The sequence below is a fragment of the Malaya genurostris genome, chromosome 1 (genome assembly GCF_030247185.1).
Source record: "Malaya genurostris strain Urasoe2022 chromosome 1, Malgen_1.1, whole genome shotgun sequence".
NCBI classification, from domain to species: domain Eukaryota; kingdom Metazoa; phylum Arthropoda; class Insecta; order Diptera; family Culicidae; genus Malaya; species Malaya genurostris.
Window position 1 is genome coordinate 123,632,041 of NC_080570.1, and position 71,920 is coordinate 123,703,960.

General features: G+C 37.7%; 6 protein-coding genes and 1 long non-coding RNA gene across 11 annotated transcripts in view; 4 read left to right on the forward strand and 3 right to left on the reverse strand.

Annotated features, from left to right (window-relative positions):
- Window positions 1-403: 403 nt before the first annotated feature.
- Window positions 404-1,131, reverse strand: LOC131425670 (uncharacterized). Its single transcript, XM_058587735.1, has 2 exons — window positions 1,032-1,131; window positions 404-965 (listed from the first exon to the last, which is right to left on the reverse strand). The coding sequence occupies exons 1-2, from the start codon at window positions 1,083-1,085 to the stop codon at window positions 570-572; spliced, it is 450 nt and encodes a 149-aa protein (XP_058443718.1). The 5' UTR covers window positions 1,086-1,131; the 3' UTR covers window positions 404-569.
- A 21,142-nt stretch (window positions 1,132-22,273) lies between these two features.
- On the forward strand, window positions 22,274-22,923 carry LOC131425671 (uncharacterized). The gene is made up of 2 exons (XM_058587736.1): window positions 22,274-22,471; window positions 22,544-22,923. The coding sequence occupies exons 1-2, from the start codon at window positions 22,400-22,402 to the stop codon at window positions 22,820-22,822; spliced, it is 351 nt and encodes a 116-aa protein (XP_058443719.1). The 5' UTR covers window positions 22,274-22,399; the 3' UTR covers window positions 22,823-22,923.
- A 9,847-nt stretch (window positions 22,924-32,770) lies between these two features.
- Window positions 32,771-36,465, reverse strand: LOC131425672 (uncharacterized). The gene is made up of 8 exons (XM_058587737.1): window positions 35,657-36,465; window positions 35,542-35,587; window positions 35,403-35,486; window positions 35,012-35,347; window positions 34,608-34,943; window positions 34,196-34,546; window positions 33,492-34,136; window positions 32,771-33,424 (listed from the first exon to the last, which is right to left on the reverse strand). Exons 1-8 carry the CDS (start codon window positions 36,219-36,221, stop codon window positions 33,169-33,171), a joined length of 2,619 nt encoding a protein of 872 aa, XP_058443720.1. The 5' UTR covers window positions 36,222-36,465; the 3' UTR covers window positions 32,771-33,168.
- A 1,950-nt stretch (window positions 36,466-38,415) lies between these two features.
- Window positions 38,416-39,777, forward strand: LOC131425213 (uncharacterized). Its single transcript, XR_009228946.1, has 3 exons — window positions 38,416-38,825; window positions 38,881-38,997; window positions 39,350-39,777. It is a non-coding gene; the product is annotated as an uncharacterized LOC131425213 (long non-coding RNA).
- Window positions 39,778-53,857: 14,080 nt separating this feature from the next.
- On the forward strand, window positions 53,858-54,641 carry LOC131425674 (frataxin homolog, mitochondrial). Its single transcript, XM_058587740.1, has 2 exons — window positions 53,858-54,250; window positions 54,306-54,641. The coding sequence occupies exons 1-2, from the start codon at window positions 53,903-53,905 to the stop codon at window positions 54,573-54,575; spliced, it is 618 nt and encodes a 205-aa protein (XP_058443723.1). The 5' UTR covers window positions 53,858-53,902; the 3' UTR covers window positions 54,576-54,641.
- LOC131425673 (uncharacterized) lies at window positions 54,639-55,915 on the reverse strand. Of its 2 annotated transcripts, none has more exons than XM_058587739.1 (3): window positions 55,700-55,915; window positions 54,830-55,636; window positions 54,639-54,771 (listed from the first exon to the last, which is right to left on the reverse strand). In XM_058587739.1, exons 1-3 carry the CDS (start codon window positions 55,840-55,842, stop codon window positions 54,756-54,758), a joined length of 966 nt encoding a protein of 321 aa, XP_058443722.1. In that variant the 5' UTR covers window positions 55,843-55,915; the 3' UTR covers window positions 54,639-54,755. The 2 variants fall into 2 exon arrangements, with proteins under 2 accessions (XP_058443722.1, XP_058443721.1); XM_058587738.1 differs by having other exon boundaries at window positions 54,639-54,779.
- A 4,652-nt stretch (window positions 55,916-60,567) lies between these two features.
- Window positions 60,568-71,920, forward strand: part of LOC131425675 (protein Mo25) — a 15,174-nt gene continuing 3,821 nt past the window's right edge. The window contains exons 1-2 of one of the 4 annotated variants that reach the window (XM_058587741.1): window positions 60,568-60,669; window positions 61,437-61,708. In XM_058587741.1, coding sequence (XP_058443724.1) covers window positions 61,580-61,708 — 129 coding nt within the window. In that variant the 5' untranslated portion in view covers window positions 60,568-60,669; window positions 61,437-61,579. The other 3 variants (XM_058587742.1, XM_058587744.1, XM_058587743.1) reach the window with 3 other exon arrangements.

A 71,920-nucleotide genomic window follows, 5' to 3' on the forward strand; every position in this document is an offset into this window, starting at 1 on the left:
TTTCACAGAAGTTCGGTTATTGGAAGATAATTTAACCATACGGACGGTATGTTTTTTACCGTACTCGGCGACTATTCAGATTTACTGTATGAATTGTATATCTATTTACAGAATTCTGTGTTTTCATTGCGTAAAACTGATCGTCCGGTAAAAATTTGCATAATTGTTGTAAAATGAAGTTCATGTACCGAAATATCGGTAATTTCTGTTGAATACCGAAAGTTCCGAACAACGGAATCGAATCTTAGTGTGTATATCTAAAATTTAACAGGTTTTTGATAGAAATTTTTCGAGTCAGGTAATCTGTGTCCCCACCAAGCATTATTGCTGTAATACAGTTCTCGGAATAAAAAGTTTGTCTAATAAGGAGGACTTGATTCTTTCCATTAATTATTTACAAGTGTTTAATTTTAGATAGGTTAGATTTAGTCCATTTGTAATGCGCCTTCAGTTTAAAATTATTTAACTAGTTATATTCGAGCATACAATAAAGTTCAATAGCACTAAAAAAATCATGTTACAGTACCAAATCTTAATGCCTACAGTAATCAACTCAAATTAATATCCTACTACTCCAGATAGTCATATTCGGCCACTGTCAGCTCTCGGACATCATCCGCCAAAACTTTCACCTGACGTCGAATGGTTAGCCGGGTTAAAGTAGCACACCGACGATACTCCTTCAGCAGATGAATATCCCACAGGAACTCAGCGCACACGTCCAATTCCCGTTGACTGCGAAAGTATAGCTGAACTATGGCATCACGGAATTCCTCCGGTACAGTAGCCGGAAAGGAGCGAGCGAACAGCTGTTCCAGTGCTCGATTCTGCTGCTCAACCGCCCGTTGTTCCTGAACCGAGTTCACCAACGAATTTGAATTTCCAACTTGGTCAGTTGGTCGAGATCTTGCGTTCAATTGAGTGTCATACTGCGACCCGAATAACCAATTCGGATCAATTTGAGCCTAAAATCGAGATCGATTTTATTCTAATTCAATGCTAAAATTGCGAACTCTTTAAAAACTACTTACACTACAAACGGTTAGCAGTGCACACAGAGTTAAGTATTTAACGATGACTTCCATTGCTTTCTCGACAGCTTGAACAGGTAATAGTGCGAACCTGCCAGCATCTAGTCTTTATACAGTTTCCATCTGTTGTTGTTTTCCCTGTGCTAATCCGCTGCAGTTGTCATCGTTATCTCGTACCATCCTCCCGGCTTTGGCAGGTTGTTGATTGTGAGGTTTAGTCTGTGGCTTATTCCTTATCTTCTTTATTTTTCTTCCGTCATGCCACCTCCGTCTGCGTACCGTCGCAATGGCAACAAGTTCCACCGACGGACGGTTCGTCATCATCCGTGAGTGGGTGTACTGATAAGATTGATTTCTTCGAGGGCTTTCCATTTAACGATAGCATCACCATCATCCTTGGTGGCTGTTTTCGGCTAGTAGCCAAATCAGCATTTTTCTATGGTTGGAGAAAGTTTGATTAATGAATGATAAATTGCGTAACGCTGTTCGGGCTGCTTCAACGGCCTTCACAAACCTTATCAGTGCTCTAAATGTCCGGAAGCAAGATGCTTTACGAAATGAGGAAGACACAGGTGATTGGATTCTAAAATTGATTGATTTTATGTTGATCAAACTAATTTATTTCTTAAACTTCGAGAAATTGTGCCTGTGATTGATGTTGAATCACAGCCACTCTATCTTGTTGAACTAGTATTCACAATGTATATAACTAATTAATATCTGATGCTTACAATTTCAATGTATATCACACAAGCTAAAGTTACTTCACTCAAATAGCTCTTAAACTTGATCTTTGACGGGTCTCGCATTTCGAAACAGAACGGTAAAGAACGAACGAGAAATTTGCCATTAAAATCATGGGTTCAAAAATGTATTTAAATGCATGGGTTCAAAAATGTAAATTCATGTAAAGAATTAAGATTCTGAGAAAATTCTGGAGCACTCCTATTGACCTCCATTTTTAGCGTGTCATTGATCGAGATACGGAGATTATGTAAACTTCCGACGTCCCATATTCCGTTTAAAACCCAAAAGTTTAAATGTGAGGCCCAAAAGTTTTTGTAATAATTAACCGTATGTCACCTTAGTCATCAACAAGCATCATGCCTGCTGTTAAATTTTGATATTTGCTTCGTAGTTGTTCAGTTGTGGCATTGAAGCAAGAGTAGTGATGCGTCAAAATTTTACTCGTGCATCCCGAAAATCCAGGTTACTCGCACGCAAAGTAGTCGAAATTGATGAATGTGGCCAAAATTACTGTTACTAATGTTGTAAAAGTGTTCGGAGAACATTTGTCGACCGCAAAAAAGACTGAATGGGAAAGTAGAAAGAAGTGGCCCGAACCCCAACATCTGCATCCAAGATATAGCAAACGAGCTAGGAATGATGATTTCAAATCGTGTGATAAGAAAATCAAGTCGATCGGTCGCGCAAGCAGCTAATGAGTTTTTACTACAGGGTGGATTATGAAACCTCTAACAGGACTTACAGAACAGGAATACTGAGCTGAGCTGAGCTGAAGTAGACCGCCGGTAGTTGCACTTCGTGATTAACCGAATGAGGGGAAATGTACAATGAACCAAGAAAATGAAGCTTGGGAGAAGCAAATCATTTTCACTGTACATATCCACTCACTTCTAAATTTTTATTTGATGATCAATAACGACGCTGGCTACGACCAAATGCTGTGCTACTGAGGGAAATAAAGGAATGTTAGTCCGATACTCGTTGTTTCTAGAGACCACGGGTACCACTGTATCTCCACGAGCATCACGGGATAGGAGATTTGTTAGTAACGTTTGTTAGAACGAGATCCGGATATGTTTTGGTAAACAATATGATCTCAACAAAACCTGATTTTCGATACTCAGGAGAAATATGAGTAAGAAAAATATAAAATATCTCCAAGGAACGATCTCACCAGTATCCCTTTTCTCCCACTCGCTCTGCTGTCAGCAACGCGAGATGAAACACGACCATTGAAAGAATAAAATAAAAACACTCGCGAAAGGGTCCGCTGCAGACCAACCCTAGACCTTCGTTCTGAATGACACGATCGACTTGTAAACTTTCACACATTCCATAGAAATCCGACAACACCGATGAATGGAGGACCGCCTCAAAACATAAATGCAAGTAAAGACTGTTCCAGAAAGTATGGACGCAACTAAAAACCCCAGTCATTTCGTAATGGTTTAGAATCTGTCAATTTTTATGGCTGCGTCCTGTTGTTTACACTCTTCTCTAACCACTTGTGCAGTTGTTTATTCGTTTTCATTAGTTTGTTTCGAAATGCGTGGACTTTCAGCAGAACAACGTCGAAAAATTGTGTACAAATGGTGCACAGAACGCGGACTGTCACTGAGAAAGATAGCAAAAATGGAAGTAGTAAGTGAAAAAACCGAGCGAAATGCAATCAGGAAGTTCGGTGAGGATAACACCTTTGTGGATAAACCGAAAACGGGTCGAAAAAAAGGTCCTGCTAACCCTCAGTTGGATAAACGTATACTGGAGGCGTTCGAGCAAAAGAAGGAGGTTTCAGTTCGGGATGTGGCCAAAAAAGTGGGCACTTCGAAGTCAAATGTTCTTCGTGCTAAGGAACGTTTGAATCTTCGAACCTATAAGAAACAGGAACAACCAAAACATAGTCCGAAACAAGAAGCATCGATCAGGCCGAGGGTTCGAAAGCTGTACAATACGATTCTTGCTGGAAATTTGAACTGCATAATCATGGACGACGAAACCTACGAGACACTCGATTACAAATCCTTGCCGGGACCACGATATTATACGGTGCGAGAAGGGCAAGTGTTAAACCAGTCCGAGACATCGATTGAAGTCGAAAAATTTGGTAAGAAAGTTATAGTCTGGCAAGCAATTTGTAGCTGCGGTAAGATTTCGAAACCCTTCATCACCACTGCTTCAATGAACAGCGAAACATACATCAAGGAATGTTTACAAAAACGACTTCTACCCATGATTCGAAGCCACAAGGATCCTGTTGTCTTCTGGCAAGATCTTGCTTCTTGCCACTACTCGAAATCAACGGTAGAATGGTATACTACCAAAAATGTCACTTTCGTCCCAAAAGACATGAATCCATCAAATTGCCCACAACTTCGACTAATTGAGGAATTTTATGCATTAACGAAGGCACATCTTAGGAAACATGTCTCACAACTTCGACTAATTGAGGAATTTTATGCATTAACGAAGGCACATCTTAGGAAACATGTCTCGGCAGCCGAAACCATTCAACAGTTCGAAAAAAAATTGAAAAAAGTGTCAAAACTTGTCGCCAAGAACTCTGTACGGAATTTAATGAGGAACGTTCGGAAGATGGTGCGCCAGCTAGTCTACAATGGCTAAGTAGCAAATGTTGAGAATAATATTCTGTTGTTGTAGTCTAATATCATTAGTATATCGAATAAAATTTGAATATCTATCACTTGTGAATTATTTACAGCGAAATCAAAGTGCGTCCATACTTTCTGGGACAGTCTTTATTAGCGGGCATTGATATTTGTATGGTTATCAACTAATATGATCTGCAAAATTTATAATCACAAGTCTTGTGGATTGTTGTGCTCTATAAATGTACATTTAGATGGTCTCAGACATGTGTGACAGAAATTGCACGACAGTAAACGTTCAAAAATGGAGTTTTCGGCCGCTACTGCAGGAACCAAAAACCGGTGATCGGTACAGCCAAGTTAGAATAAATACCAACTAACAAAACTTTGGAATTAAAACAGTTTTGAAACAAGCGAATTTTTCGGTTTTTTTTTGCATCGTTACTTCTAATGACAATTTAAAACTTTCAACACTAATCACCTCGTATTTTCGGACCTAGAAGCAGTATCTCTATGAAATTTAATTTCATACGGGATAATAACACTTTTCATTTGAATATAAGTTTTTGAAATAGGCCAATCAATATCTAAAAACATATCAGGAACTGAAGAAGTAAACTGGCCCCACCCGAAGCGAAATTCTGGGTACGGACCTGCTGACGTCCGAATTACTATGAAAAAGATTCGGATAACATGCTTAAACCTTTGATAGATGACCCGAATGTAGTAGAGATTTGCTATAATGAAATAATAAAGTCAAGGTATTATTGTGATATAATAAAATAATAAAGCCATGTATAACATACATAACAGAAAAAACAGCATTCTACCTGAACATTTTTCTAATCTTTCACACAAATTTGCTTGTTGAATTATGCTATGATTTTTCCTCAAAAGTTGGCCTCGTTTCAAATGTAAAGCTGAACAATTTCAGCGCGTTCTTTTGTGTGTGTACTGTTCCGTAGTAAAATTGTCTTGAAATGACGCTTTCAACGCCTCCTGTTATTAGTCGATCTGACAATTCTGTCAAAAGTTATTGGGTTGCCCGATGCTTCCACTTTAAATGGGCCACCCTGTACAAAGTCAGTTGAAGAAAACCAAAAATATATATTATTTTTCTGCTTGAGGTATTACGAAGGTTCAATTACGTGTATTTTTGGAAAGTTATATCACAGATAAAAGATATACAGGTTCGAACAAAATTTTTCAAAATCCTGTGTAACTTTCAAATTTGCTGTACGTTGAAAACACTACTGCCACCTACTCGACTGTTCGCCGCGATCTTTCAAAACGTTCCACCACAGATAACAGATTTACAGGCTCGAACAAAATTTTTCAAAATCCTGTGTAAATTTTAAATTTGCTATACGTTGGAAACACTACTGTCACCTACTCGACTGTTCGCCGCGATCTTTTAAAACGTTCCACTACGTTCCGGAACGATAACAAAATCCTCCTGCCGGTAGAACTATTTCAACTACAACAATTTTAACACTTATCACACGATTTCCCTAAGTGTTAAAGACAGCTTTATCTCCATGTCGCATAAATTACACGAGAATCCGATCGTAATAAAACAAAAATAAACTTGTCATTTTAACCAACAGCAAAACAAAAATCTAGCGTAAAGTGAATGTTGCACCCAAAATTGTTGCTCAGTGAAAGCGGCACCCAAATCGTGGTGGCAAATCGTGTCGATCGTGGTGACATCTACAAGTGTTCGCCACGCTGATTGAGCAAATTTTACACACAGTTCATATGTGAGCCTGTATATCTGTTATCTGTGGTTCCACTACGTTCCGGAACGAAAACAATATCCTACTGCCTGTTATAGAAATATTCCAACTACATCCATTTTAACATTTATCACACGTGTTAAAGACAATTTTATTTCCATGTCGCATAAATCACACGAGAATTCGATCGAAATGAAACAAAAATAAACTTGTCATTTTAACCAACAGCAAAACAAAAATCTAGCGTAAAGTGAATGTTGCACCCAAAATTGTTGCTCAGTGAAAGCGGCACCCAAATCGTGGTGTCGATCGTGGTGACATCTGAAAGTGTTCGCCACGCTGATTGAGCAAATTTTACACACAATTCATATGTGAGTCTCTATATCTGTTATCTGTGGTTATATCGTTTACGCATTAGAGCATTCTTCTTTAGCGCTTCGTGGTTTTTTTTTCAAAGATGTGTTTTCTTCTTAAGCAAGAGTAACTCGTAATTTTAAAGAACTGTTTGAATGAACAAATTTCTATCAGAGAGTGATTGATTCGTCGGATAAACCTTCGTCGAGTGACTGTTGTTCAGAATAATTTTCGTTCGCAAATATATCATATGAGTCTTATGAATAAGCGAATCCAAAATTTATTCAAACTCGATATGAACGTGAAACCAAATGGCGCAGATTTCATCTATCGAACATTAGTTCAATTCTCGCCAGATGCGGACCAGTGAGAAACGTTTTTATGTCTATTAGTCGAGTGTTGAAATAACTGACACACCACCCATTACTACTCACGAGTTCAACATAAAATTTACAAGATCTCAATAAAACAAACCTCACCCATTCCGTAATCCGGCCAGATCGTTCGTATGTATGATTCGGTATGTGGAACACGATGGGTATTCAATACGTGTTATAACCGCGCGTTGCCTCTGAAAGGTATGATTCCGTTTGGCAGAATCGTTGGCAAACTAAAAAAGCACCGCCGTAAAAAAAGGTAGTCTCTGTGAGAAACTTCCACGTATTCGCGCTACAGGATCAGGATATGATGTCGGTCTCTATGATGAATGCAGTAATGGTCCACGAAGTGAGTACATTTGGAGCTTTTGGGGTGGCCATGATGAATTTCACGTAGAGAATTCATACAAGGATGCACTGCAAATCGTTACGTTTTTAAATATTCTTCTGCATTGATACATAGAAAAAAATGCCGAGCAAAAATTTTTCAATAGAATAGAAATCAAATTACATTGCATGGACCACCCCAACAACGCAGAACATACACTGCCAGGTTGAGGTTAATCGGTTACACGTGCTTCTCGTACGGAAGTTAGTGCTCAAGTGTCAGACCATCCTCGCGAATGGCAGTGAGAACATCCGACGACCATGTTTGTGGGGGGGCTAACTCTCCCGAAAGCAATGTCGGGTACCGAGGCTCCGCCACCCAGAAGCCTCGGTGCCAATGTTCCAACGTTGTTTTATATGAGCCTATCTGTATGCATTGAGTGTTGGCATTTGGAGGCCTCCGTTATTTCAACAGCGCTGAACAGAAGTACAGAAAAATTGAGACGCCATTCGTTTGTAATTTGCTACCACGCTACAGTGCTACAGTGGAATGTTATTTTGCACATAAATTGCACGTTTTGCCTAATGTGACTGTGTTTATATGCTCATTTGAGGAGACATCCCGAATGCCTATAGACCGATTGAGTGGTGAAGAGAGCAGCAAAGTTGCCAATCGTAAATTCATGTTTATGTCTTCCTACTGATGATGCTGCTCCCGACCATCAGTATGTGGTAGCAAATTAGCTTCTGGGTCGTATTGAAACGAAAACGGATGATGCTGTAACATGTGCTCTCGACAGACGCAACACAAATTCAAGTGGACAGTGAATGATCAAATAGCCCTATGAAAGCCCGACAGTTTCGCTCCCGGCTTCAGCTATTTTGACTCAAGAGTCAGTACTAAACATTATCTCGGTCTAACCCTTCCTCTCAAATGTAGCTCTATAACTCAACAAGAAGGCATCACATCCTTGTCTGTCCTCCAGGGATATATTGTATATTGTATGAGGGCCAACCATAAGATGACAACACCGAAAGAGATGACCCATTATGAAATTTCTTCAAGGCTGCAATGTGTTAGCAATCCACGGCCATGAGAGTAAAATGGTGCCAAATGCGGTATGAAGTATTCAACTTCAATGGGGAAAACCAAAAAAGATACTTGATTCGGTCCTGCTTTTGAGATTTATGGCCCCTTAAGATTCGATCGTACGTAGTAGGCTCAAATTGCTTGCCATACAGGAAGATATTGATTTGAGTTTTCTATCAGGTATGTGATACTACATTACTAGTAAATAATTTTCCAATATTCAAATCTGTATCTGGAAGCAGCATTTGAACCTACTATTTTCCGTAAGGGTAAAGAGCTGCACATGAACGTTACATTTAGAGTAGTTTCATTAGTGGTATCGTAATGGCTCAGCACTGGCCAGCAGTTTTTGGCTGAATTTTCAAGACGACATGCGACAGTAACAGTGATGATGACACATCACCGCTATCGTTGTCCGTCATCTAGACTTTTTTTCCCGTTTGTAGATATTTCCGTCAGAAGAAGAGGAAAAAAAAATATGTCGGACATAAATTATTTGAGGATAAATTTTACCCACAAATAAGGACATTTCACTCAGCTATTTTTGTTAAATCTGATAAAATTTGTATAAGAAGTATACTGATAGTAACCATACAGGAAACAGCTGTGCAGTCCGACATATAAACAAGCAGCCTGGTGAACTCTGGCAGATGTCACTGCAATCGTCATTATTTTATGTGCCGCATTCAACTCACACTGATTGTCTGTTAAGCTATTAGGTTTTATTTAGATTGAATTTACATGTAGAATCAATGACATGGGAGTAAAATGCATATTTTTTCACTTGTCAAAATCGCATTAAAAGTTTTCTAATCGTGGTAGTTGTAAAAAAAATCTTTCATAGGCAAAACAACATTGTTGTCGTTTCAGAACGAAGTGGAACGTTTTGAAAGATAGCGGCGAACAGTCGAGTAGACGGCTGGTCTTATCTTCTTATTTCCAACGTATAGCAAATCTAAAATTTCAACAGGCTTTGGAAAACACAGGACCGGAAAACTGATTTCTTTTTCCAAGAATACACTCTTACCTAATTTTTTGTCAAACCTACCCAAAATCAACTAAAGTGCATCTTTCCACGGGTAACGAGTGATGACCTCAAAATTTAGGTAAATGTAAGTTTAGTACAAGTGTTATGCCATAACAAATCACGCTACCCATTTTTACTGATAAACTGAGTAGATAACGACCTAATTTTGGGTAGCTTATACCCACATTATCGAAATGACGGAATGAGCAATGAATTCTTACTAGACTGCATGATTTTCTAGTGCTCAATCGGTTCAGTGCTAGAATTTTCGCCTGAGTTGGCTGCTCGATCAGCCTGATTGACAGTGACATTATAAATGTCATTGAATATTCGCTCATTTTATGAATTTGTTAGTGTAAAATTTAGGCGGCTTAAGCCATTTCACTACACTCCAGCTAGAGGAATGGATGATGCTGACTAAGGTAGGCCGTTTTGGTAATTTCCAGCGAATTTCAACAGTTTATGTTGCGATAGTAGGAAGAACTGGTTATTTACTAGTTCTGTATATCCGAAAAACATGAAGATTTAAATTTGTATATTCAGTTATATAATGTTTTGGTTTAAAAATAAACTAAAAATCAGCACGAAAACGTGCAAAATCGGGAAAGAAGAAGACGAATTGACAATTCAGTCCGCATCTTCTCACTCAATTCCGAATCAACCGGTTGTAGGCGAAATTCATTCGGAATCAGTTGTTGCACTGGAGTTGGAATTGATTCGGAATTCCACATGATTTCCACATGGAATTCAGAATGAAAATTTCTCGCCGATTGTGAATTGATTCGAAATCCATTCTGATCTGATTATGTAGGTAGAAGAGCTCGACAATGAGATCCAAATGGGTTCCGAATCGATTCCGAATCGGCGAGAAATTTTCATTCGAAATTCCATATGGAATTCACTGTTAAATTTTAAAATCATTATAATATTATTTGCAAATTGCCATCCGATTTGAAATGCTTCGAAAAGTGATGAAGTCGAATTCATTCGGATGATCATTTGAAAAAGTTGATCTTGTAGGTAGATCATATTATTTTCAATTATATCGCCTAAATCGACTTCGTTTAAAGAAGCGAATGGCATTGAAGGAATATCGGTAGGTAGTCTACCTGTTACACTAGTGTAACTGCCATTAGAAGAAGATGATTTGGCCGATCTACCTATTAATAAATTGTTTTCGTTAGAAGATGAACTGGAAGGCGTTCCTGTGTTTTGATTATTAACATTACAAGAAATAGGTGGAAGATTTCTACCTGATATACTAGCATAACTGACATTAGAAGAAGATGATGACGAGGTCGACCTACCTGTCAATAAATTGTTTTCGTTAGAAGACGAATTGGAAGGCGTACCTGTTTTTTGTTTTAAATTCGAAGAAATAAGTACCTTAGAAGAATTAGGTGTGGCATTTGTAACGGTTTTTTTCGATTTTCAAGTATGTTCTGTAAATTTAAGGTCGTTGATTTGACTTGTTGTCTAAGCGAACGAGCGTTTAAAATTTTTTCCCTGACAGGGCATTTCAAATAATTGGATTTATGATTTCCATTGCAATTTGAACATGAAAATTTATCAGTGGTTCCATTCATTGGACAAACGTCTTTCAAATGCGATTTACCACAATTCAAGCACCGTATATCCATATGACAATTTTTGGTTCCATGGCCGAAGCCTTGACAACGACTACATTGCGTGAAGTTTGCAATACGATTATGCCGTTTATAATGTTCCCGATGAATTTTAATGTGGGAAATGAAACGTACTTTTTCTAAAGTTTTCAAATTGTTTACGTCACTTCGATTGAAGTGTATCGAGTAAGGTTCATGGGAAATTCCAGAGCGTGGTTTAGAAGTACCATTCGCTCTTTTTTCATAAGTATTACTTGGGAAGGGACAAAAGCAAGCATTTTTTTTAGTTCATTTTTAATTTCATCAGTACTTTGATAAGCCTTTCAAGACAGCCTTGAAGGCTCTGTTTGATTTTATATCATATGAATAAAATTTATGAAGTTTCTCGGACAAATATCGGATAAGACGTTCGTAATCTTCCAATCCATCAACCAAGACTCGACATTCTCCTCTTCGTCCGATTTGAAATGAGACTTTTACTTCCGGGAGAAAAGTAGAAAGCTCAGTACGGAATGCTTTGAAGTCGGAAATCATCACCGTCACTGGTGGCATAGATTGTTGTTTCTTCCCAGAACGACAAGCGTCCATTTTGGGAATTTTAGAAAAATTTTCTTCTATGTCGCTTCAATCGGATTCAGGAAGAATCTCGTAAATATTGTTAGACGGCATAGAATCAACGGAAGGGAAATTCGTCCGTTGTCTTTTATTTTTACATTCAGATTCTATAAGATCGTGAATGTTATTAGAAAAATGTTGAATAACGGATTGTGATTTATTCCGTATTGAATTATTTTTAGCCTTAGGCTTGTTACCGGCATTTTTGAAATAAATGAAATTTTAAATTAAATTAACTAGGCTAAATTAGTCTTCGATTGAACTCCTAGTTTGGAAAAGTCTTGATAGAGACTGATTTTGTGGTAGTCTTAATAAAGACTGATTAGTTCTTTGAGTAGCTAGCCTTAAACCAGGCTGATTAATTTCTTAGTCTTGAAAAAGACTGATTATATTACAATATCACTCTTTGTATAGCCTTGAGAAAGGCTGACTAATTGTCAGTCTTTAAAAAGACTGTTAGTGATTCAGGTAGCCTTGAAAAAGACTGAAGCCTTGAATCAATGAAACTCTAGTTAGCCAGAAAAAAATTCCAGGAGCCAAGAGCTAAACGCGTGCGGTGCGAACGACTGTCCCTCTAAATTGTGGATCCGGACCACTGTGCAATGCAATACAACTCGGAAATTTTAAAATTTCCGATCTCCTACCGATTTTTTTTAAATTCTACGGAAAATCTAAAACAAAATCAGAATTTTAGTAGTTATCAATTGCATTTGGGTTGTGCATAAAAATTGTTTAAATCTTTTGTGCAATACAAAAATATAATTATTTTTAGAGTTTAGGTATATTTACCAAAATTTTTAAGATTGTCAGTGAAATCCAAGTTTCAGTTTTTTTTTTTGTAAATTTTGTTCATAATAAATTTCCTACTAAAATAATAAAAAAAATATATGTCAACTAATTTAAAAATTTTGTTTTGATTTTGTTTGGCAAAATCTTCCCAATAATAGAAATTCTCTGAATTTGTACCAAATTTCTTGAGATTCTTCAAACGGATATATAATTTTGTTTATAAATACATTGTTTCTGGTAATGATTCCAATATTTTGGAGAAGAAAAATGTACATGTCATCGCTTTAATTTTTGAGTTATATACAAACATGTGAAAAAAATGAAAAATTCATATATATTTATAAATTCATCGATTTTAAGATTTTCTTTTGATAGCGCAAGAATGGTAGTAGGGCGAAAATTGTAGCCAGGTATCACCAAATACAAATAATAATACCCCTAAGTCCCATATAAACGAATCGCCAATGTTTGGTTCACAGCATGAACAAGTAAGCCTAGCAAATATCTCCCTTTCGTTGCGATAGCGTGAAAATGTGAAAGGAGATCGTTTCTGGCAACGCTTTATGCTAGTTGCTACGGTGCAAAACAAACTTGTTTGTTCATCGTTGCTGTATTAAACTGCAACAATCAGTCTAAATATCGCCGGGTAATAAAACGAGATGCTTTCGAAATGGTGAGAAGTTGCTTAGTAGAGGGATGTGACACACGAATAGGGTCGTCCGAAATTTCGCTCCATAGTTTTCCTAAGGATCAAAATATGTAAGTAATATGTTTACATATTTTTCACTATAATAAACAGTAACTATAGTGAACTTGTTCTTACCCTTCAGTGTTGCTAGTTTTATAGAAAATTCGTTAAAGTACATTGTCACTCTGACAGTGTATCATGACAATGTACCGCACGATGCAAAATGTGTCCTTGAAAATTTGTCGGAGTACTCCGTATTATAATTTGTATTTGGTATCACCTTCCTGAGGACATCTGTCTACAATTTTCATTATAACTTTGGGTAGACAACCCTATATTCGGGTTTTTTAGTGCATTTTATTTCTGGAAGTAATACCTTTCCAATGGTGAACAAATTTCGAAAATCGGTTGACTAACAACAAAGTTGCGACTCGGTGAAGTTGAAGTGTTCATGCCATTTATGCCGAAGAAAAGAAAATTGGAAAGCAGATAGGGCATATTGGGCGCGTGAAAAAAACCTGGAACGGGAAAAATCAAATTTTCATCCTTTACCAATCGTCTGCTACAAAGTTTTTGAATCGAACTTCAAAAACAGCTGAGCTAAGACAGCTCGAAGTTACCGTTCCAACTTTTTTGAGGCTTGGTATTTGAAGTGTTAAAAACACCCGTAAAAGGCACACCGAAAATTAGGTACATAAGCAATCTTCAGTAACATTATTTTTTATCTTTGGGCCCCTCCCGAAACGAAATCCTGGGTACGGGCCTGGGTGCTGAGATAGGCCGGTATCTTCCAATGAACTCCAGCCCTTAAAAGGAGCTGGAATCTTAAATTTAATAGAAAATCTTCAGAATAAATATAAACCAAAAGACATTGAAATTTGGGAATTATGATACTTTCTTAAGCTATTGATAATGAGTATTCCGATAAATCAAAACTGTTGCTCGGTAGCTCAACACGGAAAAAATATCACTCCCCCCAGATTTTTTACATCACAGCCAACTGCGTTATCGAATAGAAATAAACAAACAGAACTGCGATCCACCATAACGAACACCTGCCACAATTTCCGCACAAGTAATACTGAAATAAATTTTCTTTCGTTGGTAAATTGAAAATCCATTGAACCAACAAATTTTCGATTGCGTTGACTGAACAAACTTCGCTAATAAGCGTACGAGGCAAGAGTGGAATTTACTCACCGAATAGATATCATTAGCACCAATCGACGGTGGTGATGTTGGTTAATGAATAATTAGACATAATGTAAACAATCCGAAACGAAAATAAAAATTGTTTGCACATCGGGATGAGAATGAGGCCTCGCGTGAATGTCATAAATAAATGATCCAGTTTATATAATTTAATTACGAACAACAAGTCTCTTACTGCAGATACTAACTTGGCACAGCTCTGGTTGAACAGGATTGTGTTTATTTTTTATTTGCGTTACTTTTTTGGCGCCCTCTATAATTCAGCATTCAGTTTTTTTTGTGTATTTTGCCAGTAGCGCAAAAAGTTTACTACTGTACATCGGGAATTGAATTCTGTTTGCGTTGCCGACTCCTTTGTTCGATTGAAGTAAGCCTGTCTTTTGAAACGAACCTCTCCGGTGAAAGAAAAGCTGTGCCCTTTTTTTTGTGTAAAGCAATCAAATCAGGAGTATTAATATATTTTTCCGTTTATTTTTTTTTTCATCCCCTTCCCAACAATCATTAGTTCCAGGACATTAAAATTGCACGCATCAGTGAGTAATTCCCTTGAACAGTTCCAGCCAAATTAGACGAGAAAACGAACTTCATTCTTATGAATAAGTAATCTAGAGCAAGAATTTACTTTCTCGTTCATGCTAATGTTCTGCAATCCTTTTTGAGACGGCTTGTCGAGACACAGCCGGAGGAGAAATTTCGGCTCAAAACCAATAAACTTCAACTGTCCTGGGGAAAAATGAAAGAGGTATCCTCGATCCGGCTTTGGTTCCGCAGTTTCCGCGAAACAAGTCGCTGTGACCTTCCGTTTTTTCGGTTCAACGGAATAAATTTGCATACAGATTGCTGACGTACTTATGTTGTTGGCGCGTTCGTTCGTCGGTTTCCAATCGGAATTCGCTGACGGAAAGCTCCGGTTACAATTGGTTTGACGGTTTCTGAAAAAAAGTGCCAACCAGAGGAGGATAATTTTTCGCGGCAGCAAAAGACGTTTTTCGTAATAGTTTTATGCGATAAAAAACTGATTTGAATTCGTACCATAAATAAATCCCAATTGGTTTAAGGTTATCGAAAAAATGCAAACTTAATTGTTCGCAACAGCGAAGCGTTAACCTTCCATTCGCAGCAAGCGAAGCGTCAACCTTTCATTCGTAACAGCGAAGCGTCAACCTTTCATTCAATTCACTCACACACCAACACATCGAGAATGATCCATTCAGTGAAGGGAAATGCCGCGTCTCTCGCCCGTCAACTACGCAAAGCAACAAATAGCAATACCATCACTCCCGCTCATTACTTTTAAATACAAACATGGCAGCCAATGGGAAGCCAGGATACATCAGACAATACAACCGATTCAGCTATAAATACACATTTTCAATAGATGTAAAATCAGTATTTTTTTAACCTTCGAATAGAAAACATTAAAAGCAGAAGCAAGTGAACTAATCATTCATCCGAACAATTCTTCTGGTGCTTTCGAACGGTCTTCCGCTTGCTTTCGATTTCTTCCAGTGACCTTTCTCCTATCGATATTGTTTTAATGCGTCAGTACAGTCGTTGCATCCCCTGCAAAGAGTTCTTCGATATTCAGATGCACCTTACTGAAAGTTATTTAACAAATCGTTCGCCGTCCTCCCTGTGGTGCTCCAAGAGATGAAAGTATTCAAGTAGGTATCAGTTGAGTACTTGCTTTCATCAAACGTGGGCGCAAGCCAACATTAATTGAAATCAATTATCCAAACATAGCAGCCCATATTGAACTGCTGATTATTTAGCTGCCACGCTTGTGCTGCTGTTAAGTGGCCATAGCAGGCCATTTGTACTGCTATGCTCTGCTGAATGGAAGACGAATCGTAAAGGTAAACACCTAAATAACATCTTTTAATCAAAATCGAAATAGGCACACACTCTGCCGTTCATCTCAAGTAAAAAAGCAAATATGCTCCGGAAGAATTCGAATATTCTGCAATAAAAATTGATTGCCAAAGCATTAGCAATACCGACGGCTGGTTTCCGTATTACATGTCTAGCAGAGAATCTGTTGCTGCTCCGGCGAATGGAACGAGATAGAGCAGCCGCCAGTGCTGCTGTGAAGTGTATCGTGTTGGCAACATCCCATTGGTTTGGAACTTGCATGCGGCCCTACAGGCGGAAAAAGGAAAAAAAAACGGAATGTACCCACATCCACATCCGGAGTGCTTGGAATGTCTGTCGATTTGTTGAGGGCCATTAGAGCGACGACGATACATCGAAGAGTAGTTCTGTGTCGTACGGTTCCACCACGGTTTGCCAGTCGTGTATGGGTGCCTGTTTGTGAATACTTTAGAAAGGGCTGCTTATGAATAATACACTGGTGAACAACTCCGTCTAGTCCTATTTGGTTGCGGAAATATGTAGCATCATTTATAAACTGCGTATGAACTCATCTATAACGTATGTAAATATTCAATTTGCGAGTATGTTACATTTATCGTTATCTCATTACTTTTAAATACAAACATTTTACATTGATAAAATAAAGATTCGTTCAAAATTATGAAAAGCTCACGTGAAATGTCAAAAGCTTAACGATTTGATGATAAACTTGCTGCTAGAATTGGTCAATTTCACGTTAATTTATAAGCTTTGTTCATCCATTATACTTAGTAGTGTGCAGAAAGATTATTAAAAAAAGCAATAATAAAAACCTACGAAAATAAAAAAAAACTTAGAGTAGATCATGTCAGAGACATAACCGCGAGATTGACGTAGGACTGCATTCGAGATGTGTATAGCTATTAACTGATTTGATACCGTTTGACCAAGGGGCAAATCACTCTAAACTTTGTCTGAACTCAAACAAGTTTTACCGGGAGTAAAAAAGTTTAGCAGGGATCTCGCTGGATTAGAATGGGATTAGAGAAGTTTAGCCGAGATCTGGAAAAGTATTATTTTGACATAAGAAGCTGTAAACGTGGGAGCAGAGATGCCAGATATTTTCATAGAATATATATAATATTGCTTTGTATAAAAAATCTGTATTTATCTGTATTCACTAATGAAAGGAAATTTCGGAAAAAATGATGTTTAAAGATGTTATTCCATTAGATTATTGTTATAGAATGGCAGATGCAAGGAGCATTCCTTTATATCGTAAGTCCTTGCCGCACTGACAAGAACATTCAAGGACGAAATTTAATTGTTTTTGGTATCAGCCACAATTGAATTGTAAACCCATATACTTTTTTCGTTTGAAAATGATGACTTGGAATTCAAACGCCTTATTACGCAACGTCAAATCAGATCATACAACTTTTCAGTCTGACGATAAAGTTTCACGACGCTGCACGAAAAAATTTTCATTTTAATATGGGTAATCAAACACGCTCAGACGGAAAAGTTTCATTATTTCTTTTTTACTTTTTGTGGTATCTGTATAAATCTGTATTTAATTTGAGAAATCTGTATAAAATCTGTACTCTGTATTAAATCTGTATGCGCATGTAAAAATCTGTATAATACAGATAAATCTGTATAAATGGCATCTCTGCGTGGGAGCTCGAATGACAGATACACTTCAAACAAGATTAGGCAAAACTAGGTTGGCTTATTTTTAAATTACCCAAACTTATCTAGACTAGTTGGGATTAAATGAGATTAGAGAAAATTATTTTGGAATGACATGAGTTTATTAGTATGAGATTGTCTAGAGTTTAGAGTGATTTGCCCCTTGCGTTTGACCGTTTAAGATTTTCTTGTCCTGAAAAGGATCATTCAATTTCGGAAGATTGCGTTTGTAGTCTAGAAAGTAGGGTGGAAGTTTAAGACAGTTTTCAAAATAAGATCTTAGCGTTATTTTTGGAGTCCTGAAAAGTGGTTTTGAAGTCCTGGCAAAGACAATTTGACCGTTTGCACTGCTATGCTCTGCTGAATGGAAGACAAATCGTAAAAGTAAACCTAAATAACCTCTTTTAATCAAAATCGAAATAAGCGCACACTCTGCCGTTCATCTCAAGTAAAGAGGCAAATATGCTCCGGAAGAATTCGAATATTCTGCAATAAAAATTGATTGCCAAAACATTAGCAATACCGACGACTGGTTTCCGTATTACATGTCCAGCAGAGAATCTGTTTGCTGCTCCGGCGAATGGAACGGGATGAAGCAGCCACCAGTGCTGCTGTGGAGTGCATCGTGTTGGGAACATCCCATTGGTTGGAACTTGCAGATTAATTTCTAGCTTTCAGGAAGGGCCAAATCGGGGAATCTACTATATTAAACACTTTTCGGAGCTAGCTTTATTTGCACTCGTTTGATGCGAACTCCAGATCTGACAGCAACCATACTATGTATTCTACATCCGTGTAAATATTTAAATTTCCGAAGGTAAATGATTTTACCTAATAAACGTTGTGTAAACTACCATGCGTCTCCAATCATATCCATTTGGAAGGAAACGCATGGTGCCTAGTTCTAGCACGTGCTTGAAGATTTCAGACACGAAATGAAAGTAATGAAGTTCGCTGACACGTATCCAGAGGGGGCAGCCGAAGAGGCCCTGGTTCCTCCCGAAATCGAAATCGGAAATCGGCCTTCTAAATGATGTATTTGAGTTTATTGTTTCATTTATCTAGATATGAGTTTTCAACGTTTCAAGTTTTACTAACTGGAAAAGGAGCTATTTTTCTTTTAAATTTGACCATTATTTATTGCAAACTAAAACCTAACTTTTATTTAGTAATTAACATAGAGTGTATTTAATGACGAATAAATTAATCCCTAATGAAAACGTTAAAATCGCACAGAAACTGCGAAAGTTATGCTATTTTGTCGCAAATATTAAACGTAACGTTAGCAGGTGCTAAAAAAAAAGATCATCTTTAATTTCTGTCTGATACAGCCTAAATTTTGCAATCTATAATTTTGATTCAAAACTTTATTATTTATATGTTGCATCTTATATGAATTTCAAAATATCAAATACGCCCTGTTTACATGTATATGATTATTTACGTTTACACTGAAGTCTTTTTTATGCGAGTTTACGTTCCGCATAACTCTGAAAATTCGCATAAAAAAGTCGCATAAAAACCGCATAAAAAATCTTAGTGTATTTTACTACACAGAAAAAAGTAATGTAAATTTCGGTTGATTTTCCATTAGGGCGTATAAGCAAGTGACAGTTTCTCTTTGTTTACTTTCTCTTCTATTAATTACCAAGCGGTTTCCACGTTTATCACTCAACTCTTTGCATGAAATGATACCCGGAACTTTCGACTTTCAAACAGAATAGTGATATCAAAGAAAATCTTTTTAATCACATCACAATAATCTAAAGAGAGAGTGATAAAAGAGAAACTGTCACTTGCTTGTACGCCCTTTTGAAAAATTACCCGAGAAATGTGATTTTATGTCATGTCAATGTATGTACACAGGTAAAAATATTTTGGGAATTTACATCTTTTTTCAAGCACATATTTGGAGCAAGAAATTGTTACTTTACAGTTCTTTATACCCCAATATGCTTTACATGCATAATTAAACGTTAATTTAAATATAGAATCTTGTTCATTGGAAAATCAATCCATGCTAATTAAGTTTTGCTGCTGGTTTTCAATCGAATTTTCGATTCACTCAAAGTCTGTTTCATAGTACTGTTGATTTCCATATCGTGTTAGTTTCATTTTTTTCAGTGTTGTGTTGTTTCGCCGGAGCTCTTTGTACTCTATTACTACCCACTTATACTCGGCGGGTAGATTTCCCCCCAGACGGCTGGCTATGTCTGCCAGATATTTTTGCCGGAATTCAGCCAGAATTCCGGAAAAATTCTGACAACAATGCAACAACCGTTTCTGGCAGAGAATTTCGCCAAGCGGTTATTAATGTCCCGTTTACACTTCAGCTGGCTGCCAGCATGCTGGTGTCAGTGAACTGCCCTCTTAGGAAAAAACGTTCAACTGTGGTCCAATGATCCAAAGTGTTAGACCAACGAAGGACCACCGTTGAATGTTTTTTTCTTAAGAGGGCAGTACATTGACACCAGCATGCTGGCAGTCAGCAGAAGTGTAAACGGGGCATAACGGTTCTGTTTCTGTCGGATTTCTGCCATACAAGATTGGCAGAACTGATTTGAATCGGTTTTACATTATTAGCGTCTTGGTTTTATTTTTTCAATAAAAAGTACATATGAAAGGCAATAAGTTATTGCATTTCATATATACTAATTATGGAAAATGTTAACATTACTTCTCACTACCAAACATACATATTTTAATCTCATTTACCTCGTCTCAAGATTTGTTTTTTTGTATGTACATGCGGGATTGTCGAATATCAAATGAAGTTGAATAAAAAAAAGGAAAAAAAGTAAGAGAAAAATAAACAAGACACATACGGCGAGATGATGACGCAATTTCGCCTGGACAATTTTGACAGCAGCCGGTATTCAACCAGCCTTCTGGCGGTTGCCAGAATTCCTCACAAGCGGGTAGCCGGCAGTAGGGGAGACCGGGGCTAGTTGGCCGAGTTTCGCTTTCGGAATTTCTGTACGCTTTCTGGTTAGACATTTTGATAAACGCTTTGCTCTGTCATAAAAAAAAACATCCACCAGGAGCGCCACAAAATGAGCAAAAGTTTGTTCCAATTCTAAATGAAGCAAGCTTTAAGTAGCAATCATCAATCATAATATCTTATATTCTAGGAACCAAAGCAAAATATACAGTGAAATTTTCAATACGAATAAAGGAGAGTGAGTGAGGAAAACTTTATCCGTTGAATGTAACTTCCGATCGGCGGTACAACGGCAGCATGAATTTACAGAACGGTTGCATAACTAGTGGTTCGTTGAAGAAGCAATATATCTGTGCTTTACATGTTCATAACTTAGCTGAAGTGCTGACAAAGCTCCATGTACGGACGCTAATAATAATTCCAAACTGGTTCTATAAGTATCGTGTGTTGTCTTATAGTTGGCATCAGGCCCATTTTAAGAAAAATTCTGACATTTTGAACCTGAGAGTGTAATAGGGTAATGTTTTGTTTTGATTGCCGTCGCCATTACTAATAAATAAGATGAATAAAGGACCAACGATAGGATGAATAAAAATCCATTGAGATGAAATTAGGAAAAGAGTAGTGAACATTTCATGAGTGTTTTTTGCTGGTTCATGAACATTATTTTAATTTCCAAGGAATGTGAATCAAATCTCAATGTGGAGCAATGTGAATTAAGGAGAAACATGAAAAAATCAATGTAATTTTAGTGACTAAATCAGGTTATTAAGGTAACGTCCTTACAAATGAGATGAAATAGGGAGCCCTTACCCTATGAGTTTAATTTTCAAGAAATGTGGATCAATTCTCAATGTGAAGAAAGGCGAATAGGAAATAGGAAATAGTTCTAGTGATTTTAGTGGCTAAATTGGGTTTTTAGGCAACGTCTTTACAAATGACATGAAAGAGAGAGCCGTTGCCTTATTTCGAACGATTTGAAATTTCACACGACTTGAAAATCAAACACGTGCGTGAGAAGCATAGCATGCTGAGATGGGGCCGGTATGCGAGTATCTTTTCGCTCGTTAACAAAAATACTCGCATATGGGTTCCATCTTATTGCGGAACAGATTTTCTATAACCGAATGACAAAAAATGCAATATTTCATTCCAGTTGAAAAGTTTATAATGGTTGAATCGAACACAGATTTTTCGAAAAAAAAAATTACCCGGCAATCAAAATGATTGAAATGATTAAAAAATTGTTGAAAATATTTACTCTAGCTTGGATGTGATTCACATTTCTCCAGATGAATATGAATTTTGAGCATCAACGTATCAGATAGTGAAACGCTATTTTATGACGATAGTGCAGAGATAAGGAAGAGCGCTAATATCTGCTAATATCTTGTTGATTAAAAGCTCGGAATTGTTGGTACGTAGTGTTTATGTAATTACCGTGTTGTCTTCGAGGCACGTTTATTTGTACGACTGTTTGTAAATACTTCCGCCTTTCATCGTACAAGCTAACTAGCAGCTGAAATATACGGAACTCGTTCTGATATAAAAGCGATGAAATTATAATCAGCAATGGAAATTCACTTCATTTCTCTCCTACGACATCGTGTGTTCTCTAGGTTCTCCGAACAATTTAGGAATACCACAAAAATTTCAATATAAAAGTTTTCAGTGCAGAACGAAGCTCGAAAATGTCCGTAAAATTATCTCTGCTGATGATGGTAGCTGCTACTGTTGTGGTTTCGATGATTGCACTCGCTGAGGTAAGTGATGCTGCTTCCAGGTTAATTTAAAAACTTGATTGAAGGGCTAAACGGCCTTTCAATATTTTACAGGCTCAAGCTCCAGCGAAACCTACATTCGAGGAGCTGGTGAAAGAACGGGAAGCTACAACGTTGCATGCTCTAAACATGATGGTTGCCAGTTCCACCGCTCCGCAACAGGTGAAAGATGCAGTGCTTGCTAGTGCCCAGGAACAATTGGCCAACTGCGTCGAGCAGGCTTCGGTTGTGGCCAATCAAGGACAATTCTATGCCTGTACCGGTTTGGTACTCCGGAACGCGGCCATGGCACTCAATGGTCATTCATCTTCTGGTGCAGGTTCGATCAACTAAGTGATGATGGATCAGTTATTCTTATATGTGAAAAAAGGGTATATGGAAAAAGAGATTGAATTTACAAGTATTCATAAAAATAAAGATTTTGCCGATCAGAACTTCAAGCTCAATATACTCCGTTGACTGCGGATGAATGTTATCAGGATCCGAAATCCTGTTCCGCAGTTACAGCGTGATGAGTGAAATCGGACGGAATCATGACGAAAACAAAAAGGGTGTTACGATAAATGTCAACGTCAAATTAACGCTTTTACCACCGCGTATTAAAAAAATAGTACACTCTTAATTCCTAAGATATAGGAGAGAGTCGGCAGCCCTGAGTATTCCATAGGCCACTCGTGTTTTATCGAAAATTATTTGAACTTTTCATTGTAAGTAAAGTAAGTAATTGTCAAGGCTTCAGCCATGGAATCAAAAATTGTCATATGGATATACGGTGTTTGAATTGTGGTAAATCGCATTCGAAAGACGTTTGTCCAATGAATTAAACCACTGATAAATTTTCATGTTCAAATTGCGATGGAAATCATAAATCCAATTATTTGAATTATTTGTCTTGTCAGGGAAAAAATTTTAAACGCTCGTTCGCTTAGACAACAAGTCAAATCAACGACCTTAAATTTACAGAACATACCTGAAAATCGAAAAACCGTTACAAATGCCAAATGATATACCTACAAGATCAACTTTTTCAAATGATCATCCGAATGAATTCGACTTCATCACTTTTTGAAGCATTTCAAATCGGATGGCAAATTGCAAATAATATTATAATGAATTTAAAATGTAACAGTGATGTTGAATAATTATTTGAATATTTTAAATTGCATTACATATGCTGACTTTGACGCAGATCATCTTCCTGTAACATTTAGACTTTCCAACGAAGCTTTAATTAATTCAATTAGTTCTATATTCAACTATCATAGAGCTAATTGGTTGGATTACAGATCTCACATTGAAAATCATGTGAACCATGAAACTATTTTAGAAAATTCTGCGGACATCGACACAACAATTGATAATTTGAATCATTACATTATCGAAGCTAGAAATCTTTCAGTTCCCAAAGCTCAAACTAAATTAAATTCTCCTATCATCGATGACAATCTTCAACTGCTCATTCGGTTGAAGAATGTTCGTCGACGACAATATCAACGTTCTCGTGATCCTGCTATGAAAAACATAGTTAAGGATTTACAAAAAGAATTTAAATATAGATTTACTCTTTTGCGAAATGAAAATTTCGCTAATGAAGTTGAACAAATTAAACCATATTCTAAACCTTTCTGGAAACTTTCTAAGGTTCTTAAGAAACCTCAGAAACCAATTCCTGCTCTCAAGGAAGGAAATCAAATACTTCTTACAAATGGCGAAAAAGCTCAAAAACTTGCTCAGCAGTTCGAGAGTATACACAATTTTAATTTGAACGTTGCGAGTCCTATTGAAAATGAAGTCTCACTGAAATATGATCATATTTCAACCCAAGTGTTATCACACGATGACATTATTGAGACGAATTTTGACGAAATTAAATCAATTATTAGGAAACTCAAAAACATGAAGGCTCCTGGTAATGATGGAATTTTTAATATTCTTATTAAAAATCTTCCCGATGTTGCCTTGAGACTCCTGGTTAAAATTTTCAACAAGTGTTTTTTTTACTTCCCAAAAAGATGGAAAAACGCTAAAGTAATTCCTATCCTCAAACCTGATAAAAATCCAGCAGAAACATCAAGTTATCGACCAATTAGCTTACTTTCTTCTATCAGTAAACTTTTTGAAAAAATTGTCTTGTTGAGAATGATATCTCATATAAATGAGAATTCAATTTTTTTACCAGAACAGTTTGGATTTCGTCATGAACATTCAACTACTCATCAACTTGTCAGAGTAACGAACATGATAAAAGCAAATAAATCTTCTGGGTTATCAACTGGAGTTGCTCTTCTAGACATAGAAAAAGCATTCGACAGTGTTTGGCACAAAGGTTTAATAGCAAAAATATCTGATTTCCAGTTTCCTATTTATTTGATCAAAATGATTCAAAATTATTTAACTGATCGTACTCTTCAGGTCAAGTTGTTTTTTTTTATTTAAAAGATATTTTATTCAGGCCTATTTGCGTACAAGCTTTACGTGGCCGATTTAGCTGAGTTTTCAGATAATTTTTTTTGGCATTAAAAATGCCTTACTCTTCACTATATGGGGCCGGGTGTCAATTAAAAGTTTCAAAAATAGTCGCGTAACCTTTTTGTGTCATAATTTTGAACGTTAATAACTCGGTCATTTGTTGATGGATTGTTATAATTCAACAACCAATCGATTCGGAAACTTTTAACTTAAACATGTATGACGACGTCGTTTCAGTATTTCAATAGTATACTATTGAAAAAATGGTTGGAATAGACCTATGTTTTCATCCACCAATCCCTGTTGTACAAAATGACGTCAACTTCTTGTTCGGCATAGGAGGCTTTGCTTCATGCATTAAAAACACCGTATCGTTATGCGTAGTATGAAGAGAAATCTATAAATATAGGCTGCACAATATTTCTTTGCCTAGTTGATGTTTGACTGTGAATGAAACAAGTAGCTTGTCCAGGGTGCTGATGACTGGATTGTATATGCGTTCACTTGCTGGATTGTCGCTTTTGCATTATGTGTTGGTGAAATTTCCTGTTGTCTGCAACACCGTGTTCGCTTGAGTATCTTATAGTAACTCAGTCATTTGTTGATGGATTTATTTAATTCAAAAACCAATCGATTCGGAAACTTTTAACTTAAACATGTATGACGACGTCGTTTCAGTATTTCAATAGCATACTATTGAAAAAATGGTTAGAGTGGACCTATGTTTTCATCCACCAATCCCAGTTGTATAAAATGACGTCAACTTCTTGTTCGGCATACACACTAAGATTTGATTCCGTTGTTCGGTAATTTTTTTTGACGAAAACTTTCGGTAATCAATAGAAATTACCGATATTTCGGTACATGAACGTTATTTTACAACAATTATGCAAATTTTTACCGGACGATCAGTTTTACGCAAGTTTTCATTACAGAATTTTGTAAATAGATATACAATTCATACGGTAAATCTGAATAGTCGCCGAGTACGGTAAAAACCATACCGTCCGTATGGTAAAATTATCTTCCAATAACCGAACTTCTGTGAAAACTGATTGTCGTGAAACGAACTGTCAAGCAGTTATTAAAATTTTCAGTGTCTTTTTATTAACCAAACGAAAAAAATCTTGAAGAGTTCATCGAATGGATTGAGATACAGGTGCTAAAATATTTAAAACATTTGAACCACTAAAAGCTTTTTGTTTACTTTTAGGCAGAAAAAATTTTTTGTATCACTTGCCCAGTTGCTGCCTACACAAATCGTTCGAGTGTAATTTCTGGTGGACTCAACGGATTGTGCAGTGTTTTGGAAGGCGCTCATAATTCCGGTCAGCCAGAACATTTGACCCTTTTTTTTCGTGGAATAAAACCATAGCCACAACAGGTTGGAATTTACTTCATTCGTTTTTGTGAATTTGTGTTGTTTTTTAAAATCCGAAATTTCAGAATTTTAACCAAAGGAAAACAAACACACAAAAAATTACCGAACAATCAGTTAGATTCATTTGGTTTACAGTTTACGGTAGTTGTTTGACAGTTCAAGCAATTACCGAACGATTGGTAATCAATTTAATTACCGAACTGATTACCGAACGTTCAGCTGTTGAAAATTCGGTAAAAAATTACCGAATTCTGCGAAATTTTCTAAGTGTGTAGGAGGCTTTGCGTCATGCATAAAAAACACCGTATCGTTATGCGTAGTATGAAGAGAAATCTATAAATATAGGCTGCACAATATTTCTTTGCCTAGTTGATGTTTGACTGTGAATGAAACAAGTAGCTTGTCCAGTGAGCTGATGACTGGATTGTATATGCGTTCACTTGCTGGATTGTCGCTTTTGCATTATGTGTTCGTGAAATTTCCTGTTGTCTGCGCAACACCGTGTTCGCTTGAGTATCTTATTTATCATCTAGCTATTGAAGAACCGAATCAGCGTGGTTACCGATTCTTTTGAAATATCCCATGTATTTAGCAAATTTTTGGTCGATTTTGCCATTAAAAATGCCTTACACTTCGCTTCCCGAGGCTGGGTGTCAATTTAAAACATGCAAAACTAATCGCGTAACATTTTTCTGTCATAATTTTGAACGCTTATAACTCAGTCATTTGTTGATGGATTTATTTAATTCAACAACTAATCGATTCGGAAATATTTAACTTAAACCTATGAGATAACGTCATTTCAATATTTCAATTGCATACCATTGAAAAATTGGTTTGAATTGAGTATTTTATTTTTGTTCTCTGGTAACTATCAGGCCAATTTAGAATTATCGGTGATAGATTTTTCGGATCTAATTTGCAGCGCTTGTTCCTCGATGATTTGTTAATGGATTTTCCTAATTTAAATGATTCCAAAACTTCAATATTGTAAGCTTAAAAATGTTTTAATTTATCAACGGATCGGTTTGCATACTTAAATCTCCATTCCCGCATACGAACAAAACGTGACAATGTGACTGAAGCAGTTGTTGTCCCACCGGGAATTAAACGCTTCAAATGATTCAAAATTAAATTCTGAAACTTATCTAACCGAGCGGCTTCCTCGGTTTAGTAGTATAAATGAGTTCCACAGGATCACATATACAGTAATTGGGGACGGGTATAGCGTGATGGGTAAGTCGATGCCCTTTCACGCAGCCCACTTGGGTTCGATTCCCATCCCCGCACATAGGGTCAGAGAATTTTTCTGGCCCGAAGAGGCGAATGACCTTTAAGGTTAAAACCTCTATAATCGAAACAAAAAAAAAAACATATACAGTACAATTAGATGCAATATCATATAGTAACAAAGATAAACTCAAGGTAAGTTTACCTGCGATTTTACATGTATCGTTTGAATTTGAACCATCGTAGAATTTGGTTAACCGTCAGTTTCAGTTTAAATATTATTTGCTTCAAAACAATAACAATAAGCGTCTGATGGCTACACGCGTTGTAACTATGACAATGTTAATAACATCAAGTTTCAATATGAGCAAAATTTCTGAATTTTGTTGCGTATTCATTCCGTATATTCCTAATATGCCAAAGCGAAAATCAATGTAAGCAACTAAATATTTTATGCGGACTGTTTCACATGTTTTCTTCCTCGTATTGTTGCCATATTATTTACCGATACTTTCCGAAGATTATCGACGATTTTGAAGGATTAATAAAATTACACCATTACTGAGATTACTGGTACAACATTCTCTTGGATCGATTAACTGTTTATAAAATTAATAAGTCCACCCAGTGAACGACCATTATTAGGTTTAAACTGGGGGTAAATAAACGATATAAATCAAATCAAATTAATAAGTTTGTACGTTTCTCGAAAATTATCATCATAAAATAAAATAGTTTCATTTGTTCAGGTTTAAATCTTTAGGTTGTTTGTATTTAAAATTGAGCTTTCAAGTAACTTTGAAATGTAGTGCAGCTTAGTGTATCATCATCAATATCATCTTTATTTTGTATTTATTATGAACACCCTAGAAACGTTTCATTTTTAATGTTATTGTGCTCGGTCGTGTCTTGAATACAACCCTCAAATTTTTTTTGCGTCTACCTTCGAAAGGCGATTGTCGAGCCATGAGTGATTTCTTTAAAGTAAACTCAATGTTTCGCAACGTCGCGGGTCTCCAATGTGGCGATTCGAATCGGTTGTATGCAGGTCGAAGACGTTTTTACGTTAACGCGTTAGTTTCTCATAGAAGAATTGAAGTGATTTTATCATGGCTTAGCATTTATTGGAAGAAGTTTACTGATATTTTAATATTTACGGCAAACGAGTCGCGTTCGAATTCATTCGAGTGAAAACAAGAATGGTCTATTCGTATTCGTTCGAAAGTATCTGTTCGTCGTTTTACTATCCCACAGCACTTTGAACATGAAGTTCTAAGTAATGATATTACTTACCTTACCTAACAGCTATAGGCCTGGGATGTCCTTTGCTGTATCAAGCATACGTCTCCACATAACTCGGTCCATGGCTGAGATCACCCTCCACTTGATCGATCCACCTTACTCGCTGCGCTCCTCTTCTTCTTGTACCAGTCGGATTAGATTCAAGAACCATTTTCACTGGGCTGTCGTCTGGCATCTTTATGACATGCCCAGCCCATCGTAGACGTCCAATTTTAACTGTCCGTACGATAGGTGGTTCTCCTAGCAGCTGTTGCAATTCGTGATTCATACGCCGTCTCCACGTTCCGTCTTCCATCTGCACTCCGCCATAGATGGTCCTCAGTACCTTTCTTTCGAAAACACTGAGGGCGCGTTGGTCCTCTGCCAACATAGTCCAGGTCTCGTGGCCATAGAGAACAACCGGTCTAATTAGCGTTTTGTAGATGGTCAATTTCGTGCGGTGGCGTACTTTTCTCGATCGGAGGGCTTTTCTGAGTCCAAAGTACGCACGATTCCCTGCCAAAATACGTCTATGAATTTCTCTGCTGGTGTCATTATCGGCGGTCACCAGTGAGCCCAAATACACGAACTCGTCAACCACCTCGATATCGTCACCGTCTAATAATATTCGTGGTGGGAGGCGTAGTGTTTCTTCTCTAGAGCCTCTTCCTCTCATGTATTTTGTTTTCGACGCATTTATGGCCAGTCCGATACGCCTAGCTTCAGCTTTCAGTCCGATGTAGGTTTCCGTCATCTTCTCAAGGTTACGTGTCACAATATCAATATCGTCAGCGAAGCCAAAAAGTTGTACGGACTTTCGGAAGATCGTGCCACTCGTGTCGATCCTCGCTCTTCGAATCACCCCTTCCAGGGCAATATTGAACAAGATACAAGAAAGTCCATCACCTTGACGTAGCCCTCTCCGAGATTCGAAGGGACTCGAGAGCGTCCCAGATACTCGGACGTAGCACATCACTCTATTCATCGTTGCTTTGACCAATCGCGTCAGTTTATCCGGGAGACCGTATTCGTGCATTATCTGCCATAGCTGTTCTCGATCGATTGTGTCGTATGCCGCTTTGAAGTCAATGAATAGGTGATGCGTGGGTACGTTTGATTCACGACACTTCTGGAGTACTTGTCTTATCGCGAATATGTGATCCGAAGTGGCGCGGGCTCCAGTAAATCCCGCTTGGTACGGCCGCAAAGGATTTGGGAGAGTACCTTGTAGGCGGCGTTGAGCAATGTGATTGCGCGGTAATTGCAACAATCTAGCTTATCGCCCTTTTTGTAGACGGGACATACCACTCCATCCATCCATTCCTGCGGTAGAATCTCCTCCTCCCAAATCCTAGAAATCATCCAGTGCAGCGCTCTAGCCAGTGCCTCTCCTCCATGTTTGAGCAGCTCGCCTGGCAACTGGTCATTGCCCGCGGCTTTGTTGTTCCTCAGCTTGCCGATCTCCTCAATTATCTCCGACAGATCAGGGGCTGGGAATCTGTCGTCGGCTGAGCATGCACCCAGATTGATTCCTGCACCGTTCTCTGTATCTTGTGCTTCGCCATTAGTGATGGGCGAGCGCTCACGAGCCGTTCATTTGAACCGACTCGTAGCAATGAGCGAACGAACCACGGCTCTTCAAAATTGAACCGCGGCTCTCAAGAAGAGTTGCCATTTTAAAATCTGCGATTCAACTTGGAAAATCTGTGTGCCTGTGTACACCCAAATTTGATTGCGTTGTTGGTTAAACGATGATGTTTTCTAATGAAGCTGTCAAAAATGCATAAGAACATTTATTTAGCAGTGAATCCCAAAGCATTCTGTCGTAATAGAAGAAAAATAGATTTTTTTCCAAATGGAATTTCAATTAATTTATTTCAATATTCCGCTTCCTCGCACACGGACACCTCTAGTTGTGAAACACAATTTTAGATCGCCCATACCGCTCATGTATTTCCGTGGCTCTCACACTCACTTCACATTGACGTTTATTGAAAAAGAGCCAATGAGCCGTTCAATTGAATCGGCTCTTACGAAAGAGCGTTCGGTTCAGAGCCGCTCATTGAAATGAGCCGTATTGCCCATCACTATTCGCCATTCAGATGCTCGTCATAAAACTGCTTCCACCTGTCGATCACCTCACGTTCGTTCGTGAGAAGGTTACCACTGGTATCTCTGCACATTTCGGCCTGTGGCGTGTAGTCTTTACTTGAGCGGTTCACCTTTTCATAGAACTTCCGTGTGTCATTTGCGATCTTGGTCTTCCTGGTGGCACTTTTTCCTTCGGAAAACAGTGTTCTGTCTGTTCCGTGCCTGTCTGTATCGTTCCTCGTTCGCCCTCGTGCGGTGTTGCAGCATCCTCGCCCTTGCTGCATTCTTCTCTTCGATTAACTGCTGATATTCGCCGTCAAACCAGTCATTTCCTAGATTCGATAACCTCGTACTTAGAACGGTTGTAGCAGTGCTACTCTCGGCGGACCTTATGTTCCTCCAGCCGTCTTCAAGAGTCGCCGCGCCAAGCTGCTCTTCCGTTGGTAGCACTAACTCCAATTGTTGCGCGTATTCCTCTGCAGTACGAATGCTACGTAGCTGCTTGAGATTGAGTCCCGACTTTCCTGTGAGACGAGTATTGTGCACCGTCGATAGTTTTGAGCGCATACAAACCGCGACAAGGTAATGGTCAGAATCAATGTTGGCACAGCGGTAAGTGCGGACATTGATGACGTCGGAGAAGAATCGCCCGTCGATGAGAACGTGGTCGATTTGATTTTCCGTATGTTGATCAGATGATCTCCAGGTGACTTTGTGGGTATCTTTGCGGGGGAAGAAGGTGCTTCGAACTACCATTCCTCTGGAGGCTGCAAAGTTTACGCATCGTTGACCGTTGTCGTTTGTTACCGCGTGTAGGCTCTCCAGCCCTGTACATTGCCTCCCGGCCTACCTGAGCATTCATGTCGCCGATGACTAGTTTTACATCCCGCCGTGGATAGCTGTCGTAGGTTCGTTCCAGCTGCGCGTAGAATGCTTCCTTCTCGTCATCGGGTCTCGTCTCATGTGGGCAGTGCACGTTGATGATGCTGTAATTGGAGAAACGGCCCTTGATCTTCAATACGCACATTTTATCACTGATTGGCTGCCACCCAATCACGCGCTGGCGCATCTTGCCCAACACTAAGAATATCGTTCCTAGAACGTTGGTTGTGCCACAGCTCTGGTAGAAGGTAGCCGCTCGATGCCCACTTTTCCACACCTTCTGTCCCGTCCAACAAAGTTCCTGCAGTGCTACGACATCGAAGCCGCGGATTTGAAGCTCATCATGCAGCATTTGGTCGAATCCTTGGAAGTCAAGCGATTTGCAGTTCCATGTGCCAAGCTTCCAATCGTAGTAGGTCTTTGCAGATTATTCCGAGTCGTATTTATATCATGATTATTCGTAACAAGTGTTTTCCGGGCGGCTTGTTAGGCCTGTACCAACCTCCTGACTCGCCGGAGGGCCATCGTGTCAGCACTGTTTAGAGTCGCACACTGACACAAGGACGGTAATCAGCCGCTCCTAACATGGAGAACAGACGCTGTTTCGAGCCGCCCAAACATGGGGAACAGACGCTCGGGTAGGCTCGCTCTCTGTAAAGAGAAGGCAAGCCCCCCTTCCCTGTCAGCATACGACCAAGGTCCCACCGGGGTTGGTTACCCGATCTTTCCTATTGTTGCTCGTACCCCAGCTGGCACCGCGGGGAGGTAGGGATAGGAGTTACTGGACAAGAGGTTAAGAACCACATTGGCGCCTGAATTGCGTATTGTCCAGTCGTTTACCAACCAAAAGTAATGATATACTCACCTACAAAATCCTTAAAGGGCATCAACCTCTGGAGGACATTGACCTATTGACCTTTGGAATTTCGGTAGTTTTGCGGAAAGAAGAAAAACCAACTGATTTGCTGAACTGCCTAAAATCGAATGCAGAAAAACTCTGTCTGTATTTACTTGCTCTATCTCGATGACAAGTGGACGGTTACCTCTGTTTCCACTATGTAATACATAAGGTGTACATATCAATCGTATGGTTGAATGAGGGTGAATATCGCGAACGAAGAAGTTGAGAATACGGGTTTGATATCAATCTGTCACGCATTGAAACCCACATTATGTCAGCTGATAACAATTCAATGTATAAAAGGTTATAGTGTCAAGATATCTCCGATTTGCTTTGATCAAAGTGCGCCTTCGAAACACAACAGAATTAAATCAATGAACAAACAAACAAATTTATTTAATCAGCACAAAACAAATTATTTATTGACACGTTTTCGATACCACGTTATTCATTCATATTTTCTAGGTTAGCTTTCGCAGATTCGAGGTCCTTCAACAAAACACCGTGAATTTTAAGCAAATGAGTTTTCAGCTGAACCTTCAGCATAAACCGTTGGTCGCATAACTCGCATGGAAAGGGTTTTTCCTTGGTGTGGACACGCATATGGACGTGTAAAGTCCACTTCTTCTGTAAAATCTTACCGCACACTTTGCACACGTATTGACTTTTATGAAGTGCTCTGTGTTTTTGAAGAAGTTTCCTGTTGATGAAGACAAATTCGGTTGAGAAATATCACCACTATATTTAGCTATACATCGAACACTTACTTGTGCTTGAATACCTTGCCACATAAATCGCACGGTACTTCGTCACTTTTATGCTTCAACGCATAGTGAAAATCATGCCGGCATTTCTGTTTGAATTTCGCTCCGCACTCACTGCAGGTGAACTTGAAACCGTCCTCTCCGTGAACCATCACCTCGTGACGATTCCTAGTAATCTTATTGCCATACTTGCTGTCACATCCCTCGAAAGAGCAGGCGTACGGCTTCAGTCCGTAATGTTGATTCATGTGATACTCGAATAAGGATCGCTCGACTGGCTTCCCGCAGAGTTCGCAGATCTTACAATGACGCATGGTGCCATTGAGATCCATCCTCACGCACCCGGCTCCGTCATAGGACGAAACTCCCCGATAATGTCGCTTGGGTCCTTCTCCGACAGTTTCCATCTGTTTATCACATGTCGTTTGATTTTCATTATCTTTTCTCCTAGATGCAGGCAGTAATTTTTCTACTAGTTTGCGCAACTGACTATCAACGGTTGATTTTGGATTGGCTTCACCGTAAGACTGCTCCGAACCCACCAACGATTTAAGCCGAATCCATTCGGCTTTTGCCACCAAAGGTCTCACCTTAAACTGGGATGCAATTTGCTGCCAGCTAGTTTGGCGTATTTTCATGTTACGAAAGCTGGAATTTGGAATGTAGTTTTACAAACATTTGAATAAAAAACAGAACACGCTTCTTACTCGGAATGATTAGAATTCCAAATAACCTCACGCTTCGTTATTTCCTTAACAAGCTTAATCTTCTGATCGACGCTGGTGAAATATTTGCTAGGAAGCTCTTCGTCTGACAACGAAACTCCGCTCGATTTTCCTATTGTCATATTTTCACTTAGCATCTTCTTCAACAGTAGGTAGAGAGGATCTGCCAAAATAGGATCGTTACTGGTGACTAAACCTTCCATTAGCCGTATATGACGTCCGCGGTAAACTCCTCGCAATCGGAACCATTGGAATTTTGCCTCGGCTTTTGAAATATTCATTTTTGCTGCTATTTCATCCCACGTACGATCCTTCTTGACAATTTTACCGTAGCTGCGAGAAAAAATAAACTAATTAGCAAATTAGTTCCATTATGTCGGAAACAGATCCTTACTCCGGATGTTGAATATTCCAAATGATGTCATAGTTAGAGCATATCTGTGCAAACTGAAATTTTTTTTCATTATCGAAAACTTTAAAGTCCCTCTTTGAAGTTGTCGAATCGAACGCGTCATTCTGCGTAATGCCACCAAACATTTCATGACACAATGCGAACAACGGATCAATTTTAAGGTCCTCGGTTTGAATTTGACCATTTGAAAAACGCTTGCAACGATACTTATAAATAATTCGTAACCTCTTCCAGCAGTTCTTGGCTTCACTCGAAGTTACACCCAAACCGGCACTTATCTGATCCCACACGGACTCTCGCATTTCCTTATTGTAATAACTGTAAGAAAAAAAAATTGAATAAATCATCAATTTCAACCTTACGGAAACACAACAAATTCAACTAACTCCAAATGTTTGCAGCTCCAAATGATTGGATACTTATAAACTGCTTGCAATAGAATCAGCTTCCTTTCTTCACTTCCAAATGTATCTTCTCCTTCGCCTACCGTACCAACTGGCTCGATTTCTTTGTTCGGTTTAATCTGTGTTCTGCCGGCATCGTATATCTCACTCAGTATAGCAAGCAACCGTCCGTTTGTTGAATTCGCCGGGATTTTCTTCTTTTTCTTCAATTCACGATAGCTTTCCTTTATTCGTCGCCAGTGGCCTCGGAAGGTTGACAGGTCGATTTCAAATTTACGTGCCACTTTGGCCCACGTGTCATCGATTGTTTGAGCGGAACTGGAAAAAGTACAACCCCGGATGGTACAAAAATTCGAACTTTCGATAAACTTACCATGGTATCGAAATGTTCCACAATTGCGGATGCATCTCAATTTCCTGTGCAATGGCCAGCTTAAGCTGAAGAGTCAATCGCGGGCTGCAAAACAATAGTATATTCTATCACTAGTTAAAAATTCAACCGAAATTCTTACCCTTGTTTTGGTTCGCTGTTAGATTTTCGCGACTTTCTTCGACAAGCTGGAATAGTTGAATATTTCATCCTTCAGTAACATACTATTGGAACCATAGGGAAAAAAAACATTTTACCTGAGGTATCAGTAAAATCGGAATCGTATGTTAGCTCCTCCGTCAGGTTTTCTTCCATTTCCACTATTTCCGTCTTACACTCAAACTGATGTTCGTCATCGCACTGATCTCGCTGCAACTTTGGATGAAAGCTGCCATCATTGTCACTTTCGGATTCATACTTTATAGGAGGTTCTTCCGATGGTAAGTCAATGAATTCTGTATCCATCTGTTCCCTACCAACGACAACCTGTACAAGTGCTTCCCGTTTCGATTGTACGACATTGTGCAATTCGTTGACAGTATTGTAATACTGTTCACTTTTGATATCATTCAAATGCGGCGTTGGAATGAAGTTGTACAATTCATTGGTCTGGTGGCATAGGGTCCGGAACTCTTCAATAAATTTAACGGTTGCTATGCAGCTTCTGCATATGCAACGAATATCATCATCGTGCAGATTGAAAATTGCTACACACTCGCGAATCTGATTGGAAAGTTTCGCACGATCCTCTTGAATGGAAGTATAAACATTATCTTGCTCATTGTGGAAACACAATCTACAAGGTCGGACCGGATTATCCATTGTGTTTGGCACTTTAACAAAATTGCTACTTGAAGTGCTCGATGAGTTCGCCTAAACAGCGGTTGAAATACTGACTATCAGGTTCATACGTGACGTATTTTCGAACTGTTTTGTTTTTTCGTCTTAGATTCGCCAGTATTATTCATTGATTCACAGGTAAAACATTCTTTTTTTCTATGTTTGTTGAATCTTAAACAAAATTGATCGTGGCAATTTGACAAAATTGCAAAACAACATAAAATGTACGCTCAACGATAATTACCTAGAGTGTAGTGGAAGCAACAGATATGCAGTACTAGATTTATATAAGGAGCTGCACAAAGAGTGAAACCAAAAAGAACCTAACCGTCGACACGACATGCCACTCGTCTAATAGAACTGTATCACAAATTTAACTACCCCTCAGTAACTGGTAATGTCAAAACAAAATCGTTTAAAAAATTGTTGAAACTGGCAACAAATACCTAAAATTGTTGATTTCAAATAACAGTTACCAATGTTGTTATGTTGAAACATAAAAATAGTCTGAAAAGGAATTGTGCATACCGGAAATATTATCGATACTGGAATAAAAGGAAAATTTTTCCACAAGGAATTGTTTTTCAAGTACTTGAAACATTTTGGAGGCTTCGATTGACCTTAAACAACTCATGCAGGAATATTTCTCTATAATGCTTCTACGAGTACGATGATGTCTATGAACAGTACTCCACCTGTATCTAGCAAGCTCCAACGTATTATTGATTGAACATGAACAACAACAATTGAACAACATTTACATTTTATTATAACAAATAGAGGCATTTGAAGTGATTTTTCGTTTTTTCGAGGCGTTTGTGGAGGCAATATTGAGCTCTACATATTTCATCTAATACACAATCTTGATCAACCCTTAATTTAATACTTTTCGAATTATTAACGTCTACACAATATGCTTCCTAAAAATGATTATTGCCTCTCTAAATCCCATCTAAATCATACAAAGAAATGAAATACATATCTAGATCTGTAAGTCAATCAAATGAGGATTGATAGCGGTAAGACATAGTTATATAAAATGCGTAAAAACATTCCTACAATCACCATTTTATACAAATCTTAATTCATTAACTCAACAACAGATACAATTTTACAACTTCTCATAATTCAAGCTTTTAGGCCATTTCCCAATTCTTATACTTTATATATTTTTGTCAAGTACGGGTGACGATTTTTCCCTTTTTAACAGGCACGGGTCAACTTGCGGTTCAAAAATTTGGTCGGATCTCGAGTATTCGAACCCGAATGTTCGATTTTTTTCTGGTTCGGGTTGGGAAGAAAAATTATTCTCAGAAACTCAATTTGAAAACGAAATCGCATGAGAATTTTTAAAACTGACATCCTTGGTCAAAAAATTGTTCATTTTGAACAACAGTTGTCGTAAATATTCCGTAGATTTTTGTCGTGAATACGACTTACTTTACTATGGAGCGCCTTTTCAAAATTAGCCATACGGAAGAATGGGAAGAACTTAATCGTGATTATCTTGACTTGCATTAATAGCAATAACATAATTCATTCGCTATTTCATCAAAAATATGATCAGGAATTTAGGATAATATTTTGAACAGTGTGGTTATCTCGACGTCAAAAGTTTCACAATTCACACAATCGATCCGGTATCAATTCGAATTCGAAAGTATAAAGAAATCGTGTCAGTTTCATTCGTATTCACGACATCCAGTTATGTCTCTGACATTACACGCCCGTACTTTTTTCTATTTGCGTTACGTACATCCATAGAAAATCTTCGAGACCGTAGATCTAAAAGATGATGTATTTCCACAACGGGCAGGAGAACTTTGATATCGTTCCGTAACGTTTTAAAAGATCGCGACGAATTTTCGATTAGGTGGCAGTGAGCTACTTGTTTCCAACGTAGAGCAAATTAAAAATTTACAGAGAATGTTGAAACATTTTGTTCTAGCCTGTACATCAGTTATCTGTGCTAAAACGATGTTACAATACATGTTTTAGTTAAATGTTTCTGATTTGATGGGTAGGTAAATCACAAACTAACAGGCATAACACTATGAGTAAATTCTTCTGAAAATAAATTTTCGTTAGACACTAGTTCCATCGCAATAATTGATGGGATTACGTTGATAATATATTTACTTTTATAGCGATGTTTAAAGACGCTGCGCCTGTTGCGTTTGAGTTGGCGTAGCGATAACCTGCGCTCCTGTTACTTCTGCGTATAGTCCAATCCACGTGCGAATGTGTAGGTGTGGTTATTCTCAGTAGTTGTGAGGTTAATGCTAGTGTGAGTGTGTTACAGATCAAAACAAAACCGAAGAAACGTCAAAAGAACTACCGTTGTACGATTAAATCCCCAGCTTTTTTGGATGTTTTTCTGTGCTTACTGATGACGGTCTCTTTGAACTAGATTAATAAAGGTAAGAAAAATGCATTGCTGTACTAGTTCTAATATTAATGTTATATTTTTTTCATTTTCAGCTGCTTAATTTTCTGCCAGGAATCAGATTCCAGCCTTGATATTTTTTGAAGCAGAACTGGACTTTTATTTAAAATATATATTCTTTCCAAATTTGCTCGATTCAGGTGGGCAAAGTGCATTACTTTACTGAAAGAAATTATAATATTTGACTATTTTCAGGTGCTGCCAATTTACTTCCTAAATTCTGCAACCTGATTTATTTTGCATATCCTTTCGGAACGGTTTTATCTCAACAGTCAAGGATTTTAGTTTTTGACAGACAGCGACTTAAAAATGGTAAATGTGATGTATGCTTTTGTCATAATTTTCCATCATAAACAGATTCTCACGTCTTGAGATATGCATTCAAATTTGTGAAATTCCTCTAGTTCTTAGGGGTATGTCAGTTCTAAAAACATTAGTGTTATAAAATAATCAAAATTCAGTGTTATAGTTTTATAAAATAATCATAGTTGTACAAGTAATACTTATGTAACCAAGTCGATTTTGCTTTTTCATATAACCATTCGTAAAAGAAATGTTCGTTTGGAGTTTTTTAATGCGGCCCCAGGATCTGTGGATCGATTGCTATTATTGTGTATCATGTCAAGATTATCACAAAGCAATGAATTAAATTATTGTGTTTCAGGATTCAGTTGAGGCACAGAGGAGATACAACGAAAAACTTCGCTTATGTAAAGGTGTCGATCCTTTGACAATGTCAACCTCTACAACTGATATACCACTCAACATTACGTTCGCCAAAATTTATCAATTCATGGTCTTGGATGCCAATCCATTCACGGGTCATGCGAAGGATTCAGCCAAAGGAATGGACGCTGTATTGTACTTTAAAAATGGTTGGGTAAAAAATGTATCCGGAAAGAAAATTGATAATGTTTTTATTATTTGCGGAACGGTACATCACTCATTTGCTCTAAATGAATCTTCACTGAAACCATGGATTGTATCAGAAGAAAATGGAAAGATATTAGCAGCACACTGTACGTGCGCTATAGGCATAACGGAATCGTGCAGCCATATAGGTGCAACACTGTTTGCTCTAGATGGTATAAGGACAGCAATTTTTGATCAAAAGGTAAATGGTGCAGGGAAGATTTCCAAATAATCCAATGATTGACTGATTGTTCTTTACAGCTTTCTGTTACTGATCTACCAGCTTACTGGAAAAAACCACCATCCATAAGCGATGATCTGTATAAAAAAATTAAAGCCATTAATTTTGGTAATTCAGAAGTTTTATCCATCTGTTGAACCATGTTCAAACAATGATCCTAAATATGAGAACCTGTTGAATGCTATTAAAGCGGATGGTGAGACCTGCGCAGCAATGTTCGTTTTTTGCGAGGATGACCAATTGAATTTCAAATGCGTAACATGTACAGATCAAGAAAAGGAAACAAAAAGGTTTCAAACTTTTGATTTATCTAGTTTGTATAATCCCGATCATAGACAAAAATCACTGAATGAGTTAAGGGATATGGCTGAAATAATAATGTCACGACTTGATAACAATCCAGAAATAATAGAAGAAATTGAGATAGCTGCAATACTTCAAAAAGAATCGCGGTCATGGATGACACTAAGGTCTGGACGAGTAACAGCATCAAACCTGAAAGATGTTTGCCGAACAAATATAAATAATCCATCGTTATGTGTTATAAAAAAAATATGCTACCCAAACAAGATTTCAATTTCTACACCATCGGTTCAATATGGTAAGAAACATGAAAATCACGCCGTGAATTCCTTGTTTGAAGCAGTATCAGAATGTCATCAAAATTTAACGTTACGTAAATCAGGCCTGCATATCTCGAAAAATAATCCATGCATGGGGGCTTCTCCTGATGCAATATTTCATTGCCAATGTCATGGAATTATAACAGTTGAAGTGAAATGTCCTTATTCCACCAAAGATACTGAAAGTATGCGTGATGTATTACTTAACATTAAAGATCGTTACGTCTGTTTGGATGAAAGTAACAATATGGTAATGAATTTGAAGCATAAATATTACTACCAAGCATTAATGCAGGTCCACATTTGCGAGGCTGCTTTTGGTTATTTCTACATATGGACGCCTAAAGAGACACTTATATTTCAAATTAAAAGGAATGAGCCATTTTGGAAACAATGTGAAGAGCGAACAATACTTTTTTTCAAAAATGTTTTATTACCAGAGTTATTGGCAAAAGTCTTCACAAACCAAATAATGTAAATTTCAAATTAAAAAAAAGAACAAATGGTAAATAACCGATTGCGAATACTCATTAATACAATTCAATTATCCACGCATTTCCAAAACTGTCTTAATTGTTTGTTTCATCGGATATTTTACATACATACTTACTGACGCACAGACATTTTCCAATGTCGAATTGTACTAGTAGTCTTCAGAGCTTTGATCAAAAATTAGATTTTCTTGCAACTTTTATCCTCTACAGAGATAGACAATGAACATTTTTATTGGGCAGATGTTTATTTATTGTTCTTACAAAACTCCACTTACTACTAAAACTAAGTTATTACAGACGGGCAAAGGTTAACTGAAGCAGATGTTATTGTAATTATTTGGTCTAATGCCAAAATGTTGTTATTCCAACGCTCAATGAGTGAAATAGGAATTATATCAGACATAATTAAAAACTTTTGACGTAATACACCTATTACTCGCTCTACGTGAATGCGCAGTGACGAAAGTTCTTTTGATGAAATTACATCGAGAGGTTCTAGTTGTTTGTTCTTTTTCTTGAAGGATGGATAAGAAACGCATGCATTTATGGAACTCAGCAAATCTTCTATCAAGAAACCACGATCAGCAAGAATGAAATCTCCATCTTTCAAAAACTCTAAAAGACCTGATTGTTTAACAATTTCTTTATCAGAGATTCTACCTCCAAACGCTTCCGAAATAAAAATTACACATCCAGTACAGCTGATTTCTATCAAAATTTTAACAGTGTTGTACTTCTTATAGTTTGAAAATACGTTCGCTTTTGCTTTCATTTGTTCAATATTTGGACATTCCATATTTATTTCAAAGCAATCAATAATAATTGTTACTTTATCATCGTATTTTACCCTAAAGTGTTGAGGCATATGTTTTTTAAGTACTTTTCTACTTGAAAATCCTATCAAACCTTTCATAAACGGATGAATACTGTTAATTGTTTAAAAAAAATAGCTGCTCACGGTTGATGGGCTTAAGTTATAAATGTAGCCTAATGTAGCAAACGGTTCGTTTAATCTAAGTTTTCGTAAGGTAAGAATAAATGCGAATTCTTAATTCATTCCGTCAAATGAAGGTATATCGTTAGACAAAACTTGAAACAAATTTTTCAATGTTTTCCCACTGTTAAGTCCTGTGAAATAACGACATTTCTTATCGTTAACGGATAAGGAAGAAACGGAGAATCGTGTTTCTTCTCTGCTGTTGTATAAATTACGTTTCAAAATCTCATTCCGAGCTTCTAGCTTCTGTATATGTTCCTGGTACTTCATTAGGACTTTCTCCATTCTATCGGTTTTTTCCAGAAGTGATAATTCTGTCTGTGTACTCGGCTCAATGTGAAATATTGTACTCTTATTAACAAAGTTGATTGGTTCGCGTTGAATCTCGCAATTCATTTGGTTGTGCTGGATGATACTGTTCGTTAAAGTTATAAGAAATAAAGGGTGATTTTTTAAGAGCTTGAGAACTTTTTTAAACAATAAAACGCATAAAATTTGCAAAATCTCATCGGTTCTTTATTTTAAACGTTAGATTGGTACATGACATTTACTTTTTGAAGATAATTTCATTTAAATGTTGACCGCGGCTGCGTCTTAGGTGGTCCATTCGGAAAGTCCAATTTTGGGCAACTTTTTCGAGCATTTCGGCCGGAATAGCCCGAATTTCTTCGGAAATGTTGTCTTCCAAAGCTGGAATAGTTACTGGCTTATTTCTGTAGACTTTAGACTTGACGTAGCCCCACAAAAAATAGTCTAAAGGCGTCAAATCGCATGATCTTGGTGGCCAACTTACCGGTCCATTTCTTGAGATGAATTGTTCTCCGAAGTTTTCCCTCAAAATGGCCATAGAATCGCGAGCTGTGTGGCATGTAGCGCCATCTTGTTGAAACCACATGTCAACCAAGTTCAGTTCTTCCATTTTTGGCAACAAAAAGTTTGTTAGCATCGAACGATAGCGATCGCCATTCACTGTAACGTTGCGTCCAACAGCATCTTTGAAAAAATACGGTCCAATGATTCCACCAGCGTACAAACCACACCAAACAGTGCATTTTTCGGGATGCATGGGCAGTTCTTGAACGGCTTCTGGTTGCTCTTCACTCCAAATGCGGCAATTTTGCTTATTTACGTAGCCATTCAACCAGAAATGAGCCTCATCGCTGAACAAAATTTGTCGATAAAAAAGCGGATTTTCCGAATGGACCACCTAAGACGCAGCCGCGGTCAACATTTAAATGAAATTATCTTCAAAAAGTAAATGTCATGTACCAATCTAACGTTTAAAATAAAGAACCGATGAGATTTTGCTAATTTTATGCGTTTTATTGTTTAAAAAAGTTCTCAAGCTCTTAAAAAATCACCCTTTATAACATTTTTCTAAAACATAACATCAACATGAGACGTGATTTACCTTGCATATTCTGGAGATGTGAAGCTAGCTCCTTGAAGAATGTTCACGTTTTCATGGAATAATTGCTTTGGGGCAGCTACGTCAACTTGCTGGTCATAGATCACGTAACTAAGTCGAACATAGAAAGTTGTTTATAAATGTTTATTGAAAAATAACCAGACTACCTTTTTGACATTGGACTGTTTCCATGCAAGGGGGCATGAACAGAATCATTTCCGAACTGGCCTTCTGAAGACGAAGATTGTTGCGAGAAGTTGTCATCATTTATACCAAAACTCACAGTAATGTCTCTTAATGGTTGGCTGAGCAACAGTTGCATATTCGAAGTGCTAAGAAAGCAATGAAGGAGTAATTTTTAAGATATTGATAAAATAACTTACCTCTCCGATGCTGAAATGCAAATGTTTTCCTGCTGGGACGCACCGGAATCACTCATTGTACAGCGGGTAGTTGTTGAAGGAATGTGACCCTTATTCCCTACACTTACATGAGAGTCACAATTTTCCCAATCAAGATGCATAGTTGGTACCCAGTCGACGTCGTTTTCTGCTTCGGGACAAGCCGGTTCTCCTTTGACAAAATGACGGCTGCATATACGGTGTCGAGTTTCCGGTATCGTTGTACAGCAAACCCGCAACCATCGTAATTGGCGCAACTGTCCTAGTACTGATAGTTGGAATTCTGAACAATTTGAACTTTCTATTATTCGCATTAACAAAACAAGAGGGAACTGAACATCTGAAAACCATTTTTACGATTCGGTTTTACAACTCGGAAAACTGAAATGTTAACAACAAACTTGTTTGCCACTCGGTATTTTCAGCACTGTTTACTTTGTTGTGTAACTCAACGGAATACGGGATATTGGAATATGTGTTTGATGAACCAATTAACGAACCAATCTACACTGACTAATCATATAACACATATTTTCGCTTATTAAGGTTTGCTGAGCTTTACTTCAGACGAAAAAAATCCTTCGCAACTGATTTTTTCTTGGTTCAAAAGTTTCAAGCTAATGAAATACTAAGAGCACAGACTAACAGACATGACAGTATGAGTAAATTCTTATAAAAATAATTTTTCGTTATGCACTAGTTCCACCTATATTGTACTGCGCGAACTATTTACTATCTGTACACCCCTTGTGTTATGTACAAGTTTTTTTTACTAGTTGGTTTCCCCTCGTTTGTCAACACCGATCAGCTGCTTGCAGGGATGCCTGATTTCATCAAAATATTTGAAAATGAATCGTCACAATAAATTATTGGATAACGTTGATAATATATTTACCTTTTTCGCGATGTTGGAAGGTAACCATTTATTTGACTCAACGTTGTTCATCTAGACTATTTTTATTGTGTTGGTAGTTTTCACCCGAAATTAAGTGGCGGCAGACCAGAAGCAAGTAAATATTGTAACAAAACGGGTTCGATTTTGTATTGCGTTGGAGGATGAGAAGTAGGCACAATTATGTGTATAGTTTTGGCAATATGTATTAAATCTGTATCCTGCATGAAATTCGCATGGACGTAAACAAATCAATACATTACAGGTAATTCTGTATGAATGGCAACTCTGTTGGTAAATGAAAAAAATAAACAAAGTCTAGATGACAGACAGGATGTTTTTGATAGAGTAACGTGGCGCCATCATGACACATGTGAGTACTGTCCCAAATAAAGGAATATTCGAAATGACCGTTAAAATGATTGAAGAATCTAATTTGAGTGTCCTGTCTGTTAGTCTGTGCTAAGAGCTTTTATATCCGTGTAAGATTCTGAAACTCTTTGAAGGTTTTTTCCTCAGTGTAAAATTGAACCCACAACAAACTGAGGCTTCGGCTCGCACACATTCTCATTTCGTATATGAATATATTCGAACACACTGCATCGGTGTGAGTAACTGAGACGTCAAATTGCTCAATGATATTCAAGTTAAATTGGGTAATATTCTTCATCAGTAGCATAACATGCTTTGTGATTGTATTTTTTACTATCATTATAACTATTAATAATCACAGCACTTGCTGCCTTTAATAATGATATTACTCCACCACCACGGCATTTCCAAGTAAATCTCGAATACATCACCACTATTGATCCAGTTATCAACCACTCTACGCGCACTGAGCATTTTCAGAAGGTTCAGTTTTTGTTCATCGGCGAATTTATTCATCGTGTATTCTGCTAAGGGTTGAGATATAACGACTATGGAAGTTCATTTCCCTAAAATCTTCTGTTCGAGAATCATTACAGATATATTCAACGTGCGAACTATTTTCTTAAATATCATCGAGCAGAACGTTCGCTAGTAAACGTTTCACAACTGATTTTTTGTCATGTGAATCGCATTTGCAAAAAATCACTACTGAACTTTTCTGCAGTGTGTGGGTGCAAACGAGTTTATAATAACTAATGTATAGTATGCCATGACAAATTGCGGTAGACATCATTGCACCAGGTCAAGCGAGCTGTAACAGAATTGCTTTGCACATTTCACCACGAACAACCTTACAGGTAAGATGTGTACCGCTCTGGGTGATTCCGTTTCCGATTAATAGTTATAAAATGCACAATGGCGATCCTGCCAGGAGTTGCAATTCAAATAGCATAGTTATTCAAAACGGAAACGGAATCACCTAAAGCAACAGAAAATTATTCAAATATTTGGCACAAAGATTTTCATTTTCAAATGAAAAAAAAAAGAAGCGTCGGTGGAGATTACGTAACGTTGAAAATAACTGGAACAAGCGGATCATTATGGTCGCGCATCATAAGCGGACCAGGAAGGTCGCGCATCATAAGCGGACCAAGAAGGTCGCGCATCAAATCGGACCAGGAAGGTCGCGCATCAAAGCGGACCATGAAGGTCGCGCATCAAAGCGGACCAAGAAGGTCGCGCATTAAAATACATTTAAAAAAAATGTTGACGATTTTTTTTAATTGAAAAAGGCGGATTCATAAAATCGCGCATCACATAGCGGATCTGGAAGGTCGCGCAAATATTTAAATATAAACGAGCGAACCGAAAACGTCGCGCATAAAGGGAGCAGGCAACGTGGCCGTGCAAATGAAAAAAAATAAGAAAATTAATGAGCGGATTTTCAATAATCGCGCATCGTAAAGCGGATCGTTAGATCGCGTACATTTCAGTTATAAGTTATCTCACGCATATATTTTTGTGTATAATTCCAGACCACAAAAAGGCGTCAAAATATATACCAATATTCGGCTACAATCGTACTATCTGGTACGCAGATTTTCTCGTTCAATTGTGAAACGAAAATGGCCGAAGAAAAAATGAAATGAATGAAAAAGCGAATCACTATGGTCGCGCATTATAAGCGGACCAGGAAGGTCGCGCAATTTTAATAAAAATGGCGGATTCTCGAAATCGCGCATCGCAGAGCGGACCAGGAAGGTCGCGCAAATATTTAAATTTAAATAAGCGGACCGGAAACGTAGCGCACAAAAGGAAGCAGGCAACGTGGCCGTGCAAATAAAAAAAGCGGATTTGAATAATCGTGCATTGCAAAGCGGATTTTGAGATCGCGCACATTTGCTTCGTAAGTAATCTTACGCGCATATTTTTGCATGCAATTCCAGACCACAAAAAAAGGTGTTAAAAGCAAGATATATGGAGAATAACGGAAAATATGTCCGATGGGTCAGCGGTACGAGCAATGCAGAGAATCAGACGACATTTGACGCATCTGTTGATCAGACTGACGAGGAGTCAACGATTTCAGTAATGCCGTGCAATTTGAGCATGTTATGCTTCAGGTAGTGAAATCGAACTCGAAAACATGTTAACAATGATTTAGAAAATGTACAAACAAATAATGTAGGAGTTTCGCTTCGCCATCATGATACACCACACACACAAAAAAAAATTGTATTTTACAGGTGTACTCATAAAGACCTGGGAAATTTCATTTGTAATGGCTTAATTTTTTTTTCCATAAGTACGTTTATTTAATAGGCAATATGCTTAAGTTTTTCTTCGCCGTGGCACCCACAATACATAGTACTTTAAACGTAATACATTTCGAATATCATATTAGTATGTTTTTATCAAGCGATTTACTATTACTGGGACATTGGATAGTCTACCTTGGGTACGCAAGAAATTTATCAGTTGAGATCTGACATTACGATACTCCACGCATGTCCAAACGACATGATCAATATCGCGATAACCTTCGCCATAAGCACAATGATTACTCTAGGAAAGTCCAATTCGAAGGAGATGTGTAGTGATTGGACATGAGTCTGGATATTACACGAATGAAGTCCCTACTCACATTCAGTTCCCGTGAACCATGCCTTTGTCGATATTTTAGGAATAATTGAGTGCATCCACCGACCCAGATAATCTATATCCCAAGAAGCTTGCTGGCAAGTGTTCTTTGGCGGGACGCGCTATATAATTCGTTGAAAGCAATTGGTCTCTCATGAGTTTCACCCTCAAAAGCACCACGTTTGGACAAACTCTTTCATTGCCTAGAATGGAACAATGAACCGGGAGCCAAAACTAAAGTGATTTGATAATTATTATTCAATATGTCGTTCAGACACTGTTTTATTTTGCCCAAGAAAAATGATTCATTTTTGCCAGCAGCGTTTGAGCGAATGGCTTCAATTGCACTCAGACTATCTGTGAAAAGAAAATAATGGTTTGGAGATAATGTGACGATTACACTCAAACTATAATGAACTGCTGCTAACTCTGCTATATAAACAGATGCAGGTTCTTGAAGCCTAAATGAGGCCGAAACATTATTGTTGAACATACCAAACCCTGTCGCTTTTTCAATTCGCGATCCGTCCGTGTAAAACATTTTCTCAGAGTCAATAGGACTGAACTTACTTGAAAATATTTTTGGGATTTCCATCGAGCGTAGGTGTTCCGGAATTCCACGCTGCATGGATGTGTCGAAAAATTAAGTTAAGTCAGGGACATTTAGGAGGCTGTGACGGATAGGAATATATCTTGAAGAGTCGATTTCCTGTAACATATGGATAAAATATACTGTCATGAATCTGGTTTGAGATTGAAACTCAACTAGCCTTTCGAAGTTATTAATAACTAAGGGATTCAGTACCTCACATGCTATTAGCAGTCGCGATGAAAGCTCCTAAAAACGATCTTTCAATGGAAGAACTCCCGCCAGAACTTCAAGACTCATTGTATGTGTCGAATGCATCCAGCCTAAGGCAATTCGCAAACAACGGTACTGAATTCGCTCAAGTTTGATAATATGAGAGTTTGCAGGGGAACGAAAACAAACGCATCCATATTCCATCACTGAAAGTATCGTTGTTTGATACAATTTTTTTTAGATCTTGCGGATGAGCACCCCACCAAAATCCTGTTTTTTTTCGAAGAAAATTTACTTTTTGTTGGCATTTTGTCACAGACTAACAGACATGACAGTATGAGTAAATTCTTATAAAAATTTTTTTTCGTTATGCACTAGCTCCACCTATATTGTACTGCGCGAACTATTTACTATTTGTACACCCCTTGTGTTATGTAAAAGTTTTTTTACTAGTTGGTTTCCCCTCGTTTGTCAACACCGATCAGCTGCTTGCAGGGATGCCTGATTTCATCAAAATTTTTGAAAATGAATCATCACAATAAATTATTGGATTACGTTGATAATATATTTAACTTTTTCGCGATGTTGGAAGGTAACCATTTATTTGACTCAACGTTGTTCATCTAGACTATTTTTTATTGTGTTGGTAGTTATCACCCGAAATTAAGTGGCGGCAGACCAGAAGCAAGTAAATATTGTAACAAAACGGGTTCGATTTTGTCTTGCGTTGGAGGATGAGAAGTAGACACAATTATGTATATAGTTTTGGCAATATGTATTAAATCTGTATCCTGCATGAAATTCGCATGGACGTATACAAATCAATACATTATAGGTAATTCTGTATGAATGGCAACTCTGTTGGTAAATGAAAAAAATAAACACAGTCTAGATGACAGACAGGATGTTTTTGATAGGGTAACGTGGCGCCATCATGACACATGTGAGTACTGTCCCAAATAAAGGAATATTCGAAATGACCGTTAAAATGATTGAAGAATCTAATTTGAGTGTCCTGTCTGTTAGTCTGTGATTTTGTTATCAGATACCTAATGTGTCCTCCCCACGTGCATTTGGAATCAAACCACACTCCGAGGTATTTGAAAGTCAAAACCTGTTGGATAATTCTTCCCATCATATGAAGCTGAAGCTGCACGGGATCATGCTTTCTTGAAAATACGACCAGCTCCGTTTTTTCCGCAGAGAATTCGATACCCAGATGAACAGCCCAAACGGACAAGTGATCTAAGGTATCTTGCAATGGTTTTTGCAGTTGTCTTAGTATACATGGGGTTAGCTGTCAATGTCATTTACGTAACAATTATAGAGGAGCGGACAGAAGCAAAATCAAATATCCATCTGTTCGAGTATTCCTCACTCTCATGTCCTACGTAACGATTCCTCATTCGACTGGTCGTATTGACAAACCTTCGACAAAATGTCTCCAATAGCTGCATTTCTTGGCTCGAAGTATGTTCTTGTACTTGGTTTCTAAAACAAGAATTTTTCAAAGTTCTGAAGAGTTCCTCGTCCTCGTTTTAAAAACGTTTTGAAAGCATTTTTTTCGCGTGTTTAGCACCTGAGCACTCTTTGTCCCACCAAGGGCTTGGAGGCCTTCTGTTAGACGATGGACCAAGAAATCGTTTGGTTTGGGCTTGTTCTGCGGCCTCCAAATAATGGCTTAATATTTTACTAGTTTGATTGTAGTGTGCATTCGGCTAGCGGGTTAGACTGTATGAATACAGATGTGTTCTTCTGTTGCTCAGTCGATCAATGGACGTACTTTGTAATCCGATTATTCTCAGTTCAAGTCACAGCGGTCGCAATCATAACCTTCTTTTTATTTCAATGAATTTCATGTCATGGAATTTTAGGTATAATATTGAATGTTCTTGCACGTAAAATTGCTCCATTTATGTGCATTTGATCAAATATAAAATCACAGGATTTTTTCGAAGTGTGCAGTGTTAATTCTACATCGTGGATCCGAGCGATATACCACTCGATACACCCAGGGATGCCAAAGGTTAAAAAAAATCTGTGCATTGCGAAAAATCTGAAAACTTGAGTGAAACTGTATGATTACACTGAAACGTTATTCCTTCTCTGACATAAGTTCTCGTATATCGACCTATAAGATTATTTTATTTGTTTTTATTTTGATTTATTAGAAGTAAAGCTAAGAGAACTAGTATTTCATTTTTTTTTTTTGAGAAGAGGGTGGATGTGTGGGTGCAAACGAGTTTATAATAACTAATGTATAGTATGCCATGTCAAATTGCGGTAGACATCATTGCACCAGGTCAAGCGAGCTGTAACAGAATTGCTTTGCACATTTCACCACGAACAACCTTACAGGTAAGAAGTGTACCGCTCTGGGTGATTCCGTTTCCGATTAATGTGAGCTTCCTGATCGATGATTTTTTCGTCTGAAAATCACCAGATAAATTTCAGTCGCTTTTTCGAAATTGAGAGTGACAATAAACAATTGTCATAACCATGCACAGACTGATTTTTGTACCGAACACAAATTATTGACAAAATGTCCTGGCATATCTGCTGAGAAGAGATTCCAGGTCTACAGATTTGTCTGTAATGCTCCCCGCTTGTGAGGAATTCCGGCAACCGTCAGAAGGTTGGCTGCATTCCGGCTGCTGTCAAAATTATCCAGGCGAAATTGCGTCATTATCTCGCCGTTCGTGTCTTGTTTATTTCTGTCTTTTTATTTTTTCTTTTCTTTTCGACTTCATTTGATATTCATCAATCCCGCATGTACATACAAAAAACGAATCATGAGACGAGGTAAATGGCTGGCAGATATAGCCAGCCGTCTGGGGGAAAATCTGCCCGCCGCGTACAAGTAGCGGCCCTTACACGAGCATTAAAAATGTCATTTTAAATTATGACTAAGTAATGATGTATTTCAAATTTGTTAGAAATTTCGTCATTAGTGCACCATTACACGTTCATTAAAATGATATTATTTTTTAGTAATGACATTTTTAATGACTCGTGTAAGGGCCGCTAGTGGGTCGATTCAATCAATCTGTCATCCAACGTTGCCAGCCATACCGATTTATCGGTATTTATACCCATTTTTTGCCTATATATCGTAATACAGATGTTTTCCTAAACTACCTATAATTCACTGTTCATACGCATAAATAGCGATTTTCGGTTTTGGCTTGGGTTGGTATGACAAAGGGTGGTGATGGAACCTTTTTTGCTCATTTAAATGAATCTCGGTCGCAATTTTCTAGTACTTATGCAGTAGAGATTCCGATACAGCTAGATTTTGCGGTAAATACAGATTTTGATCAAAGCGGTTCTCTTTTGTTTCCTTTTTGCCTTTCTCTATAGAAAGGTATTAGAATTGCTGGAAAAACCGACTTTCGAACGGAGCCTCGGAGACCCATAGTGTGATATACCATTCGACTCAGCTCGACGAGATCGGAAAATGTCTGTGTGTGTGTATGTGTGTGTGTGTGTGTGTGTGTGTGTGTGTGTATGTGTGTGCACTTTTCGAAGATATTTGAACGCGCTCAATTTTCTCAGAGATAGCTGAACCGATTTTAACAAACTTGGGCTCGTTTGAAAGCTACTGTCGGGCCATTGATCAAGTTCGAAGATCAAATGGCTGTGACTTTTGGTTCCGGAGATATGATTGTATAAGTGACGTAACCGACAAAAAGCGTTGTATTTGAACGCGCTCAATTTTCTCAGAGATGGCTGATCCGATTTTAACAAACTTGGGCTCGTTTGAAAGCTACTGTCGGGCCGTTGATCAAGTTTGAAGATCAAATGGCTGTGACTTTTGGTTCCGGAGATATGATTGTATAAGTGACGTAACCGACAAAAAGCGTTGTATTTGAACACGCTTAATTTTCTTAGAGATGGCTGAACCGATTTTAACAAACTTGGGCTCGTTTGAAAGCTACTGTCGGGCCATTGGTCAAGTTCGAAGATCACATGGTTGTGACTTTTGGTTCCAGATATATGATGGTATAAGTGACGTAACCGACAAAACACATTGATTTTTACCGCTCTTATATATATATATAAGGGTGCCAAAATTTTGGGATCAACTCTATTTTCGTAAAGTTCTAGTGCTCAAAAGTTTAAGCACCTCGAAAAAAGCCTTCATGCAAAATTTGACCTAAATCGGACATGCTTAAGGGGTGCTGCCCGGTGGTAAAGGTTTGACAATTTTCGATCTTGAAAAAGCACCATAGGGGGGAGTACATGAAATTTCCAAAATCGAAAATTTTTTTTGATGCCAAAACTCTTAAAACTGCATAAAACATCGAAATTTAGTGTCATCTCAAAAAAAAAATTTTTTGAAAAAATCAACTTTCTGGGACTAAACTAATCAACTAAGTCCCAAAAAGTCGATTTTTTCAAAAAAAAAAAATTTTTCGAGATGACACTAAATCTCGACGTTTCATGCAATTCTAAGCCTTTTGGCATCAAAATTTTTTTTTCGATTTCGAAAATTTCATGTACTCCCCCCTATGGTGATTTTTAAAGATATATGAAAATTCCACTAAGTGGACAAAGAAGGCTTTTTTTTAGATTAGCATCACTGATTACGAATAGGCAACGCAAATGTCAAGCACTAGTTTGGAAAAATGATGCTGACTGTGTGACATAAACACTGAAGCATGCTTTCGTGAACTACTCGAAACAATCTGAATCAATTGGTGTCAAAGTTAATATCCAAAATTATCTAATAAGAGTATGAAACATATTTTCATGAGACTGTTATGAAAGAAGAGCAAGGCATTATCACACCACTAGGTGGATTAAGATGGTTTTTTAGATTAGCATCACTAATTACAAATAGGCAACGCAAATGTCAAGCACTAATTTGGAAAAATGATGCTGACTGTGTGACATAAACACTGAAGCATGCTTTTGTGAACTACTCGAATCAATCTGAATCAATTAGTTTCGAAATTAGTATCCGAAATTATTTAATAAAATCATGAAATATATTTTCATGAGACTGTTATGAAAGAAGAGAAAGGCATTATCACACCACTAGGTGGATTAAGAAGAGTTTTTTTTTTTTGCTCACTAAACCGATTCCGGCCTTTTCAGGCAACTTGTCTGGAATTTGATTCATAATTTATACAACCGATTCTGACTCGGATCGGTTCGGAATCGATTGCCGCATCTGATTCAGAATCCATTTAAAAATCATACTAAATTCCGAAACAAATTATCTGGAATTTGTTTCGGAATTTAGTATGATTTTTAACTTTTTTAACTTGGTTACTCGTTATAAAGGACTGGAACGCAGACATATTTTCGAATTTACAGACTTGTTCAACCCTGCCTGAAAAAATTGAAATCTTACCCTGGCATCTCTGCTACTGAGAGCTGTCAAATGATGCCTAAAGGGATGCAAGTAAAAATAATAACAATTTCAGTGGATGCATCGATTCAGTTCAAGTTACAATTTTGCAATGAGTCTTCAGTCAGCAGTCCGTTTCTTTTCTTCTAGAACCACACAGAGTCCCCGGTGGATCCTTCAAGCATTTTACCGGACAAGTAGACCATGTACTTACCCGGCCGTCAGTAATCAAGGACAGAGGAGAACATTACGTCAACAACAAAAATGTTTCAGCTCAATGAATCCAAACGAATTTATTGCAACCTCTTTAGTTGACTCAATAACGTTTGAAGCCGTATGCTCTGACACTTTAGAATCGCTGTGCGATTATCTGGAACAACTGGTAGAGGAAGCCAACTATCTCAAAAACGCAGATATCACTTACGGGGTAAATTCGAAACTATTTTTTGTCGGTTCCTAAATCAGCATCTAACTACTTTCAGGACGGTGTACTAACTGTGAATTTCGGAGAGCCGCACGGGACTTACGTGATTAATCGACAGTCTCCTAACCGACAAATTTGGCTCAGTTCACCGATTAGTGGTCCTAAAAGGTATGATTTTATTCCTGACAAATCAACCATCAATGAAGGCTACTGGGTGTACAAACATGACGGAGTATCTTTACATGAACTACTGCAGAAGGAAATCGAAAAAATCGTGAAAGAAGAAGTGGACTTTTTTTCGCTACCGCATAGCAGACGAAATAAATAACAATAATGTACAAATTGTATTCAGTAGACAATGTGATCTTTTGCATATATAAGAGACATAACGGTAGATTGAATTGATTATTTATTTATACTGTCCAATTATGATTCTAAATGAAAGGTGTCTTTTGTCTGCAGCCTTGTAATCTGATCCGTGTTGGAGGGGCGCGAAGATTCCAGTAAATTACCGTCCAAAATATCTTTAAGGCTGTTGAAAATATAGGTTTACCAAAGTTTGGTATGGAACTATTTACTTACTCTGTGCCGCCACCGTCTCCATTCAAAAAGCTCATTATATTGATTGTCGACGTTGCGTCCATTGAGCTTGTCGCGGTTCCGGATACATCACTGCACTGCTGCAGTTGTTGACCAGCATCCAAGAAATTCATATAATCTTCTTTGACACCTTCCATCTTACTTACATTTTGGTGCATGTTTTGTGCAGCCGAAAGATGATTCTCCTGCAGTAACTTGTCGTACTCTTGGAATATTTCTTTAAATTCGCGAATTTCGTTCTTGTTTTTGTTGCCTAGTTCCTTGTAATAATTATGAAGACTAGTAACACTTTTTTTGGTAACAGAGAAAAATCCCTTTTCCAGTGTTAAAATATCCAGTGTCGATTCTGTCTCACGACTCTCGCTGATCAGTACATCACGCATAGATTCGCACAGCAACCGCATGTACTGATCAATTCCATCAACCATCATTATCAATGCAGATTCATTGATCTCGGAAAACCCGGTAACCCGCAGCAGACCGCAAGTGACCTTTCTAAGCGCCTGCATCAGAACCGGCCTTGTCAGCTTTGGATAGTTTTTGGGTTCGCCCCGTGTGAAACGGCTCTCATAAGGATTAACGAACCACAGTGGCCGACAAATTTTCTCATTCCCACTCAAATCAGCTGTGTTAGCAGGAGGAAAATCAATATTCGGCATCAACTGACACGGATTTAGTATGTAACTGTAACCGGATTTGGTCGAATATGTGTCGATCAGAGTCTGGATCATCTCCGTTTGATTCATCACTTCTACTGTTTGCGTAACCAGAGGATTTTTCAGTGGGATACTAGAAAAAGTTTTTAAATAAAACCGTGATTGCAATCAAGTTTTAAATCCACCGCATTATTACCTTCTTCCGCGGTTGATGGTGTATGGAAGTTTTATTTGTTGGAATTTTTCCATTTTTGTCATCGGCAGGATAATTTCGTTGCTAGATACTTCCTTCTTTTTGTCACTACCATCTTCCAAGGATCCCCAATATTTTCGCTTCATATTTTCAATAAACTAACACAGGAACTAGAATAACTGTGAACAGCTGCAAAACATAAACAAACAACTTTATATATGAAAATTTCCCGAAAATATCCCTCCTTGTTATCTACACGACGAAGAACTTTTATTAATAAGTTAGTAGTTAGTATAAGTTTACACAAAAACAAGCCAGTCCGTAAATATGTAAAAGTGTATGTTTATAACATAAATGCTAAAGTATTTGACCGATACTAACAATAAGATAAGATATTTGGACGATAACCGAATCATTTTTGGGATCTGAAATAATTTAATTGATATACACTTCAATTTTCGGTGTGATTAGAGTATATCGTACTATACACCCTTTCGAATGTTACAAAATATAACACGATAACCCAATAGTCGATACTAGAGATGGGCAATCCGTTCGCGAACGGCTCAAAAGAATTAGCTCTTCTGGAAGAATGAATGGTTTTGACTCTGTTCTGCTTCGTGGGACCTGCCGCTGCGTGCTTTATCGGCAGTGGAGTTTTGACTATCACATAACTCTCAAAACCGTTGAATCATGTGAAATAACATTTCAATTTACTGAATACTTAAATATCAAGAAAAGAACTAATGATTCCTTCATGGATAGAATAGAGCAGTTAATTCAGTTGAGTAATATTTAAGTTAATTTTCCTTCAAAATTAGATACAAGTTTTCGTTTCGATAAGATATGTCATCGTGCTAACTTTGATCAGTGTATTCCATGCCGTTGTAGGATCATTTTTAATCATTTCATAATTTTGACATTTTCAGTAAGTTTTCCAAAAAAGTGACCTCAATATGTGAAAATTGGGATGCCAATACTCTTGCAACGCTTTTTAACACCTATAACTTACAAAAAGTAACTCATATAACACTGCCTTACACACAAAACATACAAAAGCGTACCGGAGGTAACGACTCGCAACGCTTGTATCTTTTGAAAATGTAACACATGTAACGTTTTGTAACATTTAAAACTTACAAAAAGAGTTACGCATATAACGATTTGTAACGCATATAACATGTAATTCTTCGTAACGCCTAAAACTTGTTCAAAGTAACGAATGTTATTACATTCGTTACTTCGTAACGCCTCTAACTTACAAAAACGTAACGTGTGTAACACTTTGTAACGCCTGTAATTCACAAAAGAGTAACGCATGTAACGCCTACAACTAAAAAAACTAACGCATGTCACGTTTCGTTACACCTGTAACTTACAAAAGGTAACGATTCGTAACGCCTGCAACCTACAAAACAAAACGACTCATAACGAATAAAATGAAGGGATTTAACTTTTGTAAATTATACACGAGTAACGCTTGTAACGCTTCGTAATGTCTAACTTTTCAAAGGTGACGCATGTTATGCTTCGTAACGCCTATAGCTCACAAAAGAAATGTATTTAACGCTTCGTAACACTAAAAAAGGTCTATAACGCCTATAACTTTAAAAAAAAATACGCATGTAATCTTTGTAACGCCTGTAACTTACTAAATAGTAACGCATGTAACGCTTCGTAACGCTTATAACTAACGAAAAAGTCACGTTTGTAACGCTTCGTAACGCCTGTAACTTACAAAAAAGTAACGCTCCGTAACACCTATAACTTACTAAAAAGTAACGCATGTAACGCATCGTAGCGCCTATGATTTCAAAAAAAATTTACAAATGTAACGCTTCGTAACGCCTGTACCTTACAAAAAAGTAACGCGTGTAACGCTTATAACTTACAAAAAAGTAACGCATGTAACATCTATAGCATACAAGAAAGTAACGCATGTTACGCCTCGTAACGTCTATAACTTTCAAACAGAGTAACGCATGTAACGTTTTGTAACGCTTCGTAACACCTGTAACTTACGAAAAAGTAACGCTTCGAAACGCCTGTAACTTACTAAAAAATAACGCATGTAACGCTTCCTAACGCCTTTAAATTACAAAAAAGTAACGCTCCGTAACTTACTAAAAAGTAACGCTTCGCCACGCCTACACACTTAAAACCGATTCTCGAGCTCGGCATAATGAAATGCCGAATTATATCGGCAACACTTAATTTTACTGATTATTCAGTAATTAACACGCTCTTTTCCGAAAATCGTTAAAGTTCTATGCTGATATCTCGGTAAAGCGAATTCTTTTGCTGAAGTTTGGCAAAATATTATACTGAACGTGTCAGTAAACAACAAATATACCGAGATCAGCAAAACCGTTTGCCGAGATTTCGAACAGCGACTTAGCTTTTACTGAAACTCGGTGAGACACTTGTCATCTAATGTTTCCTTTCGATTTTCCAAGCATCACGTCGCCATTGCTCGTGGAGCTGGAAAACATCTAAATTGGATGAAGGAAAAAGATTTGTATATTTCGTTAAAAGATAAGTAAAATCGAAAACTATCTAATTTGCATATATATTTATATTCGCTTATTTTCAGGTAGAGGCGTGAGGAGCACTAGAAACAATTGTCTTTAGCCGTGATGTTTTCTTTTGGTGTTTGCGCTTTTTTAGTTTGCTGAATTGAAATGAACATCAATACAATATTCCTTTCACCAACATTAGCTTTTGTGATATTAATTTCATGCAGAAATAAAAAAAATATCTTTCCTTTTTTCGATTACTGATGACTCGGCAATTCATGATTCCATCCTAATAACTTTTGCCGAGCTGGTTCGGCAATAATTGACAGTTGACAAATTTTGGATTGCCGAGATTCTCAGTAATTATACATTTTGCCGAGACGATTACCGAGCACTCGGCTGTGCAAATCTCGGTATTTTTTTGCCGAGATTCAGCAAGAAATTTTAAGTGTGTATGATTCACAAAAAAGTAATGCACGTAACGCTTCGTAACGCTTATAACTTACAAAACAGTAACGTTTGTAACGCTTCATAACGCCTGTACCTTACTAAAAAGTAACGCATGTAACTTATATGATTTGCAATCCTCAATTTAAAAAAATTATCGTATGCAACGCTTTGCTTCCCATCTCACGATAATATCAAGTGAAACGCCTTCGTCAAATGGAACATTTTTCATTATTAGGGACGACTGTAGCGTGATGGGCAAGGCAATGCCTTTCACGCAGCCTTCCTGGGTTCAATTCCCAACCCCCGCTCATAGGGCCAGAAAGTTTTTCTACGTCGAAGAGGCGATACACCTTAAGGTTAAAACCTCTATAATCGGTACAAAAAAATCTCTAGTATCTTTACTCAGGAGTATACTCAGATAGTCCTCAAAAAACTATGGAACGTATGTAGCTTCAAAAAATAAACTACTATTTTATGTATTAGTATTTTCATTTAGTTTACCCCGGTTTCATGTGATTTTGACTCAGATTTCTTTACTGAGTGAGAGTAATACTGAAATGGAACCATTCCTTTTCTCGTTGCCACAAAAAATTGTTCGAGAGATTTGTCATTTTTATATAATAACGTAACTTACCAGTCCATTCGGTATAATGATCATCACGGAAATAGTTAAATTACCAAAAATAATTTATCCTCGAAATACCATTACCTGTGGACGTTAAGACAATGTGGAACACACTTTTTACTATTTAGAATAATTATTTTTCACGCAGTGTACATTTGCGTACCATTTTCCTGATCGGACCACACTTTTTGCTGTATCTTCAAAAGCAAAAAGTTATTCAAACCTGTCAAAATCACAAACGGAACAGCAAAAATCGTCTCGTCGTCGTAAAGTCGTGTACTGTGTGGAAGTTTCTGACGAAGATTTCAGTGTCCTCATCGGTTTGTTTCGTCATGTTATTTTTCCATGAGACGATTACCGTCATGAGACGATTACCGAGCACTCGGCTGTGCAAATCTCGGTATTTTTTTGCCGAGATTCAGCAAGAAATTTTAAGTGTGTATGATTCACAAAAAAGTAATGCACGTAACGCTTCGTAACGCTTATAACTTACAAAACAGTAACGTTTGTAACGCTTCATAACGCCTGTACCTTACTAAAAAGTAACGCATGTAACTTATATGATTTGCAATCCTCAATTTAAAAAAATTATCGTATGCAACGCTTTGCTTCCCATCTCACGATAATATCAAGTGAAACGCCTTCGTCAAATGGAACATTTTTCATTATTAGGGACGACTGTAGCGTGATGGGCAAGGCAATGCCTTTCACGCAGCCTTCCTGGGTTCAATTCCCAACCCCCGCTCATAGGGCCAGAAAGTTTTTCTACGTCGAAGAGGCGATACACCTTAAGGTTAAAACCTCTATAATCGGTACAAAAAAATCTCTAGTATCTTTACTCAGGAGTATACTCAGATAGTCCTCAAAAAACTATGGAACGTATGTAGCTTCAAAAAATAAACTACTATTTTATGTATTAGTATTTTCATTTAGTTTACCCCGGTTTCATGTGATTTTGACTCAGATTTCTTTACTGAGTGAGAGTAATACTGAAATGGAACCATTCCTTTTCTCGTTGCCACAAAAAATTGTTCGAGAGATTTGTCATTTTTATATAATAACGTAACTTACCAGTCCATTCGGTATAATGATCATCACGGAAATAGTTAAATTACCAAAAATAATTTATCCTCGAAATACCATTACCTGTGGACGTTAAGACAATGTGGAACACACTTTTTACTATTTAGAATAATTATTTTTCACGCAGTGTACATTTGCGTACCATTTTCCTGATCGGACCACACTTTTTGCTGTATCTTCAAAAGCAAAAAGTTATTCAAACCTGTCAAAATCACAAACGGAACAGCAAAAATCGTCTCGTCGTCGTAAAGTCGTGTACTGTGTGGAAGTTTCTGACGAAGATTTCAGTGTCCTCATCGGTTTGTTTCGTCATGTTATTTTTCCATTATCATTGCCATTAGTAATCCTCCGAGTGAATGTTAACTCGAGTGTACTAGCGGAGCCCTTGAATCTTTCCGGGTGTACTGTGCGTTTCATTCTAACGGAGAACCGAAACCCACAGAAAAGAAATCTGATGATTATTTGTTAAACTTCGTAGCGCTTTTTATGTTTCGATGCTTCCCATCGTCATCAGACAAAAATCGTGCCAATTTCGTAAGCAATCGTAGGGAGGAAAAGAGGAACAATAGCAAAGGACGAAATATAAACTACGTTTCACACAACAGAGGACAAGTTCTGCATTGCTGGCGGTCGTTTGTTTTGGTTTTGGACCGCAGTGTGTCGGAACCTGCATCGGAACAGTGTTATGTTTTGATTGGGTGGTTCCCTTCGGTAACGGCCACTATCGATAGGAAACTGTTTCTAGGAAAATAAAATTGTGGTGCTGTGAAAATTTTAATGTTCGAAAATCGACCTCATTAGAATTTAGAAGCGATGGAGTTTAAATTGATTAGATTTGTTTTTATTATTAGCCCATAATTAGGCCCCGACTCAAAAGATTTACAGTTTGATGATTATGACTTTACGTCATGTTGAGAGATCTATTCTTATCAAATCATATTGTTGTATAATTTAAGTAAAATTTTCGATAAATCATATTAGACTAATAATAATACGCCTGCTTAGTCGATTGTGGCCGGAATTATCAAGATTGAGATTGTTTACAAATATTATTTTTCAATCGCAGATTTCGTGCAGATAAGTTGGAAGTGAACTGCCTTAGGAAAGATCGTACTGAAAATAGAAAGTGTGTGAAAGTGAACGGTTTGCAATAGTGGAAAACAAATCTATCAGTGAAAACAACAGCATCCGTCTGGGCCAAGATCAAAGATGCCTCTTTTTGGCAAATCACAGAAAAGCCCGCAGGAGCTCGTGAAGGCACTAAAAGAAGCAGTAAATTCGCTAGAACGGGGCGACAAAAAAGCAGAAAAGGCACAGGAAGATGTTAGCAAAAATTTGGTAAGTTTTAGTGAAATTATCCGGAATAACCCAAAAATCAGTTTTTCATCGAATTTAGATTTTTTATTTTGCATTCAGACACAAACCCCAATTCAATCCTCATAACCTTGTGCTCCCTGCGGATGCCGATGCAGTTTGCTGCTTCTGCTGCTGCTGCTGCGGTTGTGTTGTATGTGGAAGTAGGAAGAAAAACCCATTCAATGTGAAGAAAGCGATAAAACTTCAAACGGCATCTTGTGTTCACTGGCTCTGTTTGGATTAATATTCTTTGCTTTTCAAGTTCGATTATTTTACTACCGAATCTCGTTTCATCACGATTCGACTGCTGTGGGGTTCGGATGCGGTTCAATTACGGTACTACCGGTCATTTTCTTCTGCTATTGATTTTAGTTTTTTTTTCTGCTGAATATATTTTCTTCGTTGAAAATATCTTTTTGATTCTAATTAAACAGAAGATGATTGCAAAAAAAATCATATGCAGAGTATTTCACATTATCAAAGTTTTGCTTGTTTTTAATACAACTTCAATTTGTAACGAGTAAATGTCAAGTATAAAAAAATGAGTCATTGGTCCTGGAAGTTGTTGAAAAACGAATTAGAAACCATCTACCTCAAAAAAATAACAGACAAAATAGAGAAAATGAACAAAACTCTACTGCACTCCATCCATGGCACACAGTTCGAAATACTCAGTCAAGATATTTCTTATTTTACTACAAAATGTCACAGCGAATGTAATTTCGAGTCAACCAATTATCTCGATGTTAGTCGAAAGCGTACCAAAAATGCAACAAACGAAATAGCAACGACTAGAAATTGAAAGAAAAAGCGATTTTCGAACCAACTGACCCTGAACTATTGCCCGTTGGTAATGAGAAAGTTTAAGGAAAAGGTGACGTAAAACAGGTTTTGTTAGCATTGGTGTATTCAATGATTTAAAATTTATCACTGGAAGAGATACTGAATAGAGGTTGACACAAGTGGCAGCTACTTCGTGGTAGTCTGAACAGATTGTTGATATCGCTGACGATGTTATTGTTGTTTTGAGATGATGGTACAAACATACATCGGACTGAAAGCTGAAGCTAGGCAGATCGGACGGCTATATATGCAGCAAAAACAAATTAGATGAGAGGAAGAGGCCTCTTATCTCACGATTATTAACAGACGGCGTTGATAACGAGGTGGTTGATGATTTGTGGTGAAATGTAGAGACTTATTCCAGGAGGAAATCATGCATACTTCAAACTCAGAGAATTTTATAATATAAACAATATGTTCCTTCAAATTAAATCACTTTAACTAACGATAACCAAAATTAACAAAAAGCCTGGCAAAGATGATCTCGCAGCTGAACGCATTAAAATAAACCCAAAAAAGTTTACCAAGATCTGGGAAACCGAACAGATACCGAAAGAGTGGAACACGGCTCGTTTTTACGGTAAATCAGATCTGAAGGCATCATTTGTTCATCGATAGTTTACGATACGATAGTTTGGAAGTCAACCATACTGATCAAAGCAACGATGGATGCAGTATGAAACTGCGCAAAGACTTCGGATGAACTATCCAGCAGTGTTGCGAAAATATCAAATAATCAAATCTCACCGCTGCAGAAAATCATGCGCGATTTTCGACAGCGATTATCACTATCTACAATATCAATGATAATTGTGATCACTCGAAGTGAGTATGGAAAATATCACACCCCGTCCAATATCACCATAGTGATGTTTCGTAAACTCACACATGATTATAAATTATCATCATTGAAAATCATTCTCACAATTATCAGCCATGCAAAGATTTTCACTATCACATGGTGATATTCAATGAGGTGAGTGAAGTTTTGAAAATCAATTTCAACCAAATCTTATCATGCAGTATGATTATTTTTGGAATGGGTGGTGTCGAATCTCGATGTCTGAAGTAATTTGAAATTGTTGATAGTGAAATTCGGTTCGTAAAAATTCATCTAAACCCATGGCAATATGGATATTTTTGAAACGGGTATGATGAGTAGATGTTAAATATCGATGTCTGGAGTCATTTTGAAATCCAAGATGGCGGCTCTCGGATCATGAAAATTCATCTGAAACCATGCAATATGGGTATTTTTGGAACGGGTACGATGAGTAGATGTTGAATATTGGTGTCTGAAGTGATTTTGAAATCCAAGATGGCGGCTTTCGGTTCATGAAAATTCATCTGAAACCATACAATATGGGTATTTTTGGAACGGGTACGATGAGTAGATGTTGAATATTGGTGTCTGAAGTGATTTTGAAATCCAAGATGGCGGCTTTCGGTTCATGAAAATTCATCTGAAACCATGCAATATGGGTATTTTTGAAACGGGTACGATGAGTAGATGTTGAATATGGGTGTCTGGAGTCATTTTGAAATCCAACATGGTGGCTCTCGGTTCATGAAAATTCAACTAAACCCATGCAATATGGGTATTTTTGGAACGGGTATGATGAGTAGATGTTGAATATTGATGTCTGGAGTCATTTTGAAATCCAAGATGGCGGCTTTCGGTTCATGAAAATTCATCTAAACCCATGCAATATGGGTATTTTTGGAACGGGTATGATGAGTAGATGTTGAATATTGGTGTCTGAAGTGATTTTGAAATCCAAGATGGCGGCTTTCGGTTCATGAAAATTCATCTGAAACCATGCAATATGGGTATTTTTGGAACGGGTACGATGAGTAGATGTTGAATATTGGTGTCTGAAGTGATTTTGAAATCCAAGATGGCGGCTTTCGGTTCATGAAAATTCATCTGAAACCATGCAATATGGGTATTTTTGGAACGGGTACGATGAGTAGATGTTGAATATGGGTGTCTGGAGTCATTTTGAAATCCAACATGGTGGCTCTCGGTTCATGAAAATTCAACTAAACCCATGCAATATGGGTATTTTTGGAACGGGTATGATGAGTAGATGTTGAATATTGATGTCTGGAGTCATTTTGAAATCCAAGATGGCGGCTTTCGGTTCATGAAAATTCATCTAAACCCATGCAATATGGGTATTTTTGGAACGGGTATGATGAGTAGATGTTGAATATTGATGTCTGGAGTCATTTTGAAATCCAAGATGGCGGCTTTCGGTTCATGAAAATTCATCTGAAACCATGCAATATGGGTATTTTTGGAACGGGTACGATGAGTAGATGTTGAATATTGGTGTCTGAAGTGATTTTGAAATCCAAGATGGCGGCTTTCGGTTCATGAAAATTCATCTGAAACCATGCAATATGGGTATTTTTGGAACGGGTACGATGAGTAGATGTTGAATATGGGTGTCTGGAGTCATTTTGAAATCCAACATGGTGGCTCTCGGTTCATGGAAATTCAACTAAACCCATGCAATATGGGTATTTTTGGAACGGGTATGATGAGTAGATGTTGAATATGGGTGTCTGGAGTCATTTTGAAATCCAACATGGTGGCTCTCGGTTCATGAAAATTCAACTAAACCCATGCAATATGGGTATTTTTGGAACGGGTATGATGAGTAGATGTTGAATATTGATGTCTGGAGTCATTTTGAAATCCAAGATGGCGGCTTTCGGTTCATGAAAATTCATCTAAACCCATGCAATATGGGTATTTTTGGAACGGGTATGATGAGTAGATGTTGAATATTGATGTCTGGAGTCATTTTGAAATCCAAGATGGCGGCTTTCGGTTCATGAAAATTCATCTAAACCCATGCAATATGGGTATTTTTGGAACGGGTATGATGAGTAGATGTTGAATATGGGTGTCTGGAGTCATTTTGAAATCCAACATGGTGGCTCTCGGTTCATGAAAATTCAACTAAACCCATGCAATATGGGTATTTTTGGAACGGGTATGATGAGTAGATGTTGAATATTGATGTCTGGAGTCATTTTGAAATCCAAGATCAGCAATAAAAATATACTACGAAAGTAAGAAAATTGTTTGAAGTGATAGATTAAACATAGCAAATTTTCGAAAATATGTATAATTGGATTGTGTTAGTTTTCAATCGCCAATCATTTGGTTGACAGCAACCAATTTGATGTCAACAATTCGACTACCAGAATGCTCAACAAACGAGTTCCTTACTTTTCCCAAGCTTTAGAACAGTAGTATTGGTTCAAGTGCAATATTTGCAGAACTGTCGATGATAAATTTTTGATAGTGATTCTTAAATAAATGTCTGCTTTCGCACAATGAATTCAAATCTACAATACCGTCTCGAAGTGTTGCACTAATTTTTCAAAGAAAATTGTCCGTTTTTATTCGAAATTTGAAAAAAATTACCTCTATAAACAAACGGTAAGTAATGTCGGAAACATTACTGCAAAATCGACGTTAATGCGCAATAGCCTGCACAGTTGTCTTCTAGTAGACCTACAAGCTTATGAAATTAGAATTTAGAGATGCAGATTATAGCGACAAAATTACAAGGTTGTGTAGCAGATACTACCAATCACGGTGACGTTTAATATTTTCAATTCACACTTAATGCCATTTAATATATAGTAAATGGTTAATTGATGAGTGTTACTTGCCGCTAGATGACACTCAACTCCCGAAAAAGTTAAAACTCCGTGGTTTTCACTTCAGTTTTGGTGGGTAAAACACGGTGATAGATTGCATTCACGAGAATAAAATACCAACACCAAAAAAGAACTTCCATGCACTGTCCACCCTTCTGGCATCAGTTGTAGTTTCTTTCCTCTTTCAAATTCATCATTTCTCCGTTTTTAACAACAAAAATATTGAATGCAACACTGGAACCTGCAGAAAAATCCGACCGAAACACAGCGAAACAACGCAGAGCAACAAAGAAATACAATCGCACGCGACGAGCGTTCTACACAAACTAAGTTCAAATTTTTCGAAAAATTTTCATAAACTAGAAGTTCACATTTTGGATATCAAAATGACTCCAGACATCGATAATCGACATCTACTCATCATCAATATTCAACATCTACTCATCATACCCGTTCCAAAAATACCCATATTGCATGGGTTTAGTTGAATTTTCATGAACCGAGAGCCGCCATGTTGGATTTCAAAATGACTCCAGACATCAATATTCAACACCTACTCATCATACCCGTTCCAAAAATACCCATATTGCATGGGTTTAGATGAATTTTCATGAACCGAAAGCCGCCATCTTGGATTTCAAAATGACTCCAGACATCAATATTCAACATCTACTCATCATACCCGTTCCAAAAATACCCATATTGCATGGGTTTAGTTGAATTTTCATGAACCGAGAACCACCATGTTGGATTTCAAAATCACTTCAGACACCAATATTCAACATCTACTCATCATACCCGTTCCAAAAATACCCATATTGCATGGTTTCAGATGAATTTTCATGAACCAAGAGCCGCCATCTTCTATTTCAAAATGACTTCAGATACCAATATTCAACATCTACTCATCATATCCGTTCCAAAAATACCCATATTGCATGGGTTTAGTTGAATTTTCATGGACCGAGAGCCACCATGTTGGATTTCAAAATGACTCCAGACATCAATATTCAACACCTACTCATCATACCCGTTCCAAAAATACCCATATTGCATGGGTTTAGTTGAATTTTCATGAACCGAGAGCCGCCATGTTGGATTTCAAAATGACTCCAGACATCAATATTCAACATCTACTCATCATACCCGTTCCAAAAATACCCATATTGCATGGGTTTAGTTGAATTTTCATGAACCGAGAGCCGCCATGTTGGATTTCAAAATGACTCCAGACATCAATATTCAACACCTACTCATCATACCCGTTCCAAAAATACCCATATTGCATGGGTTTAGATGAATTTTCATGAACCGAAAGCCGCCATCTTGGATTTCAAAATGACCAGACATCAATATTCAACATCTACTCATCATACCCGTTCCAAAAATACCCATATTGCATGGGTTTAGTTGAATTTTCATGAACCGAGAGCCGCCATGTTGGATTTCAAAATAACTCCAGACATCGATAATCAACATCTACTCATCATACCCATTCCAAAAATACCAATATTGCATGGGTTTTGATAAAATTTTACGAACCGAAATTCACTATCATCAATTTCAAATAACTTCAGACAATGATTTTCGACACCACCCGTTCCAAAAATAATCATACTGCATGTTAAGATTTGGTTGAAATTGATTTTCAATACCACACTCACCTCACGGAATATCACCATGTGGTAGTGAAAATCGCGCATGGGTGATAATCGTGATAATGCTTTTGAATGATAATCATGTGTGAGTTTACGAAACATCGCTAAAGTGAGATTGAACGGGTGATGATTTCCCCCATACTCAGCGGTGATATTTGATGTTTTGAAAATTTCGCACACCGATATTAAGTGATAATCGTTTTCTAATATCATTCTCAGAATATCAAATGATTTTCTTCATGATGTTCGGCGATGATTTTGTAAGTGATAATCACCAACAATTATTATCGGCGATAATAACTGATTTTTGATATTTTGAGAATGATAATGCCAACACTGCTATCCAGTCCATTCGAATCTCGTCGGGGAACTGCGAAAAGGTGGCTCTCATAGTTACTTTTCAAAAGCGGTCTCAAAAGTGCGTGACAAGGAGTGTATCGAAAATAAGCTATCCGCATACATTTGTTTTGTACGCATGGCTTTGTGATGGTTTTAATGCTCAGATCACAGCATGCTGTGCGTTTGACTGTCAGCTTTCGTTTGTTTACTTGTTTGGGCGGTTGTTTACTTGTTCTGCGTTTTCAAATTGTCGCGTATTGAAAAGGAATTCATCATGCCAGTGTTAAAATCATCATTAATAAGTTTGGGGAACACTATTCTTTGGATGAGCTACCAGGAAGAGGCAGAAACCCCGGTTCTTCCAACCCGAAACTGGACCAGAAAGTGGTATCTCTAATCATGAAGAACAAATCAATTTCAATTCGTGATATGACCAAAAAAGCAGGAACGAATGTCGGAATGATCCAGCGTATCAAGAGGCGAAATCACCTGAAGACCTACAAGAAGCAGAAAATCTCGAAACAAAGTGTAGAACAGAAGAAGCGAGCAGCAACAAGGGCCCGGAAATTGTATTCGCATCTTTTGCAGTTTCCGGATGCATGCGTTTTGATGGACGATGAGACTTATGTAAAAGAGGACTCAAAAACGCTTCCAGGTCCACAATACTATACTGTCGTCGTTGGGGAGGATGTGAGCGACGCGGACAGGTCGATTCAAGTGGAGAAATTCGGTCGACAGGTACTGGTATGGCATGCAATATGTTCCTGTGGTTTTAAGTCAACCATTTTTTTCACAACCGCAGAAATATAAATGCAGAAATCTATCGATCTGATTGTCTCCAGAATTGCTGCCTCTATATACTAAGCATAAATACTGTCCCAGAAAGTATGGACTCAACCAAAAACCGCTGCCATTTCGCAATGGTTCAGAATCGGTCTATTTTTATGGCTGCGTCCTGTTGTTTACTCTCTTCTCTAACCACTTGTGCAGTTGTTTATTCGTTTTCATTAGTTTGTTTCGAAATGCGTGGACTTTCAGAAGAACAACGTCGAAAAATGGTGTACAAATGGTGCACAGTAAGTAAAAAAGTCGTGCGAAATGCAATCAGGAAGTTCGGTGAGGATAACACCTTTGAGGATAAACCGAAAACGGGTCGAAAAAAGGTCCTGCTAACCCTCAGTTGGATAAACGTATACTGAAGGCGTTCGAGCAAAGGAAGGGGGTTTCAGTTCGGGATGTGGCCAAAAAAGTGGGCACTTCAAAGTCGAATGTTCTTCGTGCTAAAGAACGTTTGAATCTTCGAACCTATAAGGAGCAGAAACAACCAAAACGTAGCCCGAAACATGAAGCATCGATCAGGCCGAGGGTTCAAAAGCTGTACAATACGATTCTTGCTGGAAATTTGAACTGCATAATCAAGGACGACGAAACCTACGTGAAACTCGATTACAAATCCTTGCCGGGACCACAATATTTTACGGTGCGAGAAGGGCAAGTGTTAAACACGTCCGAGACATCGATTGAAACCGAACAATTTGATAAGAAAGCTATGGTCTGACAAGCAATTTGTAGCTGCTGTAAGATTTCGAAACCCTTCATCGCCACTGCTTCAATGAACAGCGAAATATACATCAAGGAATGTTTACAAAAACGACTTCTATGATTCGAAGCCACAAGGATCCTGTTGTCTTCTGGCCAGATCTTGCTTCTTGCCACTACTCGAAATCAACGGTAGAATGGTATACTACCAAAAATGTCACTGTCGTCCCAAAAGACATGAATCCACCAAATTGCCCACAACTTCGACCAATTGAGGAATTTTGGGCATTAACGAAGGCACATCTTAGGAAACATGTTTCGGCAGCCGAAACCGTTCAACAGTTCGAAAAAGATTGGAAAAAAAGTGTCAAACCTTGTCGCCAAGAAGTCTGTACGGAATTTAATGAGGAACGTTCGCAAGAAGGTACGCCAGCTAGTCTACAATGGCTAAGTAGCAAATGTGGAGAATAATATTCTGTTGTTGTAGTCTAATATTATCAGTATATCGAATAAAATTTGAATATCTAACACTTGTGAATTATTTACAGCGAAATCAAAGTGCATCCATACTTTCTGAGACAGTCTTTAGTACATCTCCACTGTTTTGGCCGGATTTAGCGTCGGTTCACTATGCCAAAACAACTTTAAATTGGCTTGCGGAAAAGGATATAAATTTCGTTGAAAAAAATATCAATCCACCAAATTGCCCTGAGCTTCGACCCATCGAACGTTACTGAACAATCGTGAAGAGGGTCTTCAAGAAGACTGATAAGACAGATGGGAACATGCAGGAGTTCAAAAAAATTTGGGCTCAAGCGCCCGAAAAATGCGATGCAACACTTGTCCGGAACTTGATGAAGAGCGTTCTATCACAAGTTCGAAAATTCGTGAAGTAATAACTTAAATTTCATCCGGTTTTCATTATGTTCAAGTTTAACCTCGTACAATAAAGGATCAATTTTTAGTTTGAATAAAATATCATTTTTTATCATAATTTGAAAGAAAAATTTGTGGATAGCTTATTTTCGATACACTCCTTAATTCTCGTCGCGCTTGTAATGTGATTTAACAGAAGATTAACAATTGCCGCTGGAGAAAGGCTGCGTCTTCTAAGTTGCGGATGATGTGGTAGATCTCGACATCATCAGCAAACGATAAGCAGTTGACATCAGTAAGGTACATTAAAAATATTAACGGTCCTAGATGACTTCCCCGGGGTGTTCCGAATGATGCGAGGAACTCTTCGAAAATGTGATCATCAATTTTAACTGCTAAACGACGATTCCTGAGATATGACTATAACTAACGAAGAATGTTCGAACTAAATCCAAGTCTATCCAATTTAACAATCGTGATGTCGTGTTTAATTATATCGAGAGCAGAGGAAAGATAACGTCCGTTTGTAAACCGTTAGACATTGCATCAGTCACATAAGACAAAAACGATAGTAAATTTGTGGTTGTAGAGCGGTTAGGCATGAAAGCGTGTTCAGTATCGACGATGTATTGCATGCAGTGATTGAATGTTGGTGTCAGTATAACCTGTTATTTGCTCTTGTATGCACGAACCAGTACGTTCTCCAAATTTCATTGACACTGCTCATTCATATGTTTCCAGAAATATCTAGGGTTTGATTTCAGTTTTCGTTATACGTTGTTCAAATAGTTGGCATGGCAGCGCCTAACGGTTTTATTGACACAAAATATTTTTAATAAAAAAAAACTCATCCCAAAGTATATCGTTATATCATTGTATTGAAACACATAATCGAATATCCATTCCTCGATCTTTAGTTTTCACCAACAACAAACTGTTATATCGTATATCATACCACATAATCAGTGCAAAATCCGTAAATTTTGTTACGAGACGCCAATGCTGTCAGTAAATACCGTGGTCGTGTCTCGAAGAATAAGGAAAATTAGATATTGCTTGCTTTTGATTACATTTTCGGCCACTAATTATCTAAAATATCTAATGTTGCCTAGTTGGATCGATGCGTAAACATATCTCCAAACAGTAGATGTAATGATATCGAATGTTTGTTCAAAGTTGGCCGAGTCGTGAGCGATCAAAATCTGACGACTTTTTGTAGGACTGTTTTTGAGTTTGTAACCTCAAAAAGTCAAAAAGA

What these genes read in the sequence shown, in the direction of transcription:
- LOC131425670 (XM_058587735.1), bottom strand. Translation starts at nt 1,085, where the DNA reads ATGGAAGTCATCGTTAAATACTTAACTCTGTGTGCACTGCTAACCGTT. An exon ending in CACTGCTAACCGTTTGTAGT is followed by an intron (nt 966 to 1,031) that starts GTAAGTAGTTTT and finishes TCTCGATTTTAG; the next exon opens with GCTCAAATTGATCCGAATTG.
- LOC131425671 (XM_058587736.1), top strand. Translation starts at nt 22,400, where the DNA reads ATGTCCGTAAAATTATCTCTGCTGATGATGGTAGCTGCTACTGTTGTG. An exon ending in CGATGATTGCACTCGCTGAG is followed by an intron (nt 22,472 to 22,543) that starts GTAAGTGATGCT and finishes AATATTTTACAG; the next exon opens with GCTCAAGCTCCAGCGAAACC.
- LOC131425672 (XM_058587737.1), bottom strand. Translation starts at nt 36,221, where the DNA reads ATGGATAATCCGGTCCGACCTTGTAGATTGTGTTTCCACAATGAGCAA. An exon ending in CGATTTTACTGATACCTCAG is followed by an intron (nt 35,588 to 35,656) that starts GTAAAATGTTTT and finishes CAACTATTCCAG; the next exon opens with CTTGTCGAAGAAAGTCGCGA. An exon ending in TGGAGCTGCAAACATTTGGA is followed by an intron (nt 34,944 to 35,011) that starts GTTAGTTGAATT and finishes TTTTTCTTACAG; the next exon opens with TTATTACAATAAGGAAATGC.
- LOC131425674 (XM_058587740.1), top strand. Translation starts at nt 53,903, where the DNA reads ATGCATCGATTCAGTTCAAGTTACAATTTTGCAATGAGTCTTCAGTCA. An exon ending in ACGCAGATATCACTTACGGG is followed by an intron (nt 54,251 to 54,305) that starts GTAAATTCGAAA and finishes AACTACTTTCAG; the next exon opens with GACGGTGTACTAACTGTGAA.
- LOC131425673 (XM_058587738.1), bottom strand. Translation starts at nt 55,842, where the DNA reads ATGAAGCGAAAATATTGGGGATCCTTGGAAGATGGTAGTGACAAAAAG. An exon ending in ACCATCAACCGCGGAAGAAG is followed by an intron (nt 55,637 to 55,699) that starts GTAATAATGCGG and finishes AACTTTTTCTAG; the next exon opens with TATCCCACTGAAAAATCCTC. An exon ending in GGAGACGGTGGCGGCACAGA is followed by an intron (nt 54,780 to 54,829) that starts GTAAGTAAATAG and finishes TATTTTCAACAG; the next exon opens with CCTTAAAGATATTTTGGACG.